The sequence below is a fragment of the Oncorhynchus nerka genome, unplaced genomic scaffold (assembly GCF_034236695.1).
Source record: "Oncorhynchus nerka isolate Pitt River unplaced genomic scaffold, Oner_Uvic_2.0 unplaced_scaffold_1854, whole genome shotgun sequence".
NCBI lineage: Eukaryota > Metazoa > Chordata > Actinopteri > Salmoniformes > Salmonidae > Oncorhynchus > Oncorhynchus nerka.
In genome coordinates, this window is record NW_027039469.1 from 6,083 (window position 1) to 67,177 (window position 61,095).

The 61,095-nt window shown below is 44.9% G+C and overlaps 1 protein-coding gene and 1 pseudogene across 1 annotated transcript; both read left to right on the forward strand.

Annotated features, from left to right (window-relative positions):
* The first annotated feature begins 20,595 nt into the window (after positions 1–20,595).
* LOC115125377 (zinc finger protein 107-like) lies at positions 20,596–54,935 on the forward strand (annotated as a pseudogene).
* On the forward strand, positions 28,922–35,996 carry LOC135567673 (zinc finger protein 568-like). Its single transcript, XM_065014973.1, has 6 exons — positions 28,922–29,462; positions 29,882–29,979; positions 30,137–30,314; positions 35,108–35,404; positions 35,687–35,774; positions 35,857–35,996. The coding sequence occupies exons 1-6, from the start codon at positions 29,120–29,122 to the stop codon at positions 35,909–35,911; spliced, it is 1,059 nt and encodes a 352-aa protein (XP_064871045.1). The 5' UTR covers positions 28,922–29,119; the 3' UTR covers positions 35,912–35,996.
* Positions 54,936–61,095: the final 6,160 nt, after the last annotated feature.

Below are 61,095 nucleotides of genomic sequence, written 5' to 3' on the forward strand. Positions count from 1 at the left end.
AACAGCTGCCCCCCTCTCTCCCTGTAGTGCTGTACTGAAACAGCTGCTCTCCCTCTCTCTCCCTGTAGTGCTGTACTGAAACAGCTGCTCCCCTCTCTCTCCCTGTAGTGCTGTACTGAAACAGCTGCTCTCCCCCCTCTCTCCCTGTAGTGCTGTACTGAAACAGCTGCTCTCCCTCTCTCTCCCTGTAGTGCTGTACTGAAACAGCTGCCCCCTCTCTCTCTGTAGTGCTGTACTGAAACAGCTGCTCTCCTCTCTCTCCTGTAGTGCTGTACTGAAACAGCTGCTCCCCTCTTCTCCCTGTAGTGCTGTACTGAAACAGCTGCTCTCCTCTTTCTCCCTGTAGTGCAGTACTGAAACAGCTGCTCTCCTCTCTCTCCCTGTAGTACTGTACTGAAACAGCTGCTCCCTCTCTCTCCCTGTAGTGCTGTACTGAAACAGCTGCTCTCCCCCTCTCTCTCCCTGTAGTGCTGTACTGAAACAGCTGCTCTCCCCTCTCTCTCCCTGTAGTGCTGTACTGAAACAGCTGCTCTCCCCTCTCTCCCCCTGTACTGAAACAGCTGCTGCTCTCCCTGTAGTGCTGTACTGAAACAGCTGCTCCCCTTTCTCTCTGTAGTGCTGTACTGAAACAGCTGCTCTCCCTCTCTCTCCCTGTAGTGCTGTACTGAAACAGCTGCTCCCCCTCTTTCCTCCCTGTAGTGCTGTACTGAAACAGCTGCTCTCCCTCTTTCCCTGCAGTGCAGTACTGAAACAGCTGCTCTCCCTCTCTCTCCCTGTAGTGCTGTACTGAAACAGCTGCTCTCCCCCTCTCTCTCCCTGTAGTGCTGTACTGAAACAGCTGCTCTCCCCTCTCTCTCCCTGTAGTGCTGTACTGAAACAGCTGCTCTCCCCTCTCTCCTGTAGTGCTGTACTGAAACAGCTGCTCTCCCTCTTTCTCCCTGTAGTGCTGTACTGAAACAGCTGCTCTCCCTCTCTCTCCCTGTAGTGCTGTACTGAAACAGCTGCTCCCCCTCTCTCCCTGTAGTGCTGTACTGAAACAGCTGCTCTCCCTCTCTCCTGTAGTGCTGTACTGAAACAGCTGCTCCCCTCTCTCTCCCTGTAGTGCTGTACTGAAACAGCTGCTCTCCCCTCTCCCTGTAGTGCTGTACTGAAACAGCTGCTCTCCCCCTCTCTCTCCCTGTAGTGCTGTACTGAAACAGCTGCTCTCCCCCCTCTCTCTCCCTGTAGTGCTGTACTGAAACAGCTGCTCCCCCTCTCCCTGTAGTGCTGTACTGAAACAGCTGCTCCCCTTCTCTCTGTAGTGCTGTACTGAAACAGCTGCTCTCCTCTCTCTCCCTGTAGTGCTGTACTGAAACAGCTGCTCCCCTCTCTTTCTCCCTGTAGTGCTGTACTGAAACAGCTGCTCTCCCTCTTTCTCCCTGCAGTGCAGTACTGAAACAGCTGCTCTCCCTCTCTCCCTGTAGTGCTGTACTGAAACAGCTGCTCTCCCTCTCTCTCTCCCTGTAGTGCTGTACTGAAACAGCTGCTCTCCCCCTCTCTCTCTCCCTGTAGTGCTGTACTGAAACAGCTGCTCTCCCCCTCTCTCCCTGTAGTGCTGTACTGAAACAGCTGCTCTCCCCTCTCTCCCTGTAGTGCTGTACTGAAACAGCTGCTCCCCTCTCTCCTGTAGTGCTGTACTGAAACAGCTGCTCTCCCTCTCTCTCTCTGTAGTGCTGTACTGAAACAGCTGCTCTCCTCTCTCTCCTGTAGTGCTGTACTGAAACAGCTGCTCCCCTCTTCTCCCTGTAGTGCTGTACTGAAACAGCTGCTCTCCCTCTTCTCCCTGCAGTGCAGTACTGAAACAGCTGCTCTCCCTCTCTCTCCCTGTAGTGCTGTACTGAAACAGCTGCTCTCCCCCCTCTCTCTCTCTCCCTGTAGTGCTGTACTGAAACAGCTGCTCTCCCTCTTCTCCCTGTAGTGCTGTACTGAAACAGCTGCTCTCCCTCTCTCTCCCTGTAGTGCTGTACTGAAACAGCTGCTCTCCCTCTCTCTCCCTGTAGTGCTGTACTGAAACAGCTGCTCTCCCTCTCTCCCTGTAGTGCAGTACTGAAACAGCTGCTCTCCCCTCTCTCCCTGTAGTGCTGTACTGAAACAGCTGCTCCCCTCTCTCCCTGTAGTGCTGTACTGAAACAGCTGCTCCCCTCTCTCTCTCTGTAGTGCTGTACTGAAACAGCTGCTCTCCCTCTCTCTCCTGTAGTGCTGTACTGAAACAGCTGCTCCCCCTCTTTCTCCCTGTAGTGCTGTACTGAAACAGCTGCTCTCCCTCTTTCTCCCTGCAGTGCAGTACTGAAACAGCTGCTCTCCCTCTCTCTCCCTGTAGTGCTGTACTGAAACAGCTGCTCTCCTCTCTCTCCCTGTAGTGCTGTACTGAAACAGCTGCTCTCCCCTCTCTCCCTGTAGTGCTGTACTGAAACAGCTGCTCTCCCCTCTCTCCTGTAGTGCTGTACTGAAACAGCTGCTCTCCCTCTTTCTCCCTGTAGTGCAGTACTGAAACAGCTGCTCTCCCTCTCTCTCCCTGTAGTGCTGTACTGAAACAGCTGCTCCCCCTCTCTCCTGTAGTGCTGTACTGAAACAGCTGCTCTCCCTCTCTCCCTGTAGTGCTGTACTGAAACAGCTGCTCCCTCTCTCTCTCCTGTAGTGCTGTACTGAAACAGCTGCTCTCCCCTCTCCCTGTAGTGCTGTACTGAAACAGCTGCTCTCCCTCTCTCTCCCTGTAGTGCTGTACTGAAATAGCTGCTCTCCCTCTCTCTCCCTGTAGTGCTGTACTGAAACAGCTGCTCCCCCTCTCTCCCTGTAGTGCTGTACTGAAACAGCTGCTCCCCCTTTCTCTCTGTAGTGCTGTACTGAAACAGCTGCTCTCCCTCTCTCTCCCTGTAGTGCTGTACTGAAACAGCTGCTCCCCTCTTTCTCCCTGTAGTGCTGTACTGAAACAGCTGCTCTCCCTCTTTCTCCCTGCAGTGCAGTACTGAAACAGCTGCTCTCCCTCTCGCTCCCTGTAGTGCTGTACTGAAACAGCTGCTCTCCCCCTCTCTCTCTCTCCCTGTAGTGCTGTACTGAAACAGCTGCTCTCCCCCCCTCTCTCTCTCCCTGTAGTGCTGTACTGGAACAGCTGCTCTCCCTCTCTCTCCCTGTAGTGCAGTACTGAAACAGCTGCTCTCCCTCTCTCCCTGTAGCGCTGTACTGAAACAGCTGCTCCCCCCCGCTCTCCCTGTAGTGCTGTACTGAAACAGCTGCTCCCCCTTTCTCTCTGTAGTGCTGTACTGAAACAGCTGCTCTCCCTCTCTCTCCCTGTAGTGCTGTACTGAAACAGCTGCTCCCCCTCTTTCTCCCTGTAGTGCTGTACTGAAACAGCTGCTCTCCCTCTTTCCCTGCAGTGCAGTACTGAAACAGCTGCTCTCCCTCTCTCTCCCTGTAGTGCTGTACTGAAACAGCTGCTCTCCCCCTCTCTCTCTCTCCCTGTAGTGCTGTACTGAAACAGCTGCTCTCCCTCTTTCTCCCTGTAGTGCTGTACTGAAACAGCTGCTCTCCCTCTCTCTCTGGAGTGCAGTACTGAAACAGCTGCTCTCCCCCTCTCTCCCTGTAGTGCTGTACTGAAACAGCTGCTCTCCCGCTCTCCCTGTAGTGCTGTACTGAAACAGCTGCTCCCCTTTCTCTCTGTAGTGCTGTACTGAAACAGCTGCTCTCCCTCTCTCTCCCTGTAGTGCTGTGCTGAAACAGCTGCTCCCCTCTTCTCCCTGTAGTGCTGTACTGAAACAGCTGCTCTCCCTCTTTCTCCTGCAGTGCAGTACTGAAACAGCTGCTCTCCCTCTCTCTCCTGTAGTGCTGTACTGAAACAGCTGCTCCCCTCTCTCTCTCCCTGTAGTGCTGTACTGAAACAGCTGCTCTCCCCCCTCTCTCTCCCTGTAGTGCTGTACTGAAACAGCTGCTCTCCCCCTTTCTCTCTGTAGTGCAGTACTGAAACAGCTGCTCTCCCCCCTCTCTCTCTCCCTGTAGTGCTGTACTGAAACAGCTGCTCTCCCCCTCTCTCCCTGTAGTGCTGTACTGAAACAGCTGCTCTCCCCTCTCTCTCCCTGTAGTGCTGTACTGAAACAGCTGCTCCCCTCTTTCTCCCTGTAGTGCTGCACTGAAACAGCTGCTCCCCCCATCTCTCCCTGTAGTGCTGTACTGAAACAGCTGCTCCCCCCTCTCTCCCTGTAGTGCTGTACTGAAACAGCTGCTCTCCCCCTCTCCCTGTAGTGCTGTACTAAAACAGCTGCTCTCCTCTCTCTCCCTGTAGTGCTGTACTGAAACAGCTGCTCTCCCTCTCTCTCCCTGTAGTGCTGTACTGAAACAGCTGCTCCCCTCTCTCCCTGTAGTGCTGTACTGAAACAGCTGCTCCCCTTCTCCTCTGTAGTGCTGTACTGAAACAGCTGCTCTCCTCTCTCTCCCTGTAGTGCTGTACTGAAACAGCTGCTCCCCCTCTCTCTCCCTGTAGTGCTGTACTGAAACAGCTGCTCTCCCTCTCTCTCCCTGTAGTGCTGTACTGAAACAGCTGCTCTCCCTCTCTCTCCCTGTAGTGCTGTACTGAAACAGCTGCTCTCCCCCTCTCTCTCCCTGTAGTGCTGTACTGAAACAGCTGCTCTCCCCCTCTCTCTCCCTGTAGTGCTGTACTGAAACAGCTGCTCTCCCCTCTCTCTCCCTGTAGTGCTGTACTGAAACAGCTGCTCTCCCCTCTCTCCCTGTAGCTGCTGTACTGAAACAGCTGCTCCCCCTCTCTCCCTGTAGTGCTGTACTGAAACAGCTGCTCCCCCTTTCTCCTGTAGTGCTGTACTGAAACAGCTGCTCTCCTCTCTCCCTGTAGTGCTGTACTGAAACAGCTGCCCCCTCTTTCTCCCTGTAGTGCTGTACTGAAACAGCTGCTCTCCCTCTTTCTCCCTGCAGTGCAGTACTGAAACAGCTGCTCTCCCTCTCTCTCCCTGTAGTGCTGTACTGAAACAGCTGCTCCCCCTCTCTCTCTCCCTGTAGTGCTGTACTGAAACAGCTGCTCTCCCTCTTTCTCCCTGTAGTGCTGTACTGAAACAGCTGCTCTCCCTCTCTCTGGAGTGCAGTACTGAAACAGCTGCTCTCCCCCTCTCTCCCTGTAGTGCTGTACTGAAACAGCTGCTCTCCCCCGCTCTCCCTGTAGTGCTGTACTGAAACAGCTGCTCCCCCTTTCTCTCTGTAGTGCTGTACTGAAACAGCTGCTCTCCCTCTCTCTCCCTGTAGTGCTGTGCTGAAACAGCTGCTCCCCTCTTTCTCCCTGTAGTGCTGTACTGAAACAGCTGCTCTCCTCTTCTCCTGCAGTGCAGTACTGAAACAGCTGCTCTCCCTCTCTCTCCCTGTAGTGCTGTACTGAAACAGCTGCTCTCCCCCTCTCTCTCTCCCTGTAGTGCTGTACTGAAACAGCTGCTCTCCCCTCTCTCCCTGTAGTGCTGTACTGAAACAGCTGCTCTCCCCCCCTTTCTCTCTGTAGTGCAGTACTGAAACAGCTGCTCTCCCCTCTCTCTCTCTCCCTGTAGTGCTGTACTGGAACAGCTGCTCTCCCCCTCTCTCTCCCTGTAGTGCTGTACTGAAACAGCTGCTCTCCCCTCTCTCCCTGTAGTGCTGTACTGAAACAGCTGCTCTCCCTCTCTCTCCCTGTATTGCTGTACTGAAACAGCTGCTCCCCCTCTTTCTCCCTGTAGTGCTGCACTGAAACAGCTGCTCCCCCCATCTCTCCCTGTAGTGCTGTACTGAAACAGCTGCTCTCCCCTCTCTCTCTGAGTGCTGTACTGAAACAGCTGCTCTCCTCTTTCTCCCTGTAGTGCAGTACTGAAACAGCTGCTCTCCTCTCTCTCCCTGTAGTGCTGTACTGAAACAGCTGCTCCCCTCTCTCCCTGTAGTGCTGTACTGAAACAGCTGCTCTCCCCTCTCTCTCCCTGTAGTGCTGTACTGAAACAGCTGCTCCCTCTCTCTCTCCCTGTAGTGCTGTACTGAAACAGCTGCTCTCCCCTCTCTCTCCCCTGTAGTGCTGTACTGAAACAGCTGCTCTCCCCCCCTTTCTCTCTGTAGTGCTGTACTGAAACAGCTGCTCTCCCCTCTCTCTCTCCCTGTAGTGCTGTACTGAAACAGCTGCTCTCCCCTCTCTCCCTGTAGTGCTGTACTGAAACAGCTGCTCTCCCTCTCTCCCTGTAGTGCTGTACTGAAACAGCTGCTCCCCCTCTTCTCCCTGTAGTGCTGTACTGAAACAGCTGCTCCCCCTCTCTCCCTGTAGTGCTGTACTGAAACAGCTGCTCCCCCTCTCTCCCTGTAGTGCTGTACTGAAACAGCTGCTCTCCCCTCTCTCCCTGTAGTGCTGTACTAAAACAGCTGCTCCCCCTCTCTCTCCCTGTAGTGCTGTACTGAAACAGCTGCTCTCCCCTTCTCTCCCTGTAGTGCTGTACTGAAACAGCTGCTCCCCCTCTCTCCCTGTAGTGCTGTACTGAAACAGCTGCTCCCCCTTTCTCTGTAGTGCTGTACTGAAACAGCTGCTCTCCTCTCTCTCTCCCTGTAGTGCTGTACTGAAACAGCTGCTCCCCTCTTTCTCCCTGTAGTGCTGTACTGAAACAGCTGCTCTCCTCTTTCTCCTGAAACTGAAACAGCTGCTCTCCTCTCTCTCCCTGTAGTGCTGTACTGAAACAGCTGCTCCCCTCTCTCTCTCTCCCTGTAGTGCTGTACTGAAACAGCTGCTCTCCCCCCTCTCTCTCCCTGTAGTGCTGTACTGGAACAGCTGCTCTCCCTCTTCTCCCTGTAGTGCAGTACTGAAACAGCTGCTCTCCCCTCTCTCCCCTACTGAAACAGCTGCTCTCCCTGTAGTGCTGTACTGAAACAGCTGCTCCCCTTTCTCTGTAGTGCTGTACTGAAACAGCTGCTCTCCTCTCTCCTGTAGTGCTGTACTGAAACAGCTGCTCCCCTCTTTCTCCCTGTAGTGCTGTACTGAAACAGCTGCTCTCCTCTTTCTCCCTGCAGTGCAGTACTGAAACAGCTGCTCTCCCTCTCTCTCCCTGTAGTGCTGTACTGAAACAGCTGCTCTCCCCCTCTCTCTCTCCCTGTAGTGCTGTACTGAAACAGCTGCTCTCCCCTCTTTCTCCCTGTAGTGCTGTACTGAAACAGCTGCTCTCCCTCTCTCTCTGGAGTGCAGTACTGAAACAGCTGCTCTCCCCCTCTCTCCCTGTAGTGCTGTACTGAAACAGCTGCTCTCCCCCGCTCTCCCTGTAGTGCTGTACTGAAACAGCTGCTCCCCCTTTCTCTGTAGTGCTGTACTGAAACAGCTGCTCTCCCTCTCTCTCCCTGTAGTGCTGTGCTGAAACAGCTGCTCCCCCTCTTTCTCCCTGTAGTGCTGTACTGAAACAGCTGCTCTCCCTCTTTCTCCCTGCAGTGCAGTACTGAAACAGCTGCTCTCCCTCTCTCTCCCTGTAGTGCTGTACTGAAACAGCTGCTCTCCCTCTCTCTCTCCTGTAGTGCTGTACTGAAACAGCTGCTCTCCCCTCTCTCCCTGTAGTGCTGTACTGAAACAGCTGCTCTCCCCCTTTCTCTCTGTAGTGCAGTACTGAAACATCTGCTCTCCCCTCTCTCTCTCTCTCCCTGTAGTGCTGTACTGGAACAGCTGCTCTCCCCCTCTCTCTCCCTGTAGTGCTGTACTGAAACAGCTGCTCTCCCCCCCTCTCTCCCTGTAGTGCTGTACTGAAACAGCTGCTCTCCCTCTCTCTCCCTGTATTGCTGTACTGAAACAGCTGCTCCCCTCTTTCTCCCTGTAGTGCTGCACTGAAACAGCTGCTCCCCCCATCTCTCCCTGTAGTGCTGTACTGAAACAGCTGCTCTCCCCCTCTCTCTCTGTAGTGCTGTACTGAAACAGCTGCTCCCCCTCTTTCTCCCTGTAGTGCTGTACTGAAACAGCTGCTCTCCCTCTTTCTCCCTGTAGTGCAGTACTGAAACAGCTGCTCTCCCTCTCTCTCCCTGTAGTGCTGTACTGAAACAGCTGCTCCCCCTCTCTCCCTGTAGTGCTGTACTGAAACAGCTGCTCTCCCTCTCTCTCCCTGTACTGCTGTACTGAAACAGCTGCTCCCCCTCTCTCTCCCCGTAGTGCTGTACTGAAACAGCTGCTCCCCCTCTCTCTCTGTAGTGCTGTACTGAAACAGCTGCTCTCCCTCTCTCTCCCTGTAGTGCTGTACTGAAACAGCTGCTCCCTCTCTCTCCCTGTAGTGCTGTACTGAAACAGCTGCTCTCCCCCTCTCCCTGTAGTGCTGTACTGAAACAGCTGCTCTCCCTCTCTCTCCCTGTAGTGCTGTACTGAAACAGCTGCTCTCCCCCTCTCTCTCCCTGTAGTGCTGTACTGAAACAGCTGCTCCCCCTCTCTCCCTGTAGTGCTGTACTGAAACAGCTGCTCCCCCTTTCTCTCTGTAGTGCTGTACTGAAACAGCTGCTCTCCCTCTCTCTCCCTGTAGTGCTGTACTGAAACAGCTGCTCCCCCTCTTTCTCCCTGTAGTGCTGTACTGAAACAGCTGCTCTCCCTCTTTCTCCCTGCAGTGCAGTACTGAAACAGCTGCTCTCCCTCTTTCTCCCTGCAGTGCAGTACTGAAACAGCTGCTCTCCCTCTCTCTCCCTGTAGTGCTGTACTGAAACAGCTGCTCTCCCCCTCTCTCTCTCTCCCTGTAGTGCTGTACTGAAACAGCTGCTCTCCCCCCTCTCTCTCTCCCTGTAGTGCTGTACTGGAACAGCTGCTCTCCCCCTCTCTCTCCCTGTAGTGCAGTACTGAAACAGCTGCTCTCCCCCTCTCTCCCTGTAGTGCTGTACTGAAACAGCTGCTCCCCCTCGCTCTCCCTGTAGTGCTGTACTGAAACAGCTGCTCCCCCTTTCTCTCTGTAGTGCTGTACTGAAACAGCTGCTCTCCCCGCTCTCCCTGTAGTGCTGTACTGAAACAGCTGCTCCCCCTTTCTCTCTGTAGTGCTGTACTGAAACAGCTGCTCTCCCTCTCTCTCCCTGTAGTGCTGTGCTGAAACAGCTGCTCCCCCTCTTTCTCCCTGTAGTGCTGTACTGAAACAGCTGCTCTCCTCTTTCTCCTGCAGTGCAGTACTGAAACAGCTGCTCTCCTCTCTCTCCCTGTAGTGCTGTACTGAAACAGCTGCTCTCCCCTCTCTCTCTCCCTGTAGTGCTGTACTGAAACAGCTGCTCTCCCCTCTCTCTCCCTGTAGTGCTGTACTGAAACAGCTGCTCTCCCCCTTTCTCTCTGTAGTGCAGTACTGAAACAGCTGCTCTCCCCCTCTCTCTCTCTCCTGTAGTGCTGTACTGGAACAGCTGCTCTCCCTCTCTCTCCCTGTAGTGCTGTACTGAAACAGCTGCTCTCCCCCCTCTCTCCCTGTAGTGCTGTACTGAAACAGCTGCTCTCCTCTCTCTCCCTGTATTGCTGTACTGAAACAGCTGCTCCCCTCTTTCTCCCTGTAGTGCTGCACTGAAACAGCTGCTCCCCCCATCTCTCCCTGTAGTGCTGTACTGAAACAGCTGCTCTCCCCCTCTCTCTCTGTAGTGCTGTACTGAAACAGCTGCTCTCCCTCTTTCTCCCTGTAGTGCAGTACTGAAACAGCTGCTCTCCCTCTCTCTCCCTGTAGTGCTGTACTGAAACAGCTGCTCCCCCTCTCTCCCTGTAGTGCTGTACTGAAACAGCTGCTCTCCCTCTCTCTCCCTGTACTGCTGTACTGAAACAGCTGCTCCCCTCTCTCTCCCTGTAGTGCTGTACTGAAACAGCTGCTCCCCCTCTCTCTGTAGTGCTGTACTGAAACAGCTGCTCTCCCTCTCTCTCCCTGTAGTGCTGTACTGAAACAGCTGCTCCCCCTCTCTCTCCCTGTAGTGCTGTACTGAAACAGCTGCTCTCCCCCTCCCTGTAGTGCTGTACTGAAACAGCTGCTCTCCCTCTCTCTCCCTGTAGTGCTGTACTGAAACAGCTGCTCTCCCTCTCTCTCCCTGTAGTGCTGTACTGAAACAGCTGCTCCCCTCTCTCCCTGTAGTGCTGTACTGAAACAGCTGCTCCCCCTTTCTCTCTGTAGTGCTGTACTGAAACAGCTGCTCTCCCTCTCTCCCTGTAGTGCTGTACTGAAACAGCTGCTCCCCCTCTTTCTCCCTGTAGTGCTGTACTGAAACAGCTGCTCTCCCTCTTTCTCCTGCATTGCAGTACTGAAACAGCTGCTCTCCCTCTCTCTCCCTGTAGTGCTGTACTGAAACAGCTGCTCTCCCCCTCTCTCTCTCTCCCTGTAGTGCTGTACTGAAACAGCTGCTCTCCCCCCTCTCTCTCTCCTGTAGTGCTGTACTGGAACAGCTGCTCTCCCCCCTCTCTCTCCCTGTAGTGCAGTACTGAAACAGCTGCTCTCCCCCTCTCTCCCTGTAGTGCTGTACTGAAACAGCTGCTCCCCCGCTCTCCCTGTAGTGCTGTACTGAAACAGCTGCTCCCCCTTTCTCTCTGTAGTGCTGTACTGAAACAGCTGCTCTCCCTCTCTCTCCCTGTAGTGCTGTACTGAAACAGCTGCTCCCCCTCTTTCTCCCTGTAGTGCTGTACTGAAACAGCTGCTCTCCCTCTTTCTCCCTGCAGTGCAGTACTGAAACAGCTGCTCTCCCTCTCTCTCCCTGTAGTGCTGTACTGAAACAGCTGCTCTCCCCCTCTCTCTCTCTCCCTGTAGTGCTGTACTGAAACAGCTGCTCTCCCTCTTTCTCCCTGTAGTGCTGTACTGAAACAGCTGCTCTCCCTCTCTCTCCCTGTAGTGCTGTACTGAAACAGCTGCTCCCCCTTTCTCTCTGTAGTGCTGTACTGAAACAGCTGCTCCCCCTTTCTCTCTGTAGTGCAGTACTGAAACAGCTGCTCCCCCTTTCTCTCTGGAGTGCAGTACTGAAACAGCTGCTCTCCCCCTCTCTCCCTGTAGTGCTGTACTGAAACAGCTGCTCTCCCCGCTCTCCCTGTAGTGCTGTACTGAAACAGCTGCTCCCCTTTCTCTCTGTAGTGCTGTACTGAAACAGCTGCTCTCCTCTCTCCCTGTAGTGCTGTGCTGAAACAGCTGCTCCCCTCTTTCTCCCTGTAGTGCTGTACTGAAACAGCTGCTCTCCTCTTTCTCCCTGCAGTGCAGTACTGAAACAGCTGCTCTCCCCTCTCTCTCCCTGTAGTGCTGTACTGAAACAGCTGCTCTCCCCCTCTCTCTCTCCTGTAGTGCTGTACTGAAACAGCTGCTCTCCCCTCTCTCTCCTGTAGTGCTGTACTGAAACAGCTGCTCTCCCCCCCTTTCTCTCTGTAGTGCAGTACTGAAACAGCTGCTCTCCCTCTCTCTCTCCCTGTAGTGCTGTACTGGAACAGCTGCTCTCCCTCTCTCTCCCTGTAGTGCTGTACTGAAACAGCTGCTCTCCCCCTCTCTCCCTGTAGTGCTGTACTGAAACAGCTGCTCTCCCTCTCTCTCCCTGTATTGCTGTACTGAAACAGCTGCTCCCCTCTTTCTCCCTGTAGTGCTGCACTGAAACAGCTGCTCCCCATCTCTCCCTGTAGTGCTGTACTGAAACAGCTGCTCTCCCCCTCTCTCTCTGTAGTGCTGTACTGAAACAGCTGCTCTCCCTCTTTCTCCCTGTAGTGCAGTACTGAAACAGCTGCTCTCCCTCTCTCTCCCTGTAGTGCTGTACTGAAACAGCTGCTCCCCCTCTCTCCCTGTAGTGCTGTACTGAAACAGCTGCTCTCCCTCTCTCTCCCTGTAGTGCTGTACTGAAACAGCTGCTCCCCCTCTCTCCCCGTAGTGCTGTACTGAAACAGCTGCTCCCCTCTCTCTCTGTAGTGCTGTACTGAAACAGCTGCTCTCCCTCTCTCTCCCTGTAGTGCTGTACTGAAACAGCTGCTCCCCCTCTCTCTCCCTGTAGTGCTGTACTGAAACAGCTGCTCTCCCCCTCTCCCTGTAGTGCTGTACTGAAACAGCTGCTCTCCCTCTCTCCCTGTAGTGCTGTACTGAAACAGCTGCTCTCCCCCTCTCTCTCCCTGTAGTGCTGTACTGAAACAGCTGCTCCCCCCTCTCTCCCTGTAGTGCTGTACTGAAACAGCTGCTCCCCCTTTCTCTCTGTAGTGCTGTACTGAAACAGCTGCTCTCCCTCTCTCTCCCTGTAGTGCTGTACTGAAACAGCTGCTCCCCCTCTTTCTCCCTGTAGTGCTGTACTGAAACAGCTGCTCTCCCTCTTTCTCCCTGCAGTGCAGTACTGAAACAGCTGCTCTCCCTCTCTCTCCCTGTAGTGCTGTACTGAAACAGCTGCTCTCCCCCTCTCTCTCTCCCTGTAGTGCTGTACTGAAACAGCTGCTCCCCCTTTCTCTCTGTAGTGCTGTACTGAAACAGCTGCTCTCCCTCTTTCTCCCTGTAGTGCTGTACTGAAACAGCTGCTCTCCCTCTTTCTCCCTGTAGTGCTGTACTGAAACAGCTGCTCTCCCTCTTTCTCCCTGCAGTGCAGTACTGAAACAGCTGCTCTCCCCTCTCTCCCTGTAGTGCTGTACTGAAACAGCTGCTCTCCCCCCTCTCTCTCTCCCTGTAGTGCTGTACTGAAACAGCTGCTCTCCCCTCTCTCTCCCTGTAGTGCTGTACTGAAACAGCTGCTCTCCCCCTTTCTCTCTGTAGTGCAGTACTGAAACAGCTGCTCCCCCTCTCTCTCCCTGTAGTGCTGTACTGAACAGCTGCTCTCCCTCTCTCTCCCTGTAGTGCTGTACTGAAACAGCTGCTCTCCCCCTCTCTCCCTGTAGTGCTGTACTGAAACAGCTGCTCTCCCTCTCTCTCCCTGTATTGCTGTACTGAAACAGCTGCTCCCCTCTTTCTCCCTGTAGTGCTGCACTGAAACAGCTGCTCCCCCATCTCTCCCTGTAGTGCTGTACTGAAACAGCTGCTCTCCCCCTCTCTCTCTGTAGTGCTGTACTGAAACAGCTGCTCTCCTCTTTCTCCCTGTAGTGCAGTACTGAAACAGCTGCTCTCCCTCTCTCTCCCTGTAGTGCTGTACTGAAACAGCTGCTCCCCCTATCTCCCTGTAGTGCTGTACTGAAACAGCTGCTCCCCCTTTCTCTCTGTAGTGCTGTACTGAAACAGCTGCTCTCCCTCTCTCTCCCTGTAGTGCTGTACTGAAACAGCTGCTCCCCCTCTTTCTCCCTGTAGTGCAGTACTGAAACAGCTGCTCTCTCTCCCTGTAGTGCTGTACTGAAACAGCTGCTCTCACCCTCTCTCTCTCTCCCTGTAGTGCTGTACTGAAACAGCTGCTCCCCCCCCTCTCTCTCTCCCTGTAGTGCTGTACTGGAACAGCTGCTCTCCCCCTCTCTCTCCCTGTAGTGCAGTACTGAAACAGCTGCTCTCTCCCTGTAGTGCTGTACTGAAACAGCTGCTCCCCCCCTCTCTCCCTGTTGTGCTGTACTGAAACAGCTGCTCCCTTTCTCTGTAGTGCTGTACTGAAACAGCTGCTCTCCTCTCTCTCCCTGTAGTGCTGTACTGAAACAGCTGCTCCCCCTCTTTCTCCTGTAGTGCTGTACTGAAACAGCTGCTCTCCCTCTCTCCTGTAGTGCTGTATTGAAACAGCTGCTCTCCCCTCTCTCTCTCCCTGTAGTGCTGTACTGAAACAGCTGCTCTCCTCTTTCTCCCTAGTGCAGTACTGAAACAGCTGCTCTCCTCTCTCTCCCTGTAGTGCTGTACTGAAACAGCTGCTCTCCCCCTCTCTCTCCCTGTAGTGCTGTACTGAAACAGCTTCTCCCCCCTCTCTCCCTGTAGTGCTGTACTGAAACAGCTGCTCTCCCTCTCTCTCCCTGTAGTGCTGTACTGAAACAGCTGCTCCCCCTCTTTCTCCCTGTAGTGCTGTACTGAAACAGCTGCTCTCCCTCTCTCTCCCTGTAGTGCTGTACTGAAACAGCTGCTCTCCCCCTCTCTCTCTCTCCCTGTAGTGCTGTACTGAAACAGCTGCTCTCTCCCTGTAGTGCTGTACTGAAACAGCTGCTCTCTCCCTGTAGTGCTGTACTGAAACAGCTGCTCCCCCTCTCTCTCCCTGTAGTGCGGTACTGAAACAGCTGCTCCCTCTCTCTCTCTGTAGTGCTGTACTGAAAAAGCTGCTCTCCCCTCTCTCTCCCTGTAGTGCTGTACTGAAACAGCTTCTCCCCCTCTCTCCCTGTAGTGCTGTACTGAAACAGCTGCTCTCCCTCTCTCCCTGTAGTGCTGTACTGAAACAGCTGCTCCCCCTCTTTCTCCCTGTAGTGCTGTACTGAAACAGCTGCTCTCCCTCTCTCTCCCTGTAGTGCTGTACTGAAACAGCTGCTCTCCCCCTCTCTCTCTCTCTCCCTGTAGTGCTTTACTGAAACAGCTGCTCTCTCCCTGTAGTGCTGTACTGAAACAGCTGCTCTCCCTCTCTCTCCCTGTAGTGCTGTACTGAAACAGCTGCTCCCCCTCTCTCCCTGTAGTGCTGTACTGAAACAGCTGCTCCCCCTCTCTCTGTAGTGCTGTACTGAAACAGCTGCTCTCTCCCTGTAGTGCTGTACTGAAAGAGCTGCTCCCCCTCTCTCTCCCTGTAGTGCGGTACTGAAACAGCTGCTCCCTCTCTCTCTCTGTAGTGCTGTACTGAAAAAGCTGCTCTCCCCCTCTCTCTCCCTGTAGTGCTGTACTGAAACAGCTTCTCCCCCCTCTCTCCCTGTAGTGCTGTACTGAAACAGCTGCTCTCCCTCTCTCTCCCTGTAGTGCTGTACTGAAACAGCTGCTCCCCCTCTTTCTCCCTGTAGTGCTGTACTGAAACAGCTGCTCTCCCTCTCTCCCTGTAGTGCTGTACTGAAACAGCTGCTCTCCCCCTCTCTCTCTCTCTCCCTGTAGTGCTTTACTGAAACAGCTGCTCTCTCCCTGTAGTGCTGTACTGAAACAGCTGCTCTCCCCCTCTCTCTCTCTCTCCCTGTAGTGCTTTACTGAAACAGCTGCTCTCTCCCTGTAGTGCTGTACTGAAACAGCTGCTCTCCCTCTCTCTCCCTGTAGTGCTGTACTGAAAAAGCTGCTCTCCCCCTCTCTCTCCCTGTAGTGCTGTACTGAAACAGCTTCTCCCCCCTCTCTCCCTGTAGTGCTGTACTGAAACAGCTGCTCTCCCTCTCTCTCCCTGTAGTGCTGTACTGAAACAGCTGCTCCCCCTCTTTCTCCCTGTAGTGCTGTACTGAAACAGCTGCTCTCCCTCTCTCTCCCTGTAGTGCTGTACTGAAACAGCTGCTCTCCCCCTCTCTCTCTCTCTCCCTGTAGTGCTTTACTGAAACAGCTGCTCTCTCCCTGTAGTGCTGTACTGAAACAGCTGCTCTCCCCCTCTCTCTCTCTCTCCCTGTAGTGCTTTACTGAAACAGCTGCTCTCTCCTGTAGTGCTGTACTGAAACAGCTGCTCTCCCTCTCTCTCCCTGTAGTGCTGTACTGAAACAGCTGCTCCCCCTCTCTCCCTGTAGTGCTGTACTGAAACAGCTGCTCCCCCTCTCTCTGTAGTGCTGTACTGAAACAGCTGCTCCCCCTCTCTCCCCTGTAGTGCTGTACTGAAACAGCTGCTCCCCCTCTCTCTCCCTGTAGTGCTGTACTGAAACAGCTGCTCTCCCCTCTCTCTCCCTGTAGTGCTGTACTGAAACAGCTGCTCTCCCTCTCTCTGTAGTGCTGTACTGAAACAGTTGCTCTCCCCCTCTCTCTCTCCCTGTAGTGCTGTACTGAAACAGCTGCTCTCTCCCTGTAGTGCTGTACTGAAACAGCTGCTCTCCCTCTCTCTCCCTGTAGTGCTGTACTGAAACAGCTGCTCCCCCTCTCTCTCCCTGTAGTGCTGTACTGAAACAGCTGCTCTCCCCCTCTCTCTCCCTGTAGTGCTGTACTGAAACTGCTTCTCCCCCCTCTCTCCCTGTAGTGCTGTACTGAAACAGCTGCTCTCCCCCTCTCTCTCTCTCCCTGTAGTGCTGTACTGAAACAGCTGCTCTCTCCCTGTAGTGCTGTACTGAAACAGCTGCTCCCCCTCTCTCTCCCTGTAGTGCTGTACTGAAACAGATGCTCCCTCTCTCTCCCTGTATTGCTGTACTGAAACAGCTGCTCCCCCTCTTTCTCCCTGTAGTGCTGTACTGAAACAGCTGCTCTCCCTCTTTCTCCCTGTAGTGCAGTACTGAAACAGCTGCTCTCCCTCTCTCTCCCTGTAGTGCTGTACTGAAACAGCTGCTCTCCCTCTCTCTCCCTGTAGTGCTGTACTGAAACAGCTGCTCTCCCTCTTTCTCCCTGTAGTGCAGTACTGAAACAGCTGCTCTCCCTCTCTCTCCCTGTAGTGCTGTACTGAAACAGCTGCTCTCCTCTCTCTCTGTAGTGCTGTACTGAAACAGCTGCTCTCCCCCTCTCTCCCTGTAGTGCTGTACTGAAACAGCTTCTCCCCCTCTCCCTGTAGTGCTGTACTGAAACAGCTGCTCTCCTCTCTCTCCCTGTAGTGCTGTACTGAAACAGCTGCTCCCCTCTTTCTCCCTGTAGTGCTGTACTGAAACAGCTGCTCTCCCTCTCTCTCCCTGTAGTGCTGTACTGAAACAGCTGCTCTCCCCTCTCTCTCTCCTGTAGTGCTGTACTGAAACAGCTGCTCTCCCTCTCTCTCCCTGTAGTGCTGTACTGAAACAGCTGCTCCCCCTCACTCCCTGTAGTGCTGTACTGAAACAGCTGCTCCCCCTCTCTCTGTAGTGCTGTACTGAAACAGCTGCTCTCCCTCTCTCTCTGTAGTGCTGTACTGAAACAGCTGCTCTCCCTCTCCCTCCCTGTAGTGTTGTACTGAAACAGCTGCTCCCCCTCTCTCTCCCTGTAGTGCTGTACTGAAACAGCTGCTCTCCCCCTCTCTCTCCCTGTAGTGCTGTACTGAAACAGCTGCTCTCCCTCTCTCTCCCTGTAGTGCTGTACTGAAACAGCTGCTCTCCCTCTCTCTGTAGTGCTGTACTGAAACAGCTGCTCTCTCCCCCTCTCTCTCCCTGTAGTGCTGTACTGAAACAGCTTCTCCCCCCTCTCTCCCTGTAGTGCTGTACTGAAACAGCTGCTCTCCCTCTCTCTCCCTGTATTGCTGTACTGAAACAGCTGCTCTCCCCCTCTCTCTCCCTGTAGTGCTGTACTGAAACAGCTGCTCTCCCTCTCTCTCCCTGTAGTGCTATACTGAAACAGTTGCTCTCCCTCTCTCCCTGTAGTGCTGTACTGAAACAGCTGCTCTCCCTCTCTCTCCCTGTAGTGCTGTACTGAAACAGCTGCTCCCCCTCTCTCCCTGTAGTGCTGTACTGAAACAGCTGCAAACACGTGACTTGTAATGTTGTGGCATGCGGGCCTCGCTCTGCTGCTTTTTTGGACTTAACATGACTGGGCAGGGGCACAGCCATTGGCTTTATTACGGAGAGACCTACTCCTCAGTTTCATCAGATGTCCGGGTGGCTGGTCTCAGTTCCCATAGGCGAAGAAGCCGCATGTACTGGTCTGGCGTGGTTACATGTGGTCTGCAGTTGGCTTCTGGTAGAGAATTGAACATTCAATTATCTGGTAACAGCTCTAGTGGATATTCCTGCAGTCAGCATGCCAATTACCGGTCAAAAATTGTTGTGCCTACTCATTCCAGGGTTTTTAAAATGTATTTTTACTCTTTTCTACATTGCAGAATAATAGTGAAGACATGAACTATGAAATAACACATATGGAATCATGTAGTAATCAAAAAAGTGTTAAACAAATCCAAATATATGTTATATTTGAAAAATCACAAAGTTGCCACCCTTTGCCTTGACAGCTTTGCACACGATTGGCATTCTCTCAACCAGCTTCATGAGGTAGTCACCTGGAATGCATTTCAATTAACATGTGTGCCTTGTTAGAAGTTAAGTTGTTGAATTTCTTCCTCAATGCGTTTGAGCCAATCAGTTGTGTTGTGACACGGTAGGGGTGGTATACAGAAGATATGGTATATTGGGTAAAAGACCAAGTCCATATTATGTCAAGAACTGCTCAAATAAGCAAAGAGAAACTGCAGTCCATCATTACCTTAAGGACCACCACAGGAATGGAAGACCCAGAGTTACTTCTGTTGCAGAGGATACGTTCATTAGAGTTACCAGCCTCAGAAATGGCAGCCCAAATAAATGCTTCATAGAGTTCAAGTAACAGACACTTCTCAACATCAACTCTTCAGAGGAGACTGCATGAATCAGGCCTTCATGGTTAAATGTCTGCAAAGAAACCACTACTAAAGGACACCAATAAGAAGAGACTTGCTTGGGCCAAGAAACATGATCAAGGGACATTAGACTGGTGGATATCTGTCCTTTGGTCTGATCAGTCCAAATTTGCGATCTTTGGTTTCAAACTCAAAGTTGGTGAACGGATGATCTCCGCATCTGCAGCGATACGCCATCCATCTCGTTTGGTGGGACAAATGATAGTGGGACTATCATTTGTTTTTCAACAGGACAATGACCCAACACACTTCCAGGTGGTGTAAGGGATAATTGACCAAGAAGGAGAGTGATGGAGTGCTGTATCAGAAGACCTGGTCTCCACAATCCCCGACCTCAACCAAATTGAGACGGTTTGGGATTAGTTAGACCGCAGAGTGAAGGAAAAGCAGCCAACAAGTTCTCGTTTTTCAACCACTACACAAATGTCTTGTTAGCAAACTAGTTTTGGTTAGGACATCGAATTTGCCTGACACAAGTCATTTTTCAAACATTTTTTTACAGACAGATTATTTAACTTATATCACTGTATCACAATTCCCGTTGGTCAGAAGTTTACATATACTAAGTTGACTGTGCCTTTAAACAGCTTGGAAAATTCCAGGAAATGTTGTCATGGCTTTAGAAGCTTCTGATTGGCTAATTGACATCATTTGAGTCAATTGGAGGTGTACCTGTGGATGTATTTCAAAGGCCTACCTTCAAACTCAGTGCCTCTTTGCTTGACATCATGGGAAAATCAAAAGAAATCAGCCAAGACATCGGAAAAAATTGTAGACCTCTACAAGTCTGGTTCATCCTTGGGAGCAATTTCCAAATGCCTGAAGGTACCACGTTTATCTGTACAAACAATAGTACGCAGGTATAAACACCATGGGACCACGCAGCCGTCATGCCGCTCAGGAAGGAGACGCCTTCTGTCTCCTTGAGATGAATGTACTTTGGTGCGAAAAGTGCAAATCAATCCCAGAACAACGGCAAAGGACCTTGTGAAGATGCTGGATGAATCAGGTACAAAATGATCTATATCCACAGTAAAACGAGTTCTATATTGACATAACCTGAAAGGCCGCTCGGCAAGGAAGAAGCCACTGCTCCAAAAAGCCAGACTACATGGGGACGAAGATCGTACTTTTTGGAGGAATGTCCTCTGGTCTGATGAAACAAAAAAATAACTGTTTGGTCATAATTATGTTTGGAGGAAAAAGAGGGATGCCTGCAAGCCGAAAAACACCATCCCAATCATGAAATTGTACTAGGCTAATCGCCCGGAGCATGAGCTCACTAAGCTAGAGCTCTGATGAAAGGAGAGGAAGAAGCTTTCAGGATGATAAAGGAGGAAGATGAGGCTATCACATTGAAAGAAGAAGAGGATGTTATTACAGTGAAAGAGGAAGATGTGAAAGAGGTTGTCAGAGTAGGGGAGGAGGTAGAATCTTTAACAATGAAAAAGGAGGAAGATGACATAACATTGAAAGAAGAGGAAGAACCTTTTGGAGTAAAAGAGGAAGAGGAGGCTACCTCAATTAAAGAGGAGGAGGAAGACGTTTTGTGAGTGAAAAAAGGCTGAAGATCCGATTAACACCAGTGAGTGCTGACTTAAAAACGGGCACAAAATATGCATTTCTCGAACTAATGTGGGGTTTAAAGAGGCATTCTACTGAAGTTCTACACTTTAATATGTTGTTCAGTACTGAATAAATTGTTAAAGGTGCAATCCGTCATTGGTACATATATTTAGACTTTTATATTAGATTTATTGAAATGTCCATGTGGTCACATTAAAGTACTCTTCATCTAACAGGCTTTTCAAATTCAACATTGGTGCATAATTTCTACTTAAATTATCAAAGGGACGCAAAAGGGCACCCATTTCGTGGAACAACCCTTTAACATTTGCAACACAAACAGTATTTTACAAAATGATGATGAAAGTTTGCATTTTAGGCCCTTTTTAGACCTATTCATGCCTCTTGTAAGACTCTGTGATTGTAATAGAAGATCATAAGTTTACCATCTGTTTGATGTTCTCATTCACACAGGAGAGAGACATGACTATGGTGGATCCTCTGGGGAGCCTCAACAACATCCTGATGCTGACGAGGCAGAGAAGAGTCTCTCCAGATCAGAACACCAGATGGTACAGCTTGGTCTGGTCTAGCGTACAGCTTGCTCTATTGGGGTCTGGGCTGGGTTTCTGTAAATCACTTGACATGACAACAGTGACATCGGCATCCATAATGATATGTGTTTGTGTCCCCTCTTTATGGTTACTAGGACAACGCTAGCCCTTCCTCCCTCCCAGAGTCCCATGTCGTGCCTCTCCCGGTAGCGCCTTACTGGGTATGAAGAGGTTGTCTGTGCTGCTGGTGGACTGCAAGAAAACAACAGGGCTGAGTGGAACTGTGAGAGGAGGAGCAGAGAAGAAAGGATCAGATTTGACACATCAAAGTAAGTGCTGTAGTTTAGTTTGAACAAATACAATAGATCTGCCCACTGGTATCTGTGACCAGGACAACCAGCAAAGTTATGTTAGTTGACAGGAAGATAGACTGGTGGATATGGATGTTATGAATATCATAACACTGAAAAAGGATTCTGCCAATGAAAAGAGAGAAACCAATAGACCATATTAAACATTGATGAAAGTTAGCTTTAGAGAAAAAGTTTCAAGTTGATCCAATGCGAAGTGCGTGTTTTACAGAAACCTTTCCTTAAAACATTATGGATGTTACATTGCCTGTCCTAGTCAACCCACCTATCTTTACAAGACTCTAGAACAGGAAAACATGATGGAGTCTTAAAGGAGGACTGTATCAGCTAATGATGAAACATGGAGTCTTAAAGGAGGCCTGTAGCATCTAATGATGAAACCTTATGGAGTCTTAAAGGAGGACTGTAGCATCTAATGATGAAACATGGAGTCTTAAAGGAGGACTGTAGCATCTAATGATGAAACATGATGGAGTCTTAAAGGAGGACTGTAGCATCTAATGATGAAACATGGAGTCTTAAAGGAGGACTGTAGCATCTAATGATGAAACATGGAGTCTTAAAGGAGGACTGTAGCATCTAATGATGAAACATTATGGAGTCTTAAAGGAGGACTGTAGCATCTAATGATGAAACCTTATGGAGTCTTAAAGGAGGACTGTAGCATCTAATGAAACATGGAGTCCTAACTTCTTATGGCTAGCGGAACCCCTCAACAACATTCCTCTGAAAAGGCAGAGCGCGAAATACAAAATATTTTATTGAAATATTAACTTTCATACATTCACAAGTGCAATAAACCAAATTATAGCTTGCCTTCTTGTTAATCTACCCATCGTGTCTGATTTCAAAAGAGCGTTACAGCGAAAGCACACCATATAATTATGTTAGGTCAGAGCCTCAAAAACACACACAGCCATTTTCCAGCCAAAGAGAGGAGTCACAAGAAGCAGAAAATCAGATGACACTCATAGGACTTCATGTTACACAATACATGTATGTTTTGTTCGATAAAGTTCATATTTATATCACTCACTGCAAGTACTGTCAAATCTGGTGCAGTTAATGAGTAGATGCAGTACTTAACCCCCAACCCCCTTTGTTCAGGGACACATTATTCCATTTCAGTTCGTCACATGTCTGTGGAACTTGTTCAGTTTTGAATGTTGTTGAATCTTGTTATGTTCCAACAAATATTTACACATCTTAAGTTTGCTGAAAATAAACGCAGTTGACAGTGAGAGGACGTTTCTTTGTTTGCTGAGTTTAGATTGGCGAAGGGGGAAAAACAATTTAATCAATTTTAGAATAATGCTGAAATGTAACAACATTTGGAAAAGGTGAAGGGGTCTGAATACTTAACGAATGCACTGTGTCTGTGTGTTTACTGAACCAAAATATAAACAACCATTTCAACGATTTACAGCTCATTCAAGTCATTCATTGTAAATAAATACATTAGGCCCTAATCTATGGACTTTACATGACTGGGCAGGGGAGCAGCCATTGGTGGGCCCTGGAGGGCATAAGCCCATCCATTGCGGTGCCAGGCCCAGCCAATCAGAATTTAGTTTTCCCCCACAAAAGGTCTTCATTACGAATAGAAATACAACTCAGGTGGCTGGTCTCAGATGCTGTGGGGATCCTGGGCTGGCGTCGTTATATGTGGTCTGTGGTTGTGAGGCCAGTTGGATGTACTGCCAAATTCTCTAAAACGATGTTGGAGGCAGCTTCTGGTAGAGAATTGAACATTCAATTATCTGGTAACAGCTCTAGTGGATATTCCTGCAATTGCACGCTCCCTCAAAACTTGAGACACCTGTGGCATTGTGTTGTGTGACAAAACTGCACATTTTAGTGTGGCCTTTTATTCTCCCCAGCACAAGGTGCACCTGTGTAATGATCATGCTGTTTAATCAGCTTGACATGCCACACCTGTCAGGTGGATGAATTTTCTTGGCAAAGGAGAAATGTTTACTAACAGGGATGTAAAAAATTCTGCAATCTTTTGTTTCAGCTCATGAAACATCCAACACTTTACATGTTGCATTTATATTTTTGTTTATTGTAGTTACTACCAGTTTTAGGAACATCTTTCCAAATATTTCACCTTATTTTTTACTTTACCCAAAATATGACATCAGCGATAGTCAAAATGTTGAAAACCTGTCAACGTCTAAATAAGAAATTGGTCCATTTAAACAGCAGGTGTCGATCCCTTTCGACAATGGGGAGATTTTACTGATGTGCTTTGTGTCTTCGATGTAAAAACAAGTTTTTTACAATCGCACAAAATTACTTCTTTAGTTATTTTATGTTTAAGGAAGTGTGTAGGTCACATTCTGTAAAATAAGTAATGTAAACATATAAGTAATTACCAGAAAGATCTACATTTGTTTTAAAATACCACTAAGATTGTTAAAACTGGCCTCAGGTTATTGAGATCTGATTAGGATTTACTCTCATAGCACTGTTGTTTTATCATGTGGAGGTTTCATTTGGGTATCTATTTAAAAAAATAAACTGTCTTTGGCAGGAGAAAGACCAGACTCAGTGGAACCAGAGCCAGGGACGTCCAAACCAGCAAGAAGACACCAGTGCTCCCACTGTGGAAACGGTTGTAACCGGTTATGGGACCTGAAACAACATGAGAAAATACACACAGGGGAGAAGTCTTACGACTGCTCCCAGTGTGGAAAGATTTTTAAAGATTTTGTGAATCTGAAACAACATGAGAAGCCTTATTACTGCTCCCAGTGTGGCAAGTGTTTTAACTGGGTAGGGAGCCTGAAACGACATGAGAGAATTCACACAGGGGAGAAGCCTTACCACTGCTCCCTGTGTGGCAAGTGTTTCGCCCGGGTAGGGAATCTGAAACAGCATGAGCTAGTACACACAGGGGAGAAGCCTTACCACTGCTCCCAGTGTGGCAAGTGTTTCAACCGGTCAGGACAACTGAAAGCTCATGAGCTAGTACACACAGGGGAGAAGCCTTACCATTGCTCCCAGTGTGGCAAGTGTTTTAACCAGTTAGGGAGCCTGAAACAACATGAGCTAGTACACACAGGTGAGAAGCCTTACCACTGCTCCCAGTGTGGCAAGTGTTTTAAACAGTCAGGGACCCTGAAACAACATGAGAGAATACACACAGGGGAGAAGCCATACCACTGCTCCCAGTGTGGCAAGTGTTTTAACCAGCCAGGACACCTGAAAGCTCATGAGCTAGTACACACAGGGGAGAAGCCTTACCACTGCCCCCAGTGTGGCAAGTGTTTTAACCAGTTATGGACTCTGAAACGACATGAGCTAGTACACACAGGGGAGAAGCCTTACCACTGCTCCCACTGTGGTAAGTGTTTTAACCAGTTATTGACTCTGACACGACATGAGCTAGTACACACAGGGGAGAAGCCTTACCACTGCTCCCAGTGTGGCAAGTGTTTTAACCAGTTAAGGACTCTGAAACTACATGAGCTAGTACACACAGGGGAGAAGCCTTACCACTGCTCCCAGTGTGGCAAGTGTTTTAACCAGTTAAGGACTCTGAAACGACATGAGCTAGTACACACAGGGGAGAAGCCTTACCACTGTTCCCAGTGTGGCAAGTGTTTTAGTCTGTTAGGGAATCTGAAACAACATGAGCTAGTACACACAGGGGAGAAGCCATACCACTGCTCCCAGTGTGGCAAGTGTTTTAACCAGCCAGGACACATGAAAGCTCATGAGCTAGTACACACAGGGGAGAAGCCATACCACTGCTCCCAGTGTGGCAAGTGTTTTAACCAGTTATTGACTCTGAAACGACATGAGCTAGTACACACCGGGGAGAAGCCTTACCACTGCTCCCAGTGTGGCAAGTGTTTTAACCAGCCAGGACACCTGAAAGCTCATGAGCTAGTACACACAGGGGAGAAGCCCTACCGCTGCTCCCAGTGTGGCAAGTGTTTTAACCAGTTATTGACTCTGAAACGACATGAGCTAGTACACACAGGGGAGAAGCCTTACCACTGCTCCCAGTGTGGCAAGTGTTTTAACCAGTTATGGACTCTGAAACGACATGAGCTAGTACACACAGGGGAGAAGCCTTACCACTGCTCCCAGTGTGGTAAGTGTTTTAACCAGTTAGGGAGCCTGAAACAACATGAGCTAGTACACACAGGGGAGAAGCCTTACCACTGCTCCCAGTGTGGAAAGAGTTTTAACCAGAAAGGAAACCTGAAAGCTCATGAGAAAATTCACACAGGGGAGAAGCATTACCACTGCATGTAGTGTGGAAAGAGTTTTAACCAGAAAGGAAACCTGAAAGCTCATGAGAGATTACACACAGGTGGGAAGCCTTACCACTGCTCCCAGTGTGGAAAGTGTTTTAACCAGTTAGGGCCCCTGAAACAACATCAGAGAATACACACAGGAGAGAAGCATTACCACTAATGTGTTTACCTGTTTTTACCAGATGAAATTGCTTCTTCCAATTATTGATAAACATGTACCTGTTAAGAAACTGACTGTTAGAACTGTTCCACGGATTGATGAGGAATTTAAAAACTGTATGTTTGAAAGAGATGGGGCAAAAGGAGTGGTGAATAAGTCTGGCTGCACATCTGGCTGGCTTATGTACTGCAAATTGAGAAATGATGTGACCAAACTCAACAAAAATAATAAACTTTATTATGAAGCCAAGATCAATGATATAAAGAATGATGGAAAAAAAACGTTAAAAAAAGAAGGGCAAAAATAGAATCCTATTTCTCTGTAAACAAATCAACAACAGACTTTCAGCATGCTTATAGAGAAGGGCATTCAGCATGTACTGCACTGACACAAATGACTGGTGATTGGTTGAGAGAAATTGATAACAAGAAGATTGTGGGAGCTCTATTGTTAGATTACAGTGCAGCCTTTGATATTATTGACCATAACCTGTTGTTTAAGAATGTTTGTGCTATGGCTTTTCAACCTCTGCCATAATGTGGATTCAGAGCTATCTATCTAATAGAACTCAGAGGGTTTTTAATGGAAGCTTCTCTAATGTCAAACATATGAAGTGTGATGTACCGCAGGGCAGCTCTCTAGGCCCTCTACTCTTTTCTATTTTTTACCAATGGCCTGCCACTGGCATTAAACAAAGCATGTGTGTCCATGTATGCTGATGATTCAACCATATAAGCATCAGCAACCACAGCTAATGAAGTCACTGAAACCCTTAACAAAGAGTTGCAATCTGTTTTGGAATGCGTGGCCAGTAATAAACTGGTCCTGAACATCTCTAAAACTAAGAGCATTGTATTTGGTACAAATCATTCCTCAAGTTCTAGACCTCAGCTGAATCTGGTAATGAATTGTGTGGCTGTTGAACAAGTTGAGGAGACTAAATTACTTGGCATTACCTTAGATTGTAAACTGTCATGGTCAAAACATATAGATTCAATGGTTGTAAAGATGGGGAGAGGTCTATATGTAATAGAGATGCTCTTCTATTTTGACACTACTCTCCACAAATCAAGTTCTGCAGGCTCTAGTTTAGTCTAATCTTGATTATTGTCCAGTCGTGTGGTCCAGTGCTACAAGGAAAGACTTAGTTAAGCTGCAGCTGGCCCAGAACAGAGTGGCACATTTTGCTCATAATTGTAAACAGAGGGCTGATATAAATACTATGCTGCCAGTCTCTCTTGGCTAAGAGTTGAGGAGAGACTGACTGTATCACTTCTTCTTTTATAAGAAACATGAATGTGTTGAATATCCCAAATAGTTTGCATAGTCTGTAAGGGAATTCTGCCCTATGTGCACAGAAGAGACCACAGGAAAACTTCTTTGATCAGAGGTTAGTTTGTTTAATAAGGATTGCAACCCGGAGTTTACACTTACAGCAATTTGCAAGCAAGACACTCAGTTCAAAAGATGGTGTTTTCCCTTTTTCTCCCCTACTGAGGATCACCCCGCCCAGGCTGATGTCCCTTAACTTTAAAACCATATAAGATTGTGTGTATGCATTGATATGTAGGCTACGTGTGCCTTTTACAAAATGTATGTAGTTCTGTCCTTGAGCTGTAAACATTTGTTTACTAGATTATATTTCTCATTAAGAATAATGTTGTTTTAATTCTATATGGGTCACGCCTGGCTTTGGTCATGTGTTCTCTTATGGGTGTCACATCCTGACCGTAGATTGCTTTGTATGTTTTTTTGTTTTGTTTGTTCAGGGTGTGATGTGGGTGGGCATTCTATGTTTGCATGTCTAGGTTTTGTATTTCTATGTTTTGGCCGGGTATGGTTCTCAATCAGGGACAGCGGTCTCTGTTTCGTTGTCTCTGATTGAGAACCATACTTTGGTAGCCTGTTTTCCCACTTAGTTGTGGGTGGTTGCTTTCTGTTTGTGTATCTGCACCTGACAGAACTGTTTCGGTTGTTCTCTTTGTTGTTTTGCATTTTAGTGTTCAGTTTCGAATAAATAATATGAACATGTACCACGCTGCACCTTGGTCCTCACCTTCCTCCTATGAATGCCGTTACGATGGGTCAATGATTTTAATTAGAATATAGCAATGATGCTCTCTCATCAATCACTTACAGTTTCTTTGGAAAGTATTCAGACCCCTTGACTTTTTTCAAATTTTGTTACGTTACAGTCTTATTCTAAAATTGATTAAATATAACAATTTCATCAACAATCTACACAAAATACCCCATAATGACGAAGCGGAAACAAGCTTTTTTATAAATGTTTTGCAAATGTATTAAACACAAAATGATTTACATAAGTATTCAGACCCTTTGCTGAATGAGACTCGAAATTGAGCTCAGGTGCCTCCTGTTTCCATTGATCATCCTTGAGATGTTTCTACAATTTCATTGGAGTCCACCTGTGGTAGATTCAATTGATTGGACATGATTTGGAAAGGCACACACGTGTCTATATAAGGTTCCACAGTTGACAGTGCATGTCAGAGCAAGAACCAAGCCATGAGGTGGAAGGAATTGTCCATAGAGCTCCGAGACAGGATTGTGTTGAGGCACAGATCTGGGGAAGGGTACCAAAACATTTCTGCAGCATTGAAGGCCCCTGTTTTAGCCCCCTGCAGTAAAAGGTTATTTGTGGAGTAAAATTATCTGTTTAAGTCATTAGTGAAGGGCACATTGTTAAAGAATACAGTTATCTTTTATTTTGTGGTCTATATCCTCTCAATCATTTATTCCTTCATAAACAGAAAACATATGTACCTAAACACAACATGTGTTCAAGGGCCCCTCTTGGTTCACGACCTCTTGACCATTATATCTGGACAGCTGACAACTATTTTTAAAAGGGGAAAAGTGATCTGTTTAGGTCATCAGTAAAGGAAGCATAGTTAAAGAGTACAATGACCCTTTCAAAGACTGAGACATCCCCCTATTTTTAAAGGGGTAAAAATGATCCATTAGTAAAACATGGATGTTTTCAAAGACACCCCCCTAGAAGGGCCCCCTATTCACAACTTTTTATTCCCAGCCAAGGGGAGAGACAGAGGGAGAGAGAAAGAGAGAGAGAAATTTAGTTCAGTCATTTAAACATACAAAATTATCTGTTTAGGTCGTTTTTTTAGTAAAACATTACATGTTTTCAACAAAGACACCTGGGGGCACAACAATACATCACACAGGTTGTTAATTAGTCCTTTTGGAGATGTCCAGTTTGAGGGTTTTTAGCTTGTTCCCCTATGAACTGCAAGGGGACCCCCCTAGATTCACAACTTCTTAGTGACCCTTAATAAGCATTCCCAGCCAATGTGGGAGAGACAGAATGGTAAAGAGATTGTATCCTACCAGACTATATCCAAAATTTAGTACCATGACTATATTTCATTTAAACATACATATTACAATTGTTAAAGTTTACTATGTAATATTAAATACAACATTTAATTAAATCCATGTGTTGTCACTATCATGTAACCATGACTATAACATCTGGTTGTTTTAAAATAATTCATGTATCCTAGCCATGACTATATCAACCCAGGGATGTGTTGCATGATCCTACCATGAGTCTTTCAGGTGATGCTGTATTGAGGAGCATTGGTGGGAGGTTAAAGGTCAAGAAACAGCTGTATAATCTAGTGGACGGAACTGTATAGAATATTTATGGCTTCTTCAACAGCGATTCCAAAAGGCTTCTGATTCAACCAACGTGTTGCTTTGCTAGCGAACATAAAGTTGAGTCTTTGAAGCTCTTTAGGCCAATCGTGTGTATATTACTCTTAGTGTTTTGAATATAATTATGTTTACCCATCTACTAGTTCATTTTAACGTCATTTGCTCGTTAAATTAACAAATGTGTTACTAAATGGATACTGCATTAGGCTAATCGACCGGAGCATGAGCTCACAAAGCTCGACCGAGAAAGAAGCTCTGGTGAAAGGAGAGGAAGAAGCTTTCAGGATGAAAAGGGAGGAAGAGGACGCTATCACATTGAAAGAAGAAGAGGATGATATTACAGTGAAAGAGGAAGATGGGAAAGAGGTTGTCAACGTGGAAGGGGAGGTAGCAGCTTTTAGAATCAAAAACGAGGAAGATGCCATAACATTGAAAGAAGAGAATGTAGTGAAAGAAGAGGAAGAACCTTTTAGAGTAAAAGAGGAAGAGGAGGCTATCTCAATAAAAAAGGAGGAAGACGTTTTGGGAGTGAAAGCGGAGGAAGCTGAAGATCAGACTACCACCAGTGAGTACTGTCTTAATAACAGGGACACTATGTAGTTCTTGAAATAATGTATTGTTTTAAAGGGGCATTCTACTTCAGTTCTACACTTGAATATGTCGTTCAGTACTGTGGTAATTGTTTAAGGGACAATCTGCCATTGGTACATATGTTTTTGGGACTTCGATGTATTGAATTCTCATTCTCCATGTGGTCTACATTAAAGCTCACCTCATCTAATATAACAGGCTTTTAAAATCTAAAATCTAATATCAAAGGGATGTAAAAGGCACCCATTTTGTGGAAATGACCTTTTACATTTGCAACACAAACAATATTTGACAAAATCATGATGTAAGTGGCCATTTTAGACATATTCATGCCTCTTGATTGTAATAGACGGTCATAAGTTTACCGTCTGTTTGCTGTTCTCGTTCACACAGGAGAGAGACGTGACTATCGTGGATCCTCTGGGGAGCATCAACAACATCCTGATGCTGACGAGTCAGAGAAGAGTCTCTCCAGATCAGAACACCAGATGGTACAGCTTGGTTTGGTCTAGCATACAGCTTGGTCTGGTCTAGCATACAGCTTGCTCTATCGGGGTCTAGGCTGGATTTCTGTAAAGCACTTCATGACAACACTGGTATCAGCATCCATAATGATATGTGTCTGTGTCCCCTCTTTATGGTTACCAGGACAACGCTAGCCCTTCCTCCCTCCCGGAGTCCCCGTGTCGTACCTCTCCCAGTAGCGCCTTACTGCTGGGTATGAAGAGGTTGTCTGTGATGCTGGTGGACTGCAGGAAAACAACGGGGCTTAGTGGAACTGTGAGAGGAGGAGAAGAGATGAAAGGATCAGATTTAACTCATCAAAGTAAGTGCTGTAGTTCAGTTTGAACAAATACAATAGATCTGCCCACTGGTATCTGTTACCAGGACAACCAACAGAGTTATGTTAGTTGACAGGAAGATAGACTGGTGGATATGGATGTTATGAATATCATAACACTGAAAAAGGATTCTGCCAATGAAAAGACATAAACCAATTGACCATATAAATCCTTGATGAAAGTTAGCTTTAGAGAGAACGTTTCAAGATGATCCGATGTAAGTTGCATGTTTTACAAAAACATTTTCTCAAAACATTGTGGATGTTACATTGCCTGTCCCAGTCATCCCCCCTCTCTTCACTAGACTCTAGAACATACAAACTAAACTCCAGACACTTCAATGTGGTCTGTATTGCTTCATTAACATCTGATCTACAGATATTTTATTCTACACTATCGGTCAAAAGTTTTTAGAATACCTACTCATTCAAGGGTTTTTCTTTAATTTACTATTTTCTGCATTGCAGAATACTAGTGAATATATCAAAACTATGTTATAACAAATATGGAATCATGTAGTAACCAAAAAAAGTGTTAAATAAATCTAAATATATTTGAGATTCTTCAAAGTAGCCACCCTTTGCCTTGATGACAGCTTTGCACGCTCTTGGCATTCTCTCAACCAGCTTCATGAGGAAGTCAACTGGAATGCATTTAAATTAACAGGTGTGCCTTGTTAGAAGTTAATTTGCGGATTTTCTTTCCTCTTTAATGCCTTTGAGCCAATCAGTTGTGTTGTTACAAGGTAGGGATGGTATACTGAAGATAGCCCTATTTGGTAAAAGACCAAGTCCATATTATGGCAAGAACAGCTCAAATAAGCAAAGAGAAATGACAGTCCATCACTATATTAAGACATGAAGGTCAGTCAATCAGGAACATTTCAAGGACTTTGAACGTTTCTTCATGTGCATCGCAGTGGGTTGTTGGCTTTCTTGACAGCCTCGTTTGAAACTTTAAAAGTTTGTTTATTGTCAGAACCAGACTTCTGGACATGTGTAGTATGTAAAATATCAGGGACTCCTTGATTCACCAAAGGTTCTTGTTCTCTACAGTTTAACATAAACAGTATTTCCCTCCCCTCTAAAAACATACTTTTGGATTATAAACATGTCATTAAAAAAAGATGCCTAAAGTAGCCAGTGTATCTTGTCATATACATCATAACCCAGGGGTGGTCAAATTGTTGTTAGAATGTCATATACATCATAACCCAGGGGTGGTCAAATTGTTGTTAGAATGTCATATACATCATAACCCAGGGGTGGTCAAATTGTTGTTAGAATGTCATATACATCATAACCCAGGGGTGGTCAAATTGTTGTTAGAATGTCATATACATCATAACCCAGGGGTGGTCAAATTGTTGTTAGAATGTCATATACATCATAACCCAGGGGTGGTCAAATTGTTGTTAGAATGTCATATACATCATAACCCAGGGTGGTCAAATTGTTGTTAGAATGTCATATACATCATAACCCAGGGGTGGTCAAATTGTTGTTAGAATGTCATATACATCATAACCCAGGGTGGTCAAATTGTTGTTAGAATGTCATATACATCATAACCCAGGGGTGGTCAAATTGTTGTTAGAATGTCATATACATCATAACCCAGGGGTGGTCGAAATTGTTGATCAAATGTTGCAAATAAAATCTTTAGTACCTCGGCATTGTGTTATATGTTAGAATGTCTAATAAATATATTGTTTACATTAACAATGTTGTTTCGCCAAAATAAACTGTTACCTGCATCTGTATGCAGACGATACAGTTGTGTACTATATTGCCCACCCTGCTGATCAGGCTCTATCTGAACTACAGTAAACATATTTACCAGATATTGCTTGTTACAGAAGACTACTGTTGTCCATTGAATAGTCATTCATCACTGTTACACCTCCTTGATGTGATGGTTTTCTATATCTGTACACAGTGTGATTAGTGGTTTCCATGAAGTTATTACCCCCTAAACCAGAATGTTAAATGACCTTTATGATATGTTGTACCACTATTACTTTGGGGTTCGAATCCCCCTCTGTCAACATCCACACTGTGAACACATCTTTAACATTCATGAACCTGCACTATCTTCATCCCTGAACTAGCAACAATAACTATTGTCTATTGTTATTCTCAATGACCTTCCTGGCCATATGAAAGCCAAGCTAAATACAATGTTCCCACCTGTTTTCATGTCTTTGGTTATGCAAACATTTGTTTATTAGATTATATTTCTCATTAAGAATAATATTGTTTTAATTCTATATGGGTCACGCCTGGCTTTGGTCAGGTGTTCTCTTATGGGTCAATGATTGTAATTAGAATATAGTAATGATGCTCTCTCCTCAATCACTTCCAATGCCTTTGGAAAGTATTCAGACCCCGTGACTTTTTGCACATTTTGTTATGTTACATCTTATTCTAAAATGGATTAAATTAAACATTTCCTCATCAATCTACACACAATAACCCATAATGATGAAGCGATAAAAGGCTTTTAGACATTTTTCAAATGTATAAAAAAATAGAAATCTTATTTACGTAAGTATTCAAATCAAATGTATTTATAAAGCCCTTAGTACATCAGCTGATATCTCAAAGTGCTGTACAGAAACCCAGCCTAAAAGCCCAAACAGCAAGCAATGCAGGTGTAGAAGCACGGTGGCTAGGAAAAACTTCCTAGAAAGGCCAAAACCTAGGAAGAAACCTAGAGAGGAACCAGGCTATGTGGGGTGGCCAGTCCTCTTCTGGCTGTGCCGGGTGGAGATTATAACAGAACATGGCCCCCCTATCTTTACAAGACTGTTGAACAGGAAAACATGATGGAGTCTTAAAGGAGGACTGTAGCATCTAATGATGAAACATTATGGAGTCTTAAAGGAGGACTGTAGCATCTAATGAAACATGGAGTCTTAAAACCTCTTATGGCTAGCGGAACCCCTCGACAACATTCCGCTGAAAAGGCAGAGCGCGAAATTCAAAAATATTTTTTAGAAATATGTAACTTTCATACATTCACAAGTGCAATACACTAAATTAAAGCTTAACTTCTTGTTAATCTACCCATCGTGTCTGATTTCAAAAGAGCGTTACAGCAAAAGCACACCATATAATTATGTTAGGTCAGAGCCTCAAAAACACACAGTCATTTTCCAACCAAAGAGAGGAGTCACAAGAAGCGGAAATAGAGAAAATGAATCACTAACCTTTGATCTTCATCAGATGGCACTCATAGGACTTCATGTTACACAATACATGTATGTTTTGTTCGATAAAGTTCATATTTATATCCAAAAATCTCAGGGTTTAAACACTGTTTCCCATGCTTGTTCAATGAACCATAAACAATTAATGAACATGCACCTGTGGAACGGTTGTTAAGACACCAACAGCTTGCAGACGGTTGGCAATTAAGGTCACAGTTATGAAAACTTAGGACTCCAATGAGGCCTTTCTACCGAATCTGGAAACACCAAAAGAAAAATGCCCAGGGTCCCTGCTCATCTGTGTGAACGTGTCTTAGGCATGCTGAAAGGAGGCATGAGGACTACTGCAGATGTGGCCAGGGCAATAAATTGCACTCTCCGTACTGTGAGACGCCTAAGACAGCGCTACAGGGAGACAGGACGGACAGCTTATCATCCTCGCAGTAGCAGACCACGTGTAACAACACCTGCACAGGATCGGTACATCCGAACATCACACCTGCGGGACAGGTACAGGATGGCAACAACAACTGCCCAAGTTACACCAGGAACGCACTATCCCTCCATCAGTGCTCAGACTGTCTGCAATTGGCTGAGAGAGGCTGGACTGAAGGCTTGTATGCCTATTGTAAGGCAGGTCCTCACTAGACATCACTGGCAACAACGTCGCCTCTGGGCACAAACCCACTGTCACTGGACCAGACAGGACTGGCAAAAAGTGGTCTTCACTGACAAGTTGCGGTTTTGTCTCCAGGGGTGATGGTCGGATTCGCGTTTATCGTCGAAGGAATGAGCATTACACCGAAGCCTGTCCTCTGGAGCGGGATCGATTTGGAGGTGGAGGGGCCGTCGTGGTCTGGTGCGGTGTGTCACAGCATCATCAGACTGAGCTTGTTGTCATTGCAGGCAATCTCCACACTGTGCGTTACAGGGAAGACATCCTCCTCCCTCATGTGGTAAACTTCCTGCAGGCTCATCCTGACATGACCCTCCAGCATGACAATGCCACCAGCCATACTGCTGATTCTGTGCATGATTCCCTGTAAGACCGGAATGTCAGTGTTCTGCTATAGCCAGCGAAGAGCCCGGATCGCAATCCCATTGAGTACGTCTGGGACCTGTTGGATCGGAGGGTGAGGGCTAGGCTCATTCTCCCCAGAAATGTCCGGGAACTTGCAGGTTCCTTGGTGGAAGAGTGGGGTAGCATCTCACTGCAACTACTGTCAAATGTGGTGCAGTTCATGAGTAGATGCACTGTAGTACTTAACCCCCCCCCCCTTTGTTCAGGGACACATTATTCCATTTCAGTTCGTCACATGTCTGTGGAACTTGTTCAGTTTTGAATGTTGTTGAATCTTGTTATGTTCCAACAAATATTTACACATCTTAAGTTTGCTGAAAATAAACGCAGTTGACAGTGAGAGGACGTTTCTTTGTTTGCTGAGTTTAGATTGGCGAGGGGGAAAAACTATTTAATCAATTTTAGAATAATGCTGAAATGTAACAAAATTTGGAAAAGGTGCATCATTCGTGTGTCTATTTAAAAAAATAAACTGTCTTTGGCAGGAGAAAGACCAGACTCAGTGGAACCAGAGCCAGGGACGTCCAAACCCGCAAGACGACACCAGTGCTCCTACTGTGGAAAGGGTTGTAACCGGTTATGGGACCTGAAACAACATGGAAAAATGCACACAGGGGAGAAGCCTTATCACTGCTCCCAGTGTGGCAAGTGTTTTAACCAGTTAGGGAACCTGAAACTACATGAGAGAATACACACCGGGGAGAAGCCTTACCACTGCTCCCAGTGTGGCAAGTGTTTCAACCAGTTAGGGAACCTGAAACAGCATGAGAGAATACACACGGAGAAGCCTTACCACTGCTCCCAGTGTGGCAAGTGTTTCAACCAGTTGTTGAGAGAATCACCACCAGTTGGAAAGTGTTTCAACCAGTTAGGGAACCTGAAATTGCATGAGAGAATACACACGGAGAAGCCTTACCACTGCTCCCAGTGTGGCAAGTGTTTCAACCAGTTAGGGAACCCGAAATTGCATGAGAGAATACACACGGAGAAGCCTTACCACTGCTCCCAGTGTGGAAAGTGTTTCAACCAGTTAGGGAACCTGAAATGGCATGAGAGAATACACACGGAGAAGCCTTACCACTGCTCCCAGTGTGGCAAGTGGTTTAACCAGTTAGGGAACCTGAAACAGCATGAGAGAATACACACGGAGAAGCCTTACCACTGCTCCCAATGTGGGAAGAGTTTTAACCATTTATTTAACCTGAAAAGACATGAGAGAATTCACACAAGGGAGAAGCCTTACCACTGCTCCCAGTGTGGAAAGTGTTTCAACCAGTCATGGGAGCTGAAACGGCACGAGAGAATTCACACAGGGGAGAAGCCTTACCACTGCTCCCAGTGTGGAAAGTGTTTTAATCAGTTAGGGAACCTGAAACAACATGAGAGAATACACACAGAGGAGAAGCCTTATCACTGGGAGCAGTGTGGCAAGTGTTTTAATCAGTTAGGGAACCTGAAACGGCATGAGAGAATACACACAGTTAAATGTCTTTCGAGAATCCACACAGGAGAGAGAAATTACTTCTCTTAGCACGTATATTGATATTTCACATCTCATTCTCATTACAATTCATCAGAGAACAAACACAGTGGTCCCGTTGTCTTATATTGTTGCCTTATAATGTGTTTACCTGTTTTTACCAGATGTAATTGCTTCTTCCAATTATTGATAAACATGTACCTGTTAAGAAAGGGACTGTTAGAACTGTTCCATGGATTGATGAGGAATTTAAAAACTGTATGTTTGAAAGAGATGGGACAAAAGGAGTAGTGAATAAGTCTGGCTGCACATCTGGCTGGCTTATGTACTGCAAATTGAGAAATGATGTGACCAAACTCAACAAAAAATGATAAACTTTATTAGGAAGCCAAGATCAATGATATAAAGAATGATGGAAAAAAAATGTAAAGAAACAATTAAAGAAAAGCAGTGCAAGTATTGAATTTTGTGAAGTTAGTGTGGGAGAGGTGGAACAATTGTGGTTATCGATCAATAATGACAAATCTGGCATTGACAACAGATGGAAAGCTACTGAGGACAGTAGCTGACTCTATAGCCACTCCTATCTGTCATATTTTTAATCTGAGCCTAGAGGAAAGTCTTTGTCCTCAGGCTTGGAGGGAAGCCAAAGTATTTACTGGTTCTAACAGAAGACCTATAAGCTTGCTGCCAGCTCTTAACAAACTGTTGGGGGAAATTATGTTTTACCAAATACAATGTTCAAAAAAATAAAGGGAACACTAAAATAATACATCCTAGATCTGAATGAATGAAATATTCTTATTAAATCATTTTTCTTTACATAGTTGAATGTGCTGACAACAAAATCACACAAATTATCAATGTAAATCAAATGTATCAACCCATGGAGGTCTGGATTTGGAGTCACACTCAAAATTAAAGTGGAAAACCACACTACAGGCTGTCCAACTTTGATGTAATGTCCTTAAAACAAGTCAAAATGAGGCTCAGTAGTGTGTGTGGCCTTCACGTGCCTGTATGACCTCCCTACAACGTCTGGGCATGCTCCTGATTAGGTGGCGGATGGTCTCCTGAGGGATCTCCTCCCAGACCTGGACTAAAGCATCCGCCAACTCTTGGACAGTCTGTGGTGCAACGTGGCGTTGGTGGATGGAGCGAGACATGATGTCCCAGATGTGCTCAATTGGATTCAGGTCTGGGGAACAGGCGTACCAGTCCTGAACTGTACTCGAGTTACAGGGAAGACATCCTCCTCCCTCATGTGGGACCCTTCCTGCAGGCTCATCCTGACATGACCCTCCAGCATGACAATGCCACCAGCCATACTGCTCGTTCTGTGCATGATTACCTGCAAGACCGGAATGTCAGTGTTCTGCCATGGCCAGCGGAGAGCCCGGATCTCAATCCCGTTGGGCACGTCTGACACCTGTTGGATCGGAGGGTGAGGGCGATGGCCATTCCCCCCCAGAAAGGTCCGGGAACTTGCAGGTGCCTTGGTGGAAGAGTGGGGTAACATCTCACTTGTTCAGTTTGTCTGTTGTTGAACAAATATTTTAAGTTTGCTGAAAATAACTGCACTTGACAGTGAGAGGATGTTTCTTTCTTATTTTGCTGAGTTTATATTGACGAGGGGCAAAAAACAGTTTAATGAATTTTAGAATAATGCTGAAATGTAACAAAATTTGGAATAGGTGAAGGGGTCTGAATACTTAACGAATGCACTATGTCTGTGTGTATACTGAACCAAAATATAAACAACAATTTCAACGATGTACAGTTCATATAAGTCAGTCATTGTAAATAAATACATTAGGCCCTAATCTATGGACTTTACATGACTGAGGGGTGCAGCCATTGGTGGACCCTGGAGGGCATAAGCCCACCCATTGCGGAGCCAGGCCCAGGCCCAGCCAATCAGAATTCGTTTTTCCCCACAAAAGGCTTCATTACATAGAGGAATACAACTCGGGTGGCTGGTCTCAGACGATGTTGAGATCCTGGGCTGGCGTCGTTATATGTGGTCTGTGGTTGTGAAGCCAGTTGGATGTACTGCCAAATTCTCTAAAACGACATTGGAGGCGGCTTCTGGTAGAGAATTGAACATTCAATTATCTGGAAACAGCTCTAATTGCGCGCTCCCTCAACTTGAGACACCTGTGGCATTGTGTTGTGTGACAAAACTGCACATTTTAGTGTGGCCTTTTATTCTCCCCAACACAAGGTGCACCTGTGTAATGATCATGCTGTTTAATCAGCTTGATATGCCACACCTTTCAGGTGCATTAATTATCTTGGCAAAGGGGACATGTTTACTAACAGGGATGTAAACCAATTTGTGTTCAACATTTTTGAGAAAGCTTTTGTGCATATGAAAAAATTCTGGGGTCTTTTATTTCAGCTCATGAAACATGGGACCAACACTTCGTGTGTGTGGTGTGTGTGTGTGTGTGTGTGTGTGTGTGTGTGTGTGTGTGTGTGTGTGTGTGTGTGTGTGTGTGTGTGTGTGTGTGTGTTTATCTCCTTCATTCCTTGATCATTCCTTGTGGTCCTGTTCATCAGTTGGTAGAGTATGGTGCTTGTAAAACCAGGGTAGTGGGTTTGATTCCTGGGACCACCCATATGTAAAGTGTTTGCACACATGACTGCAAATCACTTTGGATAAAAGTGTTTGCTAAACGTCAGATATAGCCACTGATTATACCAAACATTTGGAACACCTTCCTAATATGGAGTTGGACCCTCCCCTTTTCCCCTCAGAACAGCCTCAATTTGTCGGGGCATGGACTCTACAAGGTGTCGATAGCTTTCCACAGGAATGCTTGCCCATGTTGACTCCAATGCTTCCCACAATTGTGTCAAGTTGGCTGGATGTCCTTTGGGTGCAGTGGAGGTTCCTCAAAGGAGGAAGGGGAGAACCGTCGTCCTCAGATATTTTATAAAAAATGGTAAATCATTTCAAAAGTTTTATCCTTTTTAGATAAAACTATACTAAATCTAATCATGTAACCAATTAATTGATTAAAACATACTATTTTGCATCCTGCTCTGGGTACATTGACTAGGGGATAGGCTGGCTAGCCGGGTCCTCCATATTACTTCACAGCCTGTAAAAAAAACAATTCTGACATGACTTCGGCATTCTTTGGAATTCTGATCGGTTTTATGTAGTGGAAAAATAGAAAAGAGAGGTGTAACTTTGCATTGGGACTTGTGATGCTATACTAATGCAGATCCATATGTTACATGTGGTTACATTTAGCTACCTTCACTTTAAGGGAGTTGTATGGCCACATTTAGATGTGAAAAAATAACAGACAGAGAAAACCATTTCTATTCTAACAGTATTTGGGTCATTCTTGAGCTCTGGTAATATTTCAGTCCCACTGACTGATTTTGTATATAAATTGAAATGTCCAGTATAATGAATTGAAATAAATATAGAATTAATTTAAACTTTATTAATTACAAAATCATATATTTTTATATATGTCCCCCAGGCGTTTCAATTCATTTTTACTTGGGAAATTAATATTAAAATGTGCACATAATTGAATGCAAACATACATTTGTGTTATTTTGTTGAGAAAGTATTTATCAAATAAATGCATGATTATTGATTAAAATCACACCATGTAGCTCTGTCCCTCAGTCTACATGTAACGGGTTGTAAACCTGTGACAGGGTTGAGTTATTTACTTTATTTATGAGTATTGCATCTAAACAAATTAATCATTGAATATATTATACATTATATATTGTTTATATTCACTTATAAAACATGCTGTAATGTGTTCCATGTGAACAGAATATATATTTTAAGGCAGGTAGACTGGTGGTAGGAGAGTTGGTCAAGGCTCTTCAGTTGTTCCTTTAAGTTGCTCTGGATCCTAAATTACTCAATGATTATAGTGTATACATGTGTATATTATAAGAATCTTTGATTTAACGTTATTCCATTGAAACATCTAGGGAATGATGGCACCCACATCAGCAGCAGAACGACAAAGGCAGTGTCGAGCACGTCACAATGCTGACCCAGTAAAAAGGGAACAGTACCTTGAGAGAGAGATGGAAAAGGAATGTTGATTCAGGGGGAAAAAGAAAATATCAGTGATTTATTAAATGAGAGAGACCAGCATCAGAAGTGTAAACAGTGGAGAACAGCATACAAAAGAAGCAAGGAGAGGAACGGAGCACTGAGGAACTTGACCACTAAGTCCACATCATGAACGTTGAAGAGAACGGCAGACAGGTTGGTGGCTGAGGGCCGTTATGTCAGCGATGCACAGGAGCTTTACAAAGGCCTCCATGAGACAATCACGTCAGTGAAGCTGTTCTGTGTGAAGAGTGCCGATGTTGAACGTGCGATGGAGATGATGCTAAGGGCCGTTATGTCAGTTAGATTCCGTCTCTCACAGTTGAAGTGTACCTACGGTGAGTAGAGTGGGGACCTCTGAGGGATGATCCTGTCTAGACTTGGCATCAGAGAGTATATGAGCTCTATTATGGCTGTTGACTATATCCCCAAAGTGAGAGACTAACAAGTCATTGAAATAGAACGGAAGGTTACCTAACAGAACCCTGATTCTATAATATTCACCAGGTTACCTAACAGAACCCTGATTCTATGATATTCACCAGGTTACCTAACAGAACCCTGATTCTATGATATTCACCAGGTTACCTAACAGAACCCTGATTCTATGATATTCACCAGGTTACCTAACAGAACCCTGATTCTATAATATTCACCAGGTTACCTAACAGAACCCCTAACAGAACCCTGATTCTATGATTCTATGATATCCACCAGGTTACCTAACAGAACCCTGATTCTATGATATTCACCAGGTGAAAGTATATGAGCTCCATGGTAGTTGGTAGTTGACTAGGTTACCTTTCACACATGGAAGGCAAACGTACTTAGATGTGAAGATGGGAGCGACTATGTCCCTTATATAGGAAGTGGAGTCGTCTGCTATTAGCTGTTGCGTGACAGACGTTGTTTGATTGGATCTCCCTAGACTCCGCCACTAACGAGGCTTATAATATCATAGAACAGGGGTTATGTTAGGTAACCTTAAGTTACATGTCCTACTATGCTAATTTCTCTGTATTAAATTGCCCATAACTTTAACACTGGCAGAGATCATGGAACTAATATACCATTAAAGTATATTATATTCAACAATATATGTAAAAAATCGAAACATTTATATTTTCAATATTTATATTTTCTATATTAATAAATTAATGTAAGAAATGTATGAATGAAATCAAAATACAAGTGAAATGCTTACAGTGAAATACTTACTTACAAGCCCTTAATTAACCAACAATGCAGTTTTAAGAAAAATAAGTGTTATGTATAAAATACAAATAATTAATATTAAAGAGCAGCAGTAAAATAACAGTAGCGAGGCTGTATACAGGTATTACCAGTACAGAGTCAATGTGGAGGCTATATACAGGTATTACCAGTACAGAGTCAATGTGGAGGGTATATACAGGTATTACCAGTACAGAGTCAATGTGGAGGCTATATACAGGTATTACCAGTACAGAGTCAATGTGGAGGCTATATACAGGTATTACCAGTACAGAGTCAATGTGGAGGCTGTATACAGGTATTACCGGTACAGAGTCAATGTGGAGGCTGTATACAGGTATTACCGGTACAGAGTCAATGTGGAGGGTATATACAGGAGGTACCAGTACAGAGTCAATGTGGAGGCTATATACAGGAGGTACCAGTACAGAGTCAATGTGGAGGCTATATACAGGAGGTACCAGTACAGAGTCAATGTGGAGGCTATATACAGGTATTACCGGTACACAGAGTCAATGTGGAGGCTGTATACAGGTATTACCGGTACAGAGTCAATGTGGAGGCTATATACAGGTATTACCGGTACAGAGTCAATGTGGAGGCTGTATACAGGTATTACCAGTACAGAGTCAATGTGGAGGCTATATACAGGTATTACCGGTACAGAGTCAATGTGGAGGCTATATACAGGAGGTACCAGTACAGAGTCAATGTGGAGGCTATATACAGGAGGTACCAGTACAGAGTCAATGTGGAGGCTATATACAGGAGGTACCGTACAGAGTCATTGGAGGCATTTACATTTAGAGTCAATTTAGGAGGCCATATACAGGTATTACAAATTGGTACAGAGTCAATGTGGATGACATCCAGTGTGGAGGCCATATACAGGAGGTAGTACAGAGTCAAATCTTTTACAGGAGGGGTACAGAGTCAATGTGGAGGCTATATACAGGTTTATCCTACAGAGTCCTAGGTATTCCTACAGGAGTCAATGTGGAGGTTTCAGTGTGTACCGGTCAATGTGGTGATTGAGGGTATATACAGGAGGTACCAGTACCGTCAATGTCAATGGATAATACAGATATGTATACAGTAGGTACCAGTACAGAGTCAATGTGGAGGTATATACAGGAGGTACCAGTACAGAGTCAATGTGGAGGCTATATACAGGAGGTACCAGTACAGAGTCAATGTGGAGGGTATATACAGGAGGTACCAGTACAGAGTCAATGTGGAGGCCATATACAGGTATTACCAGTACAGAGTCAATGTGGAGGCTATATACAGGATGTACCGGTACAGAGACAATGTGGAGGCTATATACAGGAGGTACCGGTACAGCGTCAATGTGGAGGCTACATACAGGAGGTACCATTACAGAGTCAATGTGGAGGCCATATACAGGAGGTACCAGTACAGAGTCAATGTGGAGGGTATATACAGGAGGTACCAGTACAGAGTCAATGTGGAGGATATATACAGGAGGTACCGGTACAGAGTCAATGTGGAGGCTATATACAGGAGGTACCCATTACAGATTCAATGTGGAGGCTATATACAGGAGGTACCGGTACAGAGTCAATGTGGAGGCTATATACAGGAGGTACCGGTACAGCGTCAATGTGGAGGCTACATACAGGAGGTACCATTACAGAGTCAATGTGGAGACTATATACAGGAGGTACCAGTACAGAGTCAATGTGGAGGCTATATACAGGAGGTACCAGTAAAGAGTCAATGTGGAGGCTAATACAGGAGGTACCATTACAGAGTCAATGTGGAGGGTATATACAGGGGGTACCAGTACAGAGTCAATGTGGAGACTATATACAGGATGTTCCGGTACAGAGTCAATGTGGAGGCTATATACAGGAGGTACCGGTACAGAGTCAATGTGGAGGCTATATACAGGAGGTACCGGTACAGAGTCAATGTGGAGGGTATATACAGGGGGTACCAGTACAGAGTCAATGTGGAGGGTATATACAGGATGTTCCGGTACAGAGTCAATGTGGAGGCTATATACAGGAGGTACCGGTACATGTTCCGCACAGAGTCAATGTGGAGGCTATATACAGGAGGTATACAGAGTCAATGTGGAGGCTGTACAGACAGGAGGTACAGGAGGTACCAGTACAGAGTCAATACAGCATCAGTCAATGTGGAGGCTGTATACAGGAGGTACCGGAACAGAGTCAATGTGGAGGGTATATACAGGAGCGTCAATGTGGAGGCTGTATACGGAACAGAGTCAATGTGGAGGCTATATACAGGAGGTACCGGAACAGAGTCAATGTGGAGGCTATATACAGGAGGTACCGGAACAGAGTCAATGTGGAGGGTATATACAGGAGGTACCGGAACAGAGTCAATGTGTATATACAGGAGGTACCGGAACAGAGGGGACACAGGTGAGTCTAGGGATTCATTTTAAGCTTCTACGTCTGTGTACAGGAAAGTATTATTTGTAAGACGTAAGAGAAAATATATCTGTTTATTGTTAAATTATTATGACGTTCTTTCCAACACAAAAATTGTAGTACCTATTGTTTCCAAACTGCGTTACCCACTCCAGCCAGCAGATGGCGATGTGCGTCTTTCAGGTGATGCTTCTTGCGTGACGTGTAATAGACTGGACGGGACGGTTCTTCAGGAACAGGCGCCAACTCTTTCAACCACCTCGGTAGCTTGCTAGACAACATAAAACTGAAAGATTGATTCTTTCGACGATGTTATTGTACATTAGCTAATCTCAGTGTTTTAGACAAATTTCGGTTGACGTATCTACTGGTGAACTTTAACCTAATGTGCTTGTTCAATTTGCAAACGTGTTAAAGATTGATACTGAGGTTAGCACTAGGCTAGTCGCTAATGCTAGCTAGCTAGCTAACATCCCTGACCATGAGCTCACTGAACTACTCCTCTCTTGCTAATGAAGAGGAGGTCTGCTTTACGGAGAAAGAATATTTCAGAATGAAAAAGGAGGAAGAGGAGGCTGTTATAGTGAAAGAAGAGAAAGAACCTTTTAGAGAGGAAGATGATGCTGTCTTAATAAACGTGAAGGAGGAAGACGTTTTGAGAGTGAAAAAGGAGGAGACAGAAGATCCGATTAACACCAGTGAGTACTGTCTTAAAAACAGGGACTATGCCGTTGTTGAACTAATGTGGGGTTTTTAAGGGGCATTCTACTGAAGTTCTACACTTGAATATGTTGTTCAGTACTGTATAAATTGTTAAAGGGTCGATCTGGTATATATTTTTGGGACTTTTCAATTAGATGTATTGAATTCTCCATGTGGTCGACATTAAAGTTCTCATCTAGTATATCAGGCTTTTAAAATGCAATATTGGTGCATATGTTCTAAACTTAAAATATAAAAAAGGCACCCATTTTGTGGAACAACCCTTTTACATTTGCATCACAAATTTTGTTTTAGGAAATCAAGATGAAAGTGGCCATTTTAGGCCCTTTTTAGACATATTCATGCCTCTTGTAAGACTCTGTGATTGCAATAGATGGTCGTAAGTTTACCATCTGTTTGATGTTCTCATTCACACAGGAGAGAGACATGACTATGGTGGATCCTCTGGGGAGCCTCGACAACATCCTGATGCTGACGAGGCAGAGAAGAGTCTCTCCAGATCAGAACACCAGATGGTACAGCTTGGTCTGGTCTAGCATACAGCTTGCTTTATCGGCTTGGGCTGGGTTTCTGTAGAGCACTTCATGACAACAGTGACATCAGCATCCATAATGATGTGCGTCTGTGTCCCCTCTTTATGGTTACCAGGACAACGCTAGCCCTTCCACCCACCCGGAGTCCATGTGTCGTGCCTCTCCTGGTAGCACGTTACTGCTGGGTATGAAGAGGTTGTCTGTGCTGCTGGTGGACTGCAGGAAAACAATGGGGCTGAGTGGAACTGTGAGAAGAGGAGAAGAGATGAAAGGATCAGATTTGACACAAAGTAAGTGCTGTAGTTTAGTTTGAACAAATACAATAGATCTGCCCACAGGTATCTGTTACAAGGACAACCAGCAGAGTTCTGTTAGTTGACAGGAAGATAGACTGGTGGATATGGATGTTATGACTATCATAACACTGAAAAAGGATTCTGCCAATGAAAAGAGAGAAAACAATAGACCATATAAAACCTTGATGAAAAGTAGCTTTAGAGAGAAAACAATAGACCATATAAAACCTTGATGAAAGGTAGCTTTAGAGAGAAAACAATAGACCATATAAAACCTTGATGAAAGTAGCTTTAGCTTTGATGAAAGAGAGAGAACAATAGACCATATAAAACCTTGATGAAAGAGTAGCTTTATGAAAGGTAGCTTTAGAGAGAGTTTCAAGATGATCCAATGTAAAGGTGCTTGTTTAAAAAAAACTTTTCCTTAAAACATTATGGATATTACATTGCCTGTCCCAGTCAACCCCCCAATCTTTACAAGACTGTTGAACAGGCAAACTAAACTCAATACACTGTTAATTAATTAACTAATACTGGAGGAAAGCTGTGATCAACCAGTGCTGGCAACCTGGTTCAGGTTATCAATCAACCTACCAGGGTAGTTACAAACAGTAGAGGAATGAAATCATCAACATGTTTTGATCATATCTTTACTAATGCTGCAGAAATGGGGTTTAAAGCAGTATCCAGATCCATCAGATGTAGTGATCACAATATAGGAGCCATGTCTAGGAAAACCACAGTTCCAACGGCTGGGACTAATATTGTGTATAAGAGGTCATACATTTTTTTGTAGTGATTCCTATGTTGTTGATGTAAATAATATTTGTTGGTCTGTGGTGTGTAATGATGAGCAACCAGACGCTGCCCTTGACACATTTGAAAATGCTTATCCCAGTTACTAACAAGCAGGCACCCATTAAGAAAATGACTGTAAAAACAGTTAAATCCACGTGGATTGATGAGGAATTACAAAATGGTATGATGAAGAGGGAGGCAAAAGAGATGGCAAATAGGTCTGGCTGTATAACTGGTTGGCAAACGTATTGCAAATTGAGAAATCATGTGACTAAACTGAATAAAAAGAAGAAGAAACTACACTATGAAACAAAAATAAATGACATGAAGAATGATAGTAAAAATCTTTGGAGCATCTTCAATGACATTTTTGGACTAGGCAAGTCAGTTAAGAACAATTTATTATTTTCAATGACAACCTACTGTTCCGAGGCCAACTGCCTTGTTCAGGGGCAGAAGGACAGAGTTTTACCTTGTCAGCTCAGGGATTCAATCCAGCAACATTTCGGTTACTGGCCTAACGCTCAAACCACTAGGTTACCTGCCGCCCCAGAGCTACCTGTCTAACAGAACACAGAGAGTGTTCTTTAATGGAAGCCTGTACAACACAATCAAGGTAGAATCAGGAATTCCCCAGGGCAGCTGTTTGGCACCTGCTTGTTTCAATCTTTACCAACGACATGCCAATGACATTTGAGTAAAGCCAGTGTGTCTGTATGCAGATGACTCAACACTGTACACGTCAGATACCATGGAAACTGAAATGACAGCAACACTTCCAAAGAGCTGCAGTGAGTTTCAGAATGGGTGGCAAGGAATAAATTAGTCCTAAATATTTCAGATTACCTTAAATTACATGGCCTACTATGCTAATTCTGTAGCTTATTGTTAGAGGGGGGTAAAGAAATATGTTGTTGGGGCGCCAGGCAGGAATTGACCCTAGTTATTAAAGTTAGTTATTACCTGTTATAACATTATTATTATTAAATATTATTAAAACTGAAAGGATGAGAGTAGAATAGATAGAGTAGCGCTTTCAAACACATTCTAAACATGGAGTCTTAAAGGAGGATTGTAGCATCTAATGATGAAACATTATGGAGTCTTAAAGGAGGACTGTAGCATCTAATGATGAAACATTATGGAGTCTTAAAGGAGGACTGTAGCATCTAATGATGAAACATTATGGAGTCTTAAAGGAGGACTGTAGCATCTAATGATGAAACATTATGGAGTCTTAAAGGAGGACTGTAGCATCTAATGATGAAACAGTCTTAAAGGAGGACTGTAGCATCTAATGATGTCTTAAAGGAGGACTGTAGCATCTAATGATGAAACATTATGATGTCTTAAAGGAGGACTGTAGCATTTTTTTTTTTTCACCTTTATTTAACCAGGTAGGCTAGTTGAGAACAAGTTCTCATTTGCAACTGCGACCTGGCCAAGATAAAGCATAGCAGTGTGAACAGACAACACAGAGTTACACATGGAGTAAACCATTAACAAGTCAATAACACAGTAGAAAAAAATGGGCAGTCTATATACAATGTGTGCAAAAGGCATGAGGAGGTAGGCGAATAATACAATTTTGCAGATTAACACTGGAGTGATAAATGATCAGATGGTCATGTACAGGTAGAGATATTGGTGTGCAAAAGAGCAGAAAAGTAAATAAATAAAAAATAAAATAGTATAAAAACAGTATGGGAATGAGGTAGGTGAAAATGGGTGGGCTATTTACTAATAGACTATGACAACATCGGTTAGCTGCTCGGATAGCTGATGTTTGAAGTTGGTGAGGAGATAAAAGTCTCCAACTTCCTGATTTTTTTGCAGTTCCAGTCACAGGCAGCAGAGTACTGGATGAAAGGCGGCCAAATGAGGTGTTGGCTTTAGGGATGATCAGTGAGATACACCTGCTGGAGCGCGTGCTACGGATGGGTGTTGCCATCGTGACCAGTGAACTGAGATAAGGCGGAGCTTTACCTAGCATGGACTTGTGATGAATTACTATGGAGTCTGATGCTTTAAAGGAGAAGTTTACCCAAAATCCAGAAACTCTTAGGTGATTCCAAACATTGAAACTAGTCCCGTGGATTCTCTCTCCCTGTAGTGCTGTACTGAAACAGCTGCTCTCCCTCTCTCTCCCTGTAGTGCTGTCCTGAAACGGCTGCAAAAACATGACTCGTGACGTTGCTGGATACGGGCCTCACTCTGCTGCTTTGCCAGTTAATTTGTTATTTTATTTACAGCTATGACCTTTGTCTTTCACCTGGAGTTGTTTATTTATGTTTGAGAAGAAAAAAAAACTTTTCAACATATACAAAATAAACTCAGCAAAAAAATGTACGGATCTTTTTCAGGACTTTGTCTTCTTACTGATGTGCTTTGTGTCTGTCTCCAATGTAAAAAAATATATATAAAAATGGACATTCCTGCAGTCAGCATGCCAATTGCACGCTCCCTCTGAGACATTTGTGGCGTTGTGACAAAACTGCACATTTTAGTGGCCTTTTATTTTTCCCAGCACAAGGTGCACCTGTGTAATAATCAAGCTGTTCAATCAGCTTCTTGATATGCCACACCTGTCAGGTGGATGGATTATCTTGGCAAAGAATAAATGTTAACTAACAGGGATGTAAAAAATTCTACAATCCTTTTTTTTTCAGCACATTAAACATCCAACACTTCACATGTTGCGTTTATAATTTGTTTATTGTAGTTACTATCAGTTTTAGGAACATCTTTCCAGATATTTCACCTTATTTTTTACTTTACCCAAAATATGACATCAGCGATAGTCAAAATGTTGAAAATCTGTGAACGTCTAAATAAGAAATTGGGCCATTTAAACAGCAGGTGTCGAACCCTTTCAACAACGGGGAGATTTTACTGATGTGCTTTGTGTTTTAGACGTAAAAACAAGTTTTGGACTTACACTCTTAAAATGACTTATTTACTTATTTTATGTTTAAGGAAGTGTGTACAGTCGTGGCCAAAAGTTTTGAGAATGACACAAATGTTAATTTTCACAAAGTCTGCTGCCTCAGTTTGTATGATGACAATTTGCATATACTCCAGAATGGTATGAAGAGTGATCAGATGAATTGCAAAGTCCCTCTTTGCCATGCAAATTAACTGAATCCCCCCCAAAAAAACTGTAAGCTTCAAAAGGAGGGTGGTACTTGGAATCATTGTTTTTCATATGTCGCCCACGGTTACCTGCAAGGAAACACGTTCCGTCATCAATGCTTTGCACAAAAAGGTCTTCACAGGCAAGGATATAGCTGCCAGTAAGATTGCACCTAAATCAACCATTTATCGGATCATCAAGAACTTCAAGGAGAGCGGTTCAATTGTTGTGAAGAAGGCTTCAGGGCACCCAAGAAAGTCCAGCAAGTGCCAGGACCGTCTCCTAAAGTTGATTCAGCTGCGGGATCGGGCACCACCAGTACAGAGCTTGCTCAGGAATTGCAGCAGGCAAGTGTGAGTGCATCTGCAAAGAAGCCACTTCTCTCCAGGAAAAACATCAGGGACAGACTGATATTCTGTAAAAGTTACAGGGATTGGACTGCTGAGGACTGGGGTAAAGTCATTTTCTCTGATGAATCCCCTTTCCGAATGTTTAGGGCATCCGGAAAAAAGCTTGTCCGGAGAAGACAACCATCAGTCCTGTGTCATGCCAACAGTAAAGCATCCTGAGACCGTTCATGTTTGGGGTTGCTTCTCAGCCAAGGGTGTCGGCTCACTGACAATGTTGCCTAAGAACACAGCCATGAATAAAGAATGGTACCAACACATCCTCCGAGAGCAACTTCTCCCAACCATCCAGGAACAGTTCGGTGACGAACAATGCCTTTTCCAGCATGATGGAGCACCTTGCCATAAGGCAAAAGTGATAACTAGGTGGCTCGGGTAACAAAACATCAGTATTTTGGAAACTCCCCAGACCTTAAGAACTTGTGGTCAATCATCAAGAGGCGGGTGGACAAACAAAAACACACAAATTCTGACAAACTCCAAGCATTGATTATGCAAGAATGGGCTGCCATCAGTCAGGATGTGGCCCAGAAGTTAATTGACAGCATGCCAGGGTGGATTGCAGAGGTCTTGAAAAAGAAGGGTCAACACTGCAAATATTGACTCTGCATCAACTTCATGTCATTGTAAATAACAGCCTTTGACACTTATGAAATGCTTGTAATTATACTTCATCATTCCATAGTAACATCTGACTAAAATATCTAAAGACACTGAAGCAGCAAACTTTGTGGAAAGTAATATTTTTCAATCTCAAAACTATTGGCCACGACTGTCGGTCGCATTCTGTATCATACATCTAGGAAAGTTATATACACTGCTCAAAACAATAGAGGGAACACTGAAACAACACAATGTAACTCCAAGTCAATCACACTTCTGTGAAATCAAACTGTCCACTTAGGAAGCAACACTGATTGACAATAAATTTCACATGCTGTTGTGCAAATGGAATAGACAACAGGTGGAAATTATAGGCAATTAGCAAGACACCCCCAATAAAGGAGTGGTTCTGTAGGTGGGGACCACAGACCACTTCTCAGTTCCTATGCTTCCTGGTTGATTTTTTGGTCACTTTTGATTGCTGGTGGTGCTTTCACTCTAGTGGTAGCATGAGACGGAGTCTACAACCCACACAAGTGGCTCAGGTAGTGCAGCTCATCCAGGATGACACATCAATGCGAGCTGTGGCAAGAAGGTTTGCTGTGTCTGTCAGCGTAGTGTCCAGAGCATGGAGGCGCTACCAGGAGACGTGGAGGAGGCCGTAGGAGGGCAACAACCCAGCAACAGGACCCCTACCTCCGCCTTTGTGCAAGGAGGAGCAGGAGGAGCACTGCCAGAGCCCTGCAAAATGACCTCCAGCAGGCCACAAATGTCCGTGTGTCTGCTCAAACGGTCAGAAACAGACTCCATGAGGGTGGTATGAGGGCCCGACGTCCACAGGTGGGGGTTGTGCTTGCAGCCCAACACCATGCAGGACGTTTGGCATTTGCCAAGATTGGCAAATTCGCCACTGGCCCCCTGTGCTCTTCAAAGATGAAAGCAGGTTCACACTGAGCACATGTGACAGAGTCTGGAGACGCCGTGGAGAATGTTCTGCTGCCTGCATGACCGGCTTGGCGGTGGGTCAGTCATGGTGTGGGGTGGCATTTCTTTGGGGGGGCCGTACAGCCCTCCATGTGCTCGCGAGAGGTAGCCTGACTGCCATTAGGTACCGAGATGAGATCCTCAGACCCCTTGTGAGACCATATGCTGTTGCGGTTGGCCCTGGGTTCCTCTTAATGCAAGACAATGCTAGACCTCATGTGGCTGGAGTGTGTCAGCAGTTCCTGCAAGAGGAAGGCATTGATGCTATGGATGGCCCGCCCGTTCCCCAGACCTGAATCCAATTGAGCACATCTGGGACATCATGTCTCGCTCCATCCACCAACGCCACGTTGCACCACAGACTGTCCAGGAGTTGGCGGATGCTTTAGTCCAGGTCTGGGAGGAGATTCCCCAGGAGACCATCCTCCACCTCATCAGGAGCATGCCCAGGCATTGTAGGGAGGTCATACAGGCACGTGGAGGCCACACACACTACTGAGCCTCATTGTGACTTGTTTTAAGGACATTACATCAAAGTTGGATCAGCCTGTATTGTGGTTTTCCACTTTAATTTGGAGTGTGACTCCAAATCCAGACCTCCATGGGTTGATAAATTTGATTTCCATTGATATTTGAGTGATTTTGTTGTCAGCACATTCAACTATGTAAAGATCATTCAGATCTAGGATGTGTTATTTTAGTGTTCCCGTTATTTTTTTGAGCAGTGTATATTCATATTCAGAATGAATAAATAAGTAGTGTAAACATTATCAGTAATTACCAGGAAACTCTACATTCGTTTTAAAATCACACTAAGATTGTTAAAACTGGCCTTAGGTTATTGAGGGATCTGATTAGGATTTACTCTCGTAGCAAGGCCGTTTTATCATGTGGAAGTTTCATTCGGGTCTCTATTTTAAAAACACACTGTCTTTGGCAGGAGAAAGACCAGACTCAGAGGAACCAGAGCCAGGGACGTCCAAACCAGCAAGAAGACACCAGTGCTCCTACTGTGGAAAGGGTTGTAACTGGTTAGGGGCCCTGAAACAGCATGAGAGAATACACACTGGGGAGAAGCCTTACCACTGCTCGCAGTGTGGAAAGTGTTTCAGCCGGTCAGGGGTCTGAAAAAACACGAAAGAATACACACAGGGGAGAAGCCTTATCATTGCTCGCAGTGTGGCAAGTGTTTTAACCAGTCAGGGGACCTGAAACAACATGAGAGAATACACACAGGGCAGAAGCCTTACCACTGCTCCCAATGTGGAAAGTTTTTCACCTGGTCAGGGAATCTGAAACAACACAAGAGAATACACACAGGGGAGAAGCCTTACCACTGCTCTCAGTGTGGCAAGTGTTTCAACCTGTCAGGGGATCTGAAACAACACAAGAGAATACACACAGGGGAGAAGCCTTATCGCTGCTCCCAGTGTGGAAAGTGTTTCAACCAGTCAGGACACCTAAAAACTCATGAGCTAATACACACAGGGGAGAAGCCTTACCACTGCTCCCAGTGTGTAAAGTGTTTCAAACGGTCAGTTGATCTGAAAAAACACGAAAGAATACACACAGGAGAGAAGCCTTACCACTGCTCCCACTGTGGAAAGGGTTGTTACCGGTTATGGGACCTGAAACAACATGAGAGAATACACACAGGGGAGAAGCCTTACCACTGCTCCCAGTGTGGAAGGTGTTTCAGTCTGTCAGGACACCTGAAAGCTCATGAGCTAATACACACAGGAGAGAAGCCTTACCACTGCTCCCAGTGTGGCAAGTGTTTCAACCGGTCAGGGGAGCTGAAACGACACGAGAGAATACACACAGGGGAGAAGCCTTACCACTGCTCCCAGTGTGGAAAGTGTTTTAACAAGTTAGGGGGCCTGAAACAACATGAGAGAATACACACGGGGGAGAAGCCTTACCACTGCTCTCAGTGTGGAAAGTTTTTCGGCTGGTCAGGGAATCTTAAAAGACATGAGAGAATACACACAGGGGGGATGCATTACCACTCCTCCCAGGGTGCAAAGCTTTTGCCCATTTAGGAAGCCTGAAAGAACACGAGACACAGAGGAGAAGGCTTACAAAAGCTCATGCTTTTGGAAAACAAATTTCTCATAACAATCACTTAAACATCATTAGAGAATCCACACAGGAGAGAGAAATTACTTCTCTTAGCATGTATATTGATATTTCACATCTCATTGACCTATAATTCATCAGAGAACATACACAGTGCTCCCATTGTCTTATATTGTTGACTGATAATGTGTTGACCTGCTTTTACCAGATGAAATTGCTTCTTCCAATTATTGATAAACATGTACCTGTTAAGAAACTGACTGTTAGATATGTTAAGGCTCCATGGATTGATGAGGAATTTAAAAACTGTATGTTTGAAAGAGATGGGGCAAAAGGAGTAGTGAATAAGTCTGGCTGCACATCTGGCTGGCTTATGTACGGCAAATTGAGAAATGATGTGACCAAACTCAACAAAAATAATAAACTTTATTAGGAATCCAATATCAATGATATAAAGAACGATGTAAAAAAAACATCATGAAAGAAAAGCAGTGCAAGTATCGAATTTTGTAAAGTTAGTGTGGGAGAGGTGGAAAAATTGTTATCGATCAATAATGACAAACCTCCTGGCATTGACAACTTAGATGGAAAGCTACTGAGGACAGTAGCTGACTATAGCCACTCCTATCTGTCATATTTTTAATATGAGCCAAGAGGAAAGTCTGTTCTCAGGCCTGGAGGGAAGCCAAATTAATCCACTACCCAAGAGTGGTAAAGCGGCCTTTACTGGTTCTGCCAGCTCTGTTGGAAAAAATTGTGTTTGAACAATTACAATGCTATATTTCTGTAAACAAATGAACAACAGACTTTCAGCATGCTTATAGAGAAGGGCACTCAACATGTACTGCACTAACACAAATTACTGATGATTGGTTGAGAGAAATTGATAACAAGAAGATTGTGGGAGCTCTATTGTTAGATTTCAGTGCAGCCTTTGATATTATTGACCATAACCTGTTGTTTAAGAATGTTTGTGCTATGGCTTTTCAACCTCTGCCATAATGTGGATTCAGAGCTGTCTATCTAATAGAACTCAGAGGGTTTTTAATGGAAGCTTCTCTAATGTCAAACATATGAAGTGTGATGTACCGCAGGGCAGCTCTCTAGGCCCTCTACTCTTTTCTATGTTTACCAATGGCCTGCCACTGGCATTAAACAAAGCATACACATGCTATGCTGATGTATGCTGATGATTCAACTATATAACCACCAGCAACCACAGCTAATGAAGTCACTGAAACCCTTAACAAAGAGTTGCAGTCTGTTTTGGAATGCGTGGCCAGTAATAAACTGGCCCTGAACATCTCTAAAACTAAGAGCATTGTATTTGGTACAAATCATTCCTTAAGTTCTAGACCTCAGCTGAATCTGGTAATGAATTGTGTGGCTGTTGAACAAGTGGAGGAGGCTAAATTACTTGGCATTACCTTAGATTGTAAACTGTCATGGTCAAAACAAATAGATTCAATGGTTGTAAAGATGAGGAGAGGTCTAGCCATAATAAAGAAATGCTCTGCTTCTTTTTCTTTTTCTTCTTCCACCTATTACAGCGGCACGTTTTGCTCTTAATTGTAATCAGAGGTCTGATATGTGTTGAAAATCCCAAATAGTTTGCATAGTCTGTAAGGGAATTCTGCCCTATGTGCACAGAAGAGACCACAGGAAAACTTCTTTGATCAGAGGTTAGTTTGTTTAATAAGGATTGCAACCCGGAGTTTACACTTACAGCAATTTGCAAGCAAGACACTCAGTTCAAAAGATGGTGTTTTCCCTTTTTATCCCCTACTGAGGATCACCCCGCCCAGGCTGATGTCCCTTAACTTTAATAGCCTATACGCTCATAATTAATAGTTGCTACTACAAAGATGTCTCTGCAATGCGGGGTTCAGCTTATTGCGTTATTGGCAGTTAGTTTCCCAATGATTGTTCCCCTTATTGCAATCATGTAAGACTGGAAGTAGGACTGGAACATAGTATCAACAGGAACTCTTAGTTCCCTTTATCCATCTGTTACCTAAAATATAGTTTCAACACACAGACATCTGACTTTGTACAGTTGACCTTTTCATACACTTGCAAGGTGTCTACCACTGATTCTTTATCTCAAGCTAAAGCAAAACATGAATCATTGTACTTTTGTCATCACAGGTGTTCCTATAATGTACAGATATCATCAAAGTTCTTACAAGTCAAATTACACACATCTCTGACACACACACTTATCCCACCAGACATGCCACTGGGGTCTTTTCACAGTTCACAAGATTCCAGAACAAATTCAAGAAAGCATACAGTATTATATAGGGCCCTTATTGCATGGAACTTCCTTCCATCTCATATTGCTCAAATAAACAGCAAACCTGGTTTCAAAAAACAGATAAAGCAACACCTCTCCCCTATTTGACCTAGGTAGTTTGTGTGTATGCATTGATTTGGAGGCTACGTGTGCCTTTTACAAAATGTATGTAGTTCTGTCCTTGAGCTGTTCTTGTCTATTGATGTTCTGTATTATTGTCACGCCATAGAGAGGCTTTTTATTCTCTATTTTGGTTAGGCCAGGGTGTGACTCGGTTGGGAATTCCAGTTTCTTTATTTCTATGTTTTCTATTTCTTTGTTTTTGGCAGAGTGTGGTTCCCAATCGGAGGCAGCTGTCTATCGTTGTCTCTAATTGGGAATCATACTTAGGAGCCTTTTTCCACCTGTGTTTTTGGGTAGTTGTTTTCTGTATAGTTGATGTGTCTTACAGAACTGTTCATTCTTCTCTTTGTTATTTTGTTCGAATGTTTTTGATTAAATAAAAATCATGAACACTTACCACGCTGCGCTTTGGTCCATGCCTTTCCGACGAGAGACGTGACATTATGTGTCATGTTTTGTGTTGACCGTAGGAGGGGTAGCTGCTGCTTTTGCAACAGCTAATGGGGATCCTAGTAAAATACCCAAACTCTGTTGTTCTCTCTGAGCTCAGAAATAAAGAATCTTGGTTTGACTTGGACTCCAGCAGATCCTTATATTATAATATCCACTACAACTCACCCACAGATTGCTGTTTCATGATTGTCTCAATGAAGAGTTCCTCATTCCACATTCCTGTGGGCATTTACAAGCCTCCCACTGGTTGAATAAACGTTGTTTCCACGTCAAATTAAAAACATCCTAACATAGATAAACCTTCACTATCTTCATCCCTAAACTAGCAACATTAACTATTTTCTATTGTTATTCTCAATGACATTCCTGGCCTTATGAAATCCTGACTAAATACAATGTTCCCACCCGTTTTCATGTCTTTGGTTATGCAAACATTTGTTTATTCGATTATATTTCTCATTAAGATGAATATTGTTTTAATTCTACATGGGTCACGCATTGCTTTGGTCATGTGGTACCTTATGGGTCAATGATTTTAATTAGAATATAGCAATTATGCTCTCTCCTCAATCACTTACAGTTTCTTTGGAAAGTATTCAGACCCCTTGACTTTTAGGTTTAGGTCATCAGTAAAGGGGACATCTTAAATATTACATTGACCCTTTCAAAGACAGACATCCCCCGGACCTCCCCCTATAACTATTTTTAAAAGGGTAAAAATGATCTGTTTTCTATAGCATTAAGGTCAGGGTGTGGTGATGCCCACTCCAATACCTTGACTTTGTTGTCCTTAAGCCATTTTGCCACAACTTTGGAAGTATGCTTGGCGTCATTGTCCATTTGGAAGACCCACTTGCGACCAAGCTTTAACTTCCTGACTGATGTCTTGAGATGTTGCTTCAATATATTCACGTAATTTTCCTCCCCCATGATGCCATATATTTTGTGAAGTGTCCCAGTCCTTCCTGCAGCGAAGCACCCCCACAACGTGATGCTGCCACCTGTGTGCTTCACGGTTGGGATGGTGTTCTTCGGCTTGCAAACATCCCCCTTTTTCCTCCGAACATAACGATGGTCATTATGGCCAAACTATACTATTTTTGTTTCATCAGACCAGAGGACGCCTTCAGGCGTTTGGAAATCGCTCCCAAGGATGAACCAGACTTTGGAAAGGTCTACCATTTTTTTCTGAGATCTTGGCAGATTTGTATTTATTTTCCCATGATGTCAAGTAAAGAGGCACTGAGTTTCAAGGTAGGTCTTGAAATACATACACAGGTGCTCTTCCAATTGACTCATGATGTCAGTTAGCCTATCAGAAGCTATAGACATAATTTTCTGGAATTTTCCAAGGCTGTTTAAAGGCACAGTCAACTTAGTGTATGTAAACTTCTAACCCACTGGGATTGTGAAATAATCTGTCTGTAAACAATTTTTGGAAAAATGACTTGTGTCATTAACACATATGTCCTAACCGACTTGCCAAAACTATAGTTTGTTAGATATCTGTTTGATACTGCTGCACTGTCGGATCTGAAGCATAAGCATTTCACTACAACTCACAATAACATCTGCTAACCATGTGTATGTGACCATTAACATCTTAACCATGTGTATGTGACCAATAACATCTGCTAACCATGTGTATGTGACCAATAACATCTTTTAACCATGTGTATTGACCAGTAACATCTTAACCATGTGTATGTGACCAATAACATCTGCATGTCACCAATAACATCTGATAACCATGTGTATGTGACCAATAACATTTGCATAACCATTGTATGTCACCAATAACATCTGCTAACCATGTGACCAATAACATCTGCTAACCATGTGACCAATAACATTTGATTTGATCAAAACAAATCCATGTGATGATGTTTGATCAATGTGGAAAACGGATTTGATTTGTAAAATCCATCTACATAAGGTATTTTTATTAATTTTCACACAACTGGTAACCAGTGACTGGTGACATTTTGTGTTTCACCCAACTGGCAACCTAAATCCAATGCCGGGTGACATTTTATGTTGATTTAATGTTGAATTCACTTTAGTTGACGAATCAAAGAAATGTAAATAGAAACCAGATGTTGAACTGATGTCTGTGCCCAGTGGGACTGGTTTGAATAAGCAGCAGGTGTTGTATCAATATCCACCTTAGTAGCTACATTTTCCGTGCAATTTGCGACAGATTTTCATGTGAATATTCTCAAATCTGCATGAAACAATATACGCATTTTCCCCACCGGAAATGTTTGCATCAAACAGGTTTATTGCGGATAAAAGTCTTATGCGTGATGACGTAGTGCACGGAAAAATGTTTTTCCTGTTGAATTCCCATGTACTGGGAAGGACTGCCCGTTCCATGATCTCGCCATCACGGTTGACAACTCCATGTGTCCTCGTCCCAGAGCGCTAAGAACCTTGGCGTGATCCTGGACAACACCTGTCGTTCTCAAATAACATCAAGGCGGTGGCCGTTCCTGTAGGTTCATGCTCTACAACATCCGCAGAGTACGACCCTGCCTCACACAGGAAGCGGCGCAAGTCCTAATCCAGGCACTTGTCATCTCCCCTGGGTCTGGATTACTGCTTTCGCTGTTGGCTGGGCTCCCTGCCTGTGCCATTAAACCCTACAACTCATCCAGAACGCCGCAGCCCGTCTGGTGTTCAACCTTCCCAAGTTCTCTCACGTCACCGCTCCTCCGCCTCTCCACTGGCTTCCAGTTGAAGCCTCGCATCCGCTACAAGACCATGGTGCTTGCCTGCGGAGCTGTGAGGGGAACGGCACCTCAGTACCTCCAGGCTCTGATCAGGCCCTACACCCAAACAAGGGCACTGCGTTCATCCACCTCTGGCCCTGCCTAGCCTCCCTACCACTGAGGAAGTACAGTTCCCGCTCAGCCCAGTCAAAACTGTTCGCTGCTCTGGCCCCCAATGGTGGAACAAACTCCCTCACGACGCCAGGACAGCGGAGTCAATCACCACCTTCCGGAGACACCTGAAACCCCACCTCTTTAAGGAATACCTAGGATAGGATAAGTAATCCTTCTCACCCCCCTTAAAAGACCTAGATGCACTATTGTAAAGTGGCTGTTCCACTGGATGTCATAAGGTGAAAGCACCAATTTGTAAGTCGCTTCTGGATAAGAGCGTCTGCTAAATGACTTAAATGTAATGTAAATGTACTGAATGAAAAATGCAAGTTAAATGGGTTTCCATTGCATTTTCAACTCAACTGATGGTTTTGAAAAACCGTTGAGTTATATAGCAAAAGTCCTCTTGTCCGGTCCACTGTAGCCAACAGCTCAAAGATACAGTGTTGGTAGGCTACCTACATGATGAGATTATTATGGATAAGAGCGACATTATTTTATTTGTCAAATGGCAACCAAGCATCAATCATCATCATGTCACCAGAAGAAGACCATCAAAAAATAAAGGTGAAATAAATAAAAAATATATATATATTTTTTAAATGTATTGGAAAGGAGCATCAAGCTCAATTTCCTCCACTTTCACCACCCTGTGAAGTTCATCATTTATTTAACCTGTAGCCTAATAAACTGCATGGTTTCCCAAGTCGTAGTGGGAGGACCACACAATATATCATCGCGTGACTCCAAGTTAACTAAGATATGATCGTTATTAAATCAATATTTGCGCATAAAGGATTAATGCCGCCATTTCTCATTTATACATTTTTACTGACACAAAATGGCCCACCATGTCAAGCAGTAACAAATCGTCTGTCGGCATTTATAAAAGTGTACAGGCATATCCTGTTTCCATCACCCGGTCATTACTTTGGAAATGGTTGGATCAATATCCACCTTCATGATATGGATGAAGCCTGATTTGGAATGTCTGAGTAGTTCTACATGATGTCATAATACACCCCTCCGATAATCAAGTGATATTTGGAATGTCTGAGTAGTTCTCTCTGATGTCATAATACACCCCTCCGATAATCAAGTGATATTTGGAATGTAGTTCTATCTGATGTCATAATGCACCCTCCGATAATCGAGTGATGTTCACATGTGATGCATTTGCTCCATTGTTTACATTTAAGTTGGAGGCCCACTCTGATGATGTATGTCTTACATAGTGGGGCTTTAAATGAAAAGTATGGTGACATCTTAGTGTGGCTTGAAATGAATAGGATTATTAATCATAAACTCCTATAGCAACAATACACTGTGGCTTTGACTTCAAGAGAATGGGCTGAAGGGTTGGTGGTGCTACTCTATAGGTAAGGCTGTCCAATATGAATGTTCAATACACACAACAGGTTGATCAGTAGCCAGTTAGCTGCTTAGCCGCACAGCTCGCAACAGAACTCGCTAACACAACTCGCTATCAACAAAGTCAAATGGACTCCAGGCATGGTAGTGGCAGCAGTGCACAACAACCACTGTTTATCCGAGCTTCCTGGGTAAAAGATAATTTGGCTATATAAAGAGGGCACGACAAAACCTATTCCCCTCAGGAGACTGAAAAGGTTTTGGCATGGGTCCTCAGATCACAACGCAGGGCCAGACGGATTACCAGGACGTGTACTCCATGCTGGAAAATGATGGTGGCCACAAAAATATTGACACTTTGGGCCCAATTTGACATTTTCACTTAGGGGTGTACTCACTTTGTTGCCAGCGGTTTAGACTTGAATGGCTGTGTGTTTATTATTTTGAGGGACAGCAAATTTACACTGTTATACAAGCTGTACACTCACTACTTAAGATTGTAGCAAAGTGTCATTTCTTCAGTGTTATCACATGAAAAGATTTACTTAAATATT

Bases quoted from the DNA above. Each gene is read 5' to 3' on its own strand.
- LOC135567673 (XM_065014973.1), top strand. From the start codon at position 29,120: ATGAGCTCACAAAGCTCGACCGAGAAAGAAGCTCTGGTGAAAGGAGAG. The intron at 29,463-29,881 runs GTGAGTACTGTC...TCGTTCACACAG, and splicing joins TGAAGATCAGACTACCACCA to GAGAGAGACGTGACTATCGT. The intron at 30,315-35,107 runs GTAAGTGCTGTA...TGTCTTTGGCAG, and splicing joins ATCAGATTTAACTCATCAAA to GAGAAAGACCAGACTCAGTG.